The sequence below is a fragment of the Gymnodraco acuticeps genome, unplaced genomic scaffold, assembly GCF_902827175.1.
Source record: "Gymnodraco acuticeps unplaced genomic scaffold, fGymAcu1.1, whole genome shotgun sequence".
NCBI classification, from domain to species: Eukaryota; Metazoa; Chordata; class Actinopteri; order Perciformes; family Bathydraconidae; genus Gymnodraco; species Gymnodraco acuticeps.
The window spans coordinates 544-72,632 of NW_022990680.1; the positions used below are offsets into that span (position 1 = coordinate 544).

General features: G+C 41.1%; 3 protein-coding genes across 3 annotated transcripts; 2 read left to right on the forward strand and 1 right to left on the reverse strand.

Annotated features, from left to right (window-relative positions):
- Positions 1-1,027: 1,027 nt before the first annotated feature.
- LOC117555294 (myosin light chain kinase, smooth muscle-like) lies at positions 1,028-37,368 on the forward strand (the record flags this gene model as incomplete). Its single annotated transcript, XM_034230144.1, has 9 exons — positions 1,028-1,231; positions 5,796-6,013; positions 6,230-6,353; positions 6,785-6,937; positions 7,277-7,400; positions 7,524-7,614; positions 9,079-9,207; positions 9,702-9,814; positions 34,553-37,368. Coding segments are annotated over 9 exons (1,291 nt in total), but the record flags the coding sequence as incomplete, so codon positions are not given.
- Positions 37,369-52,175: 14,807 nt separating this feature from the next.
- LOC117555295 (olfactory receptor 6N2-like) lies at positions 52,176-53,120 on the reverse strand. Its single transcript, XM_034230145.1, has one exon. It carries the CDS (start codon positions 53,118-53,120, stop codon positions 52,176-52,178), a length of 945 nt encoding a protein of 314 aa, XP_034086036.1.
- Positions 53,121-68,323: 15,203 nt separating this feature from the next.
- Positions 68,324-69,274, forward strand: LOC117555296 (olfactory receptor 6N2-like). The gene has a single exon (XM_034230146.1). It carries the CDS (start codon positions 68,324-68,326, stop codon positions 69,272-69,274), a length of 951 nt encoding a protein of 316 aa, XP_034086037.1.
- The last annotated feature ends 2,815 nt before the right edge of the window (positions 69,275-72,089 follow it).

The window sequence follows — 72,089 nt, forward strand, 5'->3', positions numbered from 1 at the left end:
TCCTACTTCTCTCTCTCTTTATTACCTCAGATTGTATAGAAGTCTATGAGGAAATGTTCCTACTTCTCTCTCTCTTTATTACCTCAGATTGTAGAGAAGTCTATGAGGAAATGTTCCTACTTCTCTCTCTCTTTATTACCTCAGATTGTAGAGAAGTCTATGAGGAAATGTTCCTACTTCTCTCTCTCTTTATTACCTCAGATTGTATAGAAGTATATGAGGAAATGTTCCTACTTCTCTCTCTCTTTGTTACCTCAGATTGTAGAGAAGTCTATGAGGAAATGTTCCTACTCTCTCTCTCTTTATTACCTCAGATTGTATATAAGTCTATGAGGAAATGTCCCTACTTCTCTCTCTCTTTATCACCTCAGATTGTAGAGAAGTCTATGAGGAAATGTTCCTACTTCTCTCTCTCTCTATTACCTCAGATTGTATAGAAGTCTATGAGGAAATGTTCCTACTTCTCTCTCTCTTTATTACCTCAGATTGTAGAGAAGTCTATGAGGAAATGTTCCTACTTCTGTCTCTCTTTATTACCTCAGATTGTAGAGAAGTCTATGAGGAAATGTTCCTACTGCTCTCTCTCTTTATTACCTCAGATTGTAGAGAAGTCTATGAGGAAATGTTCCTACTCTCTCTCTTTATTACCTCAGATTGTATATAAGTCTATGAGGAAATGTCCCTACTTCTCTCTCTCTTTATTACCTCAGATTGTAGAGAAGTCTATGAGGAAATGTTCCTACTCTCTCTCTTTATTACCTCAGATTGTATATAAGTCTATGAGGAAATGTCCCTACTTCTCTCTCTCTTTATTACCTCAGATTGTAGAGAAGTCTATGAGGAAATGTTCCTACTTCTCTCTCTCTTTATTACCTCAGATTGTATAGAAGTCTATGAGGAAATGTTCCTACTTCTCTCTCTCTTTATTAAGTCAGATTGTATAGAAGTCTATGAGGAAATGTTCCTACTTCTCTCCCTCTTGATGTATTACATCAGATGAGAAACCTTCTTCTCTCTTGTGTTACAGGGGGAAGTTTGGTCAGGTCTTCAAACTGGTTGAGAAGGCAACGAAAAAGTTCTGGGCGGGGAAGTTCATCAAGGCGTATTCGGCGAAGGAGAAAGATAACGTTCGGCACGAGATCAGCATCATGAATAGCCTCCATCACCCCAAACTGGTTCAGTGCATCGATGCCTTCGAGGGGAAGTCTGACATCGTCATGGTGCTCGAGATGTACGTAAACACATTCTGAGAAACGTCAAATCCTGATAAAAAAGTTCAAATTCTTCAATTCTGAGAAAAAAATATAAGATTTTGAGAAAAAAGTCACATTTGAGAAAACAGTCAAATTCTGAGATGTACGTAAACACTGCGTTTTTAGGGATTTTAAACAGCAGCTTCAGTGGAGAAATGGCAATGAAATTCTTCTGACCTGAGCTCCTCCAACAATGCAACATATATAATAAAATACAAATAAAAAGTAGTGCAAAAAGTCTACAGATGGAGCACTCCACACAGATAGGACTCCACCCAGCGGATTCCAACCAAAAACCCAGCGGATCCCAGTGGCTGGGGGCGTTGCCAAATTGCTAGAGGGCGTTGCCAAATTTCCCCATTTGTTCAATTACAGGATTTAACCATGAGATGGCACTTCATTCAGAAATACACAAAGACAACTGGGTGTTGTAGAACTTAGTCTGTTTGCAATGTTGCAGCTCTGCAGTTGTGTTTGTTGAATACTGTAGCATTTAATCACTTATTTGTTATGGTCTAACCCTCCACCCCGGATAAAAGCACGTTAAGAAGCCCCTTTTCTCTAATTCCACAACCTTGGGTTGAAATAACATTAAGAGAACGGATTAGTAGGCTGTTAGTGGTTAACGTGTGTTGCTAACGTTATCCGGAATCCTAGCCTAATCTGTTATCTGTAAACGTTCCCTAAATCAGTAGATTTAGGGATAATCTTCACGGAATCCACTAACATCCTTTAATATACATGTTAATTTGACTCAGATGTGCTGATAATATCCGCAATATACATCTTTAAACGTCTTCTTACCTTTCAAAGTCCAACACGAACGGTATATTATGCTGCAACTCTACTGTGCTGCTAGCCGCAGATAGCCCCGCAAGTCAGCGGCAAGCTAACTTCCGGGGAACTATTGAGAGCTCCACGATCCGCCATTGCTGTAAGAAAACTGGTCCATTGGAGTGAACGGAGATGTCGTAACTCTTCTATCTATATGGCGCTGCATCAGATACCTGTAGACCCATCAGCTGTTTAGTGTGGCAGCTTTTTAATCACGGCTCCCCCTGGTGGATCCATGATCCATTGCAGCTGCTTTCATTATAATTACATGTATTTATCAAGGGGGCGTATCAAGTCCTGCGGGGGGTTTTCCTTTCAGTGAGGGCCCACCCCGTGCAGATCACGGACCCGCACGGGTAGGGGCGTCCGAAATGAGGGTTACCCTACATCTGTATTCCATGAATAAAACAACCATCCTTCAGGAGCAGCTGGTTAGCTAGTTAGAAACCTGGAAACAAGTTAATTTAGTTCTTGTGTCTGATTCACCAGCTCTTACTGTGATGTGATGTTGCTTTAAGTGAATTATCTGCACTTTCCATGTTGTTCGGAGTTTGAATCTCTGTGGTTTTTGCACTTGTACATCGCTTTGTGATGTAATGTAAAAACAAAGGGCTGTGAATTCAAGGATGCAGGGGTTTTATTATCATATGCACAGTAGCTCCTCCAACAATGCACCATATTATATATAGGACACAAAACAAAATAATAATAATTAGGGCCGGGACTTTAACGCGTTAATTAAGATTAATTAATTACACAAAAATTAACGCGTTAAAAAAATTAACGCATTTTAATCGCACTTATTTTTGCACCGCGGAACGTTTCTCACTGGATGAGTTTCAGGCATACCGATTATACTGGAGCACCAACTAACGTTCATGACTTCAGACAACAACAAACCACAGTGAACAACAGTGGGAAATGTTGTTTTAAAAAACGGACGGATGGAAGCGTCGATAAGAGCACGGTTGTGTGCAAATTATGCAAAAAGCAATTCGCATATCACCGCAGCACATCAAGCCTCAAGTATCACCTCAATGCAAAACATATAGCAGCTAGCGTGGAAGCTAGCGTGGACGTTAGCCTCTTTTATCGCGTTCACACCATAAAGAGCCGGTACTAAAATTAGTTCACCCCACGAAAGTCCCTGCTAGAGAGCAGGGACTTTCGTACGGCTCTCTTGTGAGAAGAGAGCTATATGTCTGATTGGCTGGGCGGATTGCAAACCACGCCCCGTAAAACTCCCAAAAAGTTTTGTGAAGCCGCCATTGTCGCCATATCCTCGCATTAGCATTATTAGCATTAGCCCAGCGCAGAAACGCAGAGAGACTAACTTATGGCAACACAAAATAAAGCGGTGGAGATGAGGAGGTGTCGGCGTTCTGGCGATTTACTCGGAAGGCTTCAGTAGAAGCTGCTGGGACTCCCAGCAGCTTCTACTGAAGCCAGTCCCCAACTCCGGGGACTTCCGGCCGGGGACTTCGGCTGGCAGTATACGCCGTGAAGTGGTTTGCGGCCTGCCAGTAAACCCAAAGCAGAAGAAGAAGAAGTGACGTCAGCGGCTTCATTTGCCTAATCCTCCCCCAGGTTCAAAGAGTTCTCATGAACCTTTGTGGGAAAAGTACTGCGGTGTGAATGCGCCTAATGGTATACTAAAATCCATGTGAAAAAAATTGCTTCTCACTGTTCTCAGGTCAAATATTTATATGTGATTAAAAATGCGATTAATTTCGATTAATTAATTACAAAGCCTCTAATTAATTAGATTAATTTTTTTAATCGAGTCCCGGCCCTAATAATAATACAAAAATAAAAAATAGGAGTACGATACATCTTAAAGGTCCCGTGTCCTGCTTCTCTGGTTCTGACCCGTCCCCTTGTGTTCTGTAGCTTCTGCATGTGAACGCTCTGCAGAGTCTCAAACCCTCAAAGTGCAGCCTGCAGGGAGTAACACTCTGCCACAGAGAAGACCTGTCTGTGCTGCCCCAGAACGCCTCGCTGGAGGTTTCTCTTTTTCCATTGTTTGCTTCCTGAGTATAGTGACGTAACCTTACCCAGGTCCAAATGGACCAATCCGTGGAGCTCCTCTCACACACACACACACACACACACACACACACACACACACACACACACACACACACACACACACACACACACACACACACACACACACACACACACACACACACACACCTTATCTTTTCTCAGCCTCGGCTCCGTGGATCTCCACTCACAGTTCGCCACACACTCACGTGTGTGTGCTCAGGCTGAGCTCTGCGCTGTCTCGCTGACCCCACGCAGCAACCAGGAAGCGACCCCAGTAACCCAGCTCACACTGTCCGCTCCTCACCGCAGCGAGCCCCCCAACGTCCCCCCAACACGGCCCCCAGACCCCACGCAGCATTCTCATCTGTTTGTCATCACTGGTGTCATTTCCTGGTTGCTAACAAACGCCATTGTAAAACATAAACACTGATGTTCCGCTGTAACGGTGGTGGACTAATCAGAACAGAGTGGGCGAGCTGACCAATCAGAGCACAGTGGGCTGACAGGGAGGGGGGGGGGCAGGAGCTCCAACAAGGCGTTTAGGACAGAGAGTGAATACACACACTATACAGAGAGGCTGTGAGAAACCAATGAGAGTTTGGAACATTGAACAATGTGAATCTATTCTAGTCGACCTCAACGATGGAACTATGATCAGTGGAAATGGCCGTGGGAGCTTTAACAAAATAGTGCAGGTGAAAGAAACAGAATCTAAGGTTAAATATTGTACAGTGAAATGCAATTAAATACTGTTTGATCCAGTGATAACTATTAAGATAATACATGAAATACATTCTGATGAATGCTTTGTGTAGCAACTGGTGTCATGAGGTTTATGTCTGGAGGCTACAGTTGATATGAAAGCTAGCAGCTGGTTAGCTCAATGCATCGAGATATTAACGAGTATGTTGTTTCTTAACATTATACTTTTAAAGCAGTCGTGAAGCAAAGAGATCCATGTGATCCCTGAAAACCTTAGCTGAGTTAAGATAGCCGTCAAAGGGAAGGTGAAGAAATCTACCTTTCAGCTTTTTCTAAAACTCCAAATGTTAATCCTCAGAAAACTTCAGTTTTTGTCACTGTTACTGATAATAATGTTGTCTTCATCCATCTTGCTTTAGTGTAGGAATATAAAAACCCGCAGCAGACGAGACGTTTCTGTTTCTGAGAACGTCAGAAAAGAATGTAGGGGCCGAGCATGAGAGGAATGTGAGCAGCTATTTCCTGTCTGCTAAATATAGATCTGGCTCTGAACAAAAACAAGGCTTTATCTGCGTTTACTGTGAAAACATCATATTTACTTTATTACCCCGAGTTCGACCAGAATCTCAAAATGTCTGCAGATTAAATGGAAAGAACTGCTCACATTTAAACCGGTTGGAAAAAACATTATCTGCTAAATAAACAGGGAGAGCTTGCACAGGAAGTGGGTTGTTAACATTCAGTAAATAAATAACAATAATCTGAAGCTTCAGCACTGATTAAAGATCACATCGTTAAAAAAAGGACATTTTACTTTAATATCTGTGAACAGCAGCTCATGTTTTTAATTGGAGATGTTTCCGTTCAGGATCCAGGGATCGGTTATAAATTAGAAGTTTCAGTAAGACTCAGGAACATTATTATATATTTCTAACAGCAGGAGTTGCTTCTGTTCAGGATCTCTGGCGGCGAGCTGTTTGAGCGGATCATCGATGAAGACTTTGAGCTGACGGAGAGAGAGGTGATTAAATACATGCTGCAGATCATCGACGGGGTGAACTTCATCCACAAGCAGGGCATCGTGCACCTGGACCTGAAGCCAGAGAACATCATGTGTGTGGGGAAGACCGGGAGCAAAATCAAGCTCATCGACTTCGGCCTCGCCAGGCGACTAGGTCAGTTTAATATCTAACAAATTATCTCATTCTGAGAAAAAAGTCAAATTATCAAATTCTGAGGAAAAAGTCAAATTCAGAGAAAAAAGTCAAATTCAGAGAAAAAGTCGACTTTATGATTTTTGAAGTAAAATGCTAACGTTGGGCTATAAAGGAACTACAGCTTAAAGCTACCAGGTTTTTTAACCGTAACATGTTGGTTCTGTTCTCTGACAGAAAACGCCGGGACTCTGAAGGTTCTGTTCGGGACTCCAGAGTTCGTGGCTCCTGAAGTGATCAACTATGAAGGCATCAGTTATCCCACCGACATGTGGAGTATAGGAGTCATCTGTTATATACTGTGAGTCAAGCTAACGTGCTAACGAGCTAACGAGCTTCTGTGAGTCTGTTTAACCCAACAAAGCTTTCCTGTTGTTTTAATTTCACTCAGTTTTCTTTATTTTAAAGTCAGAAGGTAAAGTGTATTTGTATTGATTTTGTTCACTTCAACACTGTTATCTTTAGCTTAGCGTCACTTAGCTCAGTTTCATTTTATTTTATATCACCTTGGGTTATTTTCCCTAATTTAAATAACTGTAACATAACTTATCTTAGCATATATCATTTGTCAAATTTGATGGTTCAACTCGTTATAACTTTAGCAATTCTACACTTTAGGTTAACTTTTATTTTAATTAATATTCCTCAGCTTTTATGAAGTTAAATAATTTTTCTGTAGTTCTGAGGTGAAGTTTTGGTTGTAATGAACGTCTCTGTGTGGTCGGGTCTCAGGCTGAGCGGTCTGTCTCCCTTTATGGGCGACAATGACAACGAGACTCTGTCCAACGTGACCTCGGCCTCCTGGGACTTTGAGGACGATGCCTTTGACGAAATCTCAGAAGACGCCAAAGACTTTATCACCAACCTGCTGAAGAAAGACATGAAGTAATAAAACTCACAACGTGTTCGGACAGCAAGTAGAGCAAGAACAGACATGACCTTTAAAACTGACTGGGTGTGTGTGTCTGTGTGTGTGTCTGTGTGTGTGTCTGTGTGTGTGTGTGTGTGTGTGTGTGTGTGTGTGTGTGTGTGTGTGTGTGTGTGTGTGTGTGTGTGTGTGTGTGTGTGTGTGTGTGTGTGTGTGTGTGTGTGTGTGTGTGTGTGTGTGTGTGTGTGTGTGTGTGTGTGTGTGTGTGTGTGTGTGTGTGTGTGTGTGTGTGTGTGTGTGTGTGTGTGTGTGTGTGTGTGTGTGTGTGTGTGTGTGTGTGTGTGTGTGTGTGTCAGGAAGCGCCTCACCTGTACTCATTGCTACGATCACAAATGGCTGAAACAGGACACCAACACTATGACGGCCAAGAAACTCTCCAAAGAGAGGATGAAGAAGTACATCCTGAGGAGGAAATGGCAGGTAAACAACAACAACAACAACAACATGAGAACAATACAGAAAATGTACAGCATGACGCAGCATATTTAGAGCATGAAGCAGCATATATACGATAGGATGTAACGGTCTCTTCTTCTGTGGCAGAAAACGGGCCACGCCGTCCGGGCCATCGGGCGCCTCTCCTCCATGGCCATGATGGCCGGAGTCAGTGCCAAGAAGGGGTCGCCCACCGAAGGTAGAGAGAGTTATTCTGACGTCTGTTGAGAGTGTGTGTTTTCTGCAGAGTGGGAAGTAGTGGAGTATAAATACTTCCTTCCTGTGCTTAAGTACATGTTTCTGGTATCAGTACTTTACTCCACTACTTATTTTTCTGACGACTTTTCACTTTGACTTCTTACATGTTGAACATAAATACCTGTACTTTCTACTTCTTACATGTTGAACTCAAATACCTGTACTTTCTACTTCTTACATGTTGAACCCAAATACCTGTACTTTCTACTTCTCACATGTTGAACTCAAATACCTGTACTTTCTACTTCTTACATGTTGAACCCAAATACCTGTACTTTCTACTTCTTACATGTTGAACTCAAATACCTGTACTTTCTACTTCTTACATGTTGAACCCAAATACCTGTACTTTCTACTTCTTACATGTTGAACTCAAATACCTGTACTTTCTACTTCTTACATGTTGAACCCAAATACCTGTACTTTCTACTTCTTACATGTTGAACTCAAATACCTGTACTTTCTACTTCTCACATGTTGAACTCAAATACCTGTACTTTCTACTTCTTACATGTTGAACTCAAATACCTGTACTTTCTACTTCTTACATGTTGAACACAAATACCTGTACTTTCTACTTCTTACATGTTGAACACAAATACCTGTACTTTCTACTTCTTACATGTAGAACTCAAATACCTGTACTTTCTACTTCTTACATGTTGAACTCAAATACCTGTACTTTCTACTTCTTACATGTTGAACTCAAATACCTGTACTTTCTACTTCTCACATGTTGAACTCAAATACCTGTACTTTCTACTTCTTACATGTTGAACTCAAATACCTGTACTTTCTACTTCTTACATGTTGAACACAAATACCTGTACTTTCTACTTCTCACATGTTGAACTCAAATACCTGTACTTTCTACTTCTTACATGTTGAACTCAAATACCTGTACTTTCTACTTCTTACATGTTGAACTCAAATACCTGTACTTTCTACTTCTCTCATTTTCCAAACAGCTGGTTCCTTTAGTCTGAATGTGTGTTTGATGCGTGATCATTATTCTTTAGAGTCATTGCGTGCCTATTGATTTGAACACGATCCGTGTATCCATCATTTCCTGGTCTTCTCTAAAGAAGAGGGACCAATGGAAACGTTGTCATGTTGCCGTTGTTCAGCATGGAAACATTCATTAGCTAACAATGACATTATTGTTCTATTAATATAAAGGGAGGTCAGGTACTCTTTAAAACAGCTGCTAGTTATGGGTACTTTTTACTGAAGTACATTTCAAAGTTCTTTACTTTTACTTGAGGAAAGAAGTTTAGTCAGTACTTCTACTTTTAGTATTTTTAAACACGAGTATCTGAACTTCTACCCGAGTAAAGGATGTGTGTACTTTTGCCATCTCTGGTTATCTGGTATTGTGACTGTGTGTGTGTGTGTGTGTTTTCAGAGGATAACCAGTTCCTGGAGTGTTTGGAGAACGAGCAGAAGACGGAGTGTAAGCCGACCTTCAGCTCCGTCATTAAAGACGTTGAAGTGGTCGAAGGCAGCGCCGCTCGCTTCGACTGCAAGATCGAAGGTACGAGACCCAACAACAAACAGACCGATTGTTAGAATCATCTCCCCGTCCCCGTCTTGAGCTTCAGTCTCAGGATCCATGTGTCTGTGGTCCTCTCCAGAATGGAAGGAGTCATCACATACAGAGCATCAACTAGTTCCTGAACAGTGTCCTTCACATGCTGATATCCAAGAGAGGAAGTTACACAGTCACAAGATGGAGGAATAGAAAGCAGTATTCAATGTTCACTTCAGATTAGCTCCACGTCAGAAATGAGCATGCTTGATGTCTCTCTCCATAGAGGCTGAACCATCATGTTAATCACATAGCTATCATCTGCCTCAAGCAGTCCTGATGCTCTTCTAGGTAATCACACATCCTGTCATGTTCACAGCTACAGTTGGGATACCTTTGATATCATGTTACTCTCATGTTGGAGGAGGACACTCAGGATTTTCCCACACGGATTAGTAAAAAACTGAGGACATGCAATATAAAGCTAAATGTTTCTCCAGGTTACCCCGACCCAGAGGTGGTGTGGTACAAAGACGAGAAGCCCATCAAAGAGACCCGCCACTTCCAGATCGACTACGACGAAGAAGGAAACTGCAGCCTGGTCATTTCAGAGGTCAGAGGTCACATCATCAGACTTACAGGCTTCACTCACAATTTAAATTCAAACTTAGATAAATGTCTCTCAGTCAGTGCTACTCTCTTTTCTACAGGACTCACCGTTTCTGAATATACTGCTTAAAAGTGCTGACAATGCATCTCATTGACTCCCATCTTAAGAACTTTTCAGAACAAATGCACAAATAAATTCCATTTGAAATTAACAATAGACTGACACGTTTTTAATCAGCGTTCCTATTGCTGCAATATACCAGCCGTAAGTCAGGACGTTGAATATACTCTGAGCTTCAGAATCAGAGTTCCTTCATTAGTCCCACAGCGGGGACATTGTTAGTTAGCTAACTAATAAAATATAGGAAAGACAAGCACACATTAGTGATGGAATCAAAGACACATAAATAATGAGTAGCAGCTATTTAAAAGAAAACAAGTTACATATTCGGTGTTGAGACGTTATATCCAGGGGTGCACATCACTTTTTGAGTGAGTTACTCAGATGAGTACCAGGAGACAGCGTTTGGTCCTCACCCCACACGAAGCGTGGTCCTCCTCAGTGTCTCCTTCACTGTCCTCTATTCACACTTCTTGCATGCTAGATGATGAAGATGATGAAGATGATGAAGATGCACCTCCCTGTCTCTTTTTAAGCCTCCGATTTGCTTTCTCCAAAACTTGTTGCCAAAACTGTGAAGTCCTTGCATTTCCTGAGGCCAAGTTGGAGGATCAAATACTAAGAAATGATCACATGACTTGAAGTCATATCTGATTTCAGATGTGGGAAGTTACTAAGTACACTTCTTCAAGTACTGTACTTCAGTACAATTTTGAGATATTTGTACTTTACTTGACTTTGATGCTACTGTGTACTTCTACTCCACTACAGTTCAGACGTACATGGTGTACTTCTACTCTACTACAGTTCAGACGTACAGGGTGTACTTGTACTCCACTACAGTTCAGACGTACATGGTGTACTTGTACTCCACTACAGTTCAGAGGTACATTGTGTACTTATACTCCACTACAGTTCAGAGGTACATTGTGTACTTATACTCCACTACAGTTCAGAGGTACATTGTGTACTTATACTCCACTACAGTTCAGAGGTACATTGTGTACTTATACTCCACTACAGTTCAGACGTACATTGTGTACTTATACTCCACTACAGTTCAGACGTACATGGTGTACTTGTACTCCTCTACATGTATTTATACCTTTAGTTACTTCTCAGATGTGGATGAATGATGTGAAATCTAATCAAGTGTTGAATCAGACTTTAGTTCCACCTGGAGTAAATCCACCAGCTACCCTGCAGTATACAAAGTACTTCAAACTAGCTGCACCTTTACCAGCTTTGAGAACACTTTCATGATCAATCATTATAAAACATATCATATATATTATTCTGAAATGGACCAATCTGCACAACGACTACTTTCACTGTCGCTACTTTCACTATATTTTGATGAGAATACTTTTATACTTTCACTTGAGGAACATTTTAAATGCTTTTACTGTAACAGAGTATTCCTACACTCTGGTACTTCTACTTTGACTCAAGTACAAGATCAGAGTACTTCTACTTTTACTCAACTACAAGATCTGAGTACTTCTACTTTTACTCAAGTACAGGATCTGAGTACTTCTACTTTTACTCAAGTACAAGATCTGAGTACTTCTACTTTTACTCAAGTACAAGATCTGAGTACTTCTACTTTTACTCAAGTACAAGATCTGAGTACTTCTACTTTTACTCAAGTACAAGATCAGAGTACTTCTACTTTTACTCAAGTACAAGACCAGAGTACAAGATCTGAGTACTTCTACTTTTACTCAAGTACAAGACCTGAGTACTTCTACTTTTACTCAAGTACAAGATCAGAGTACTTCTACTTTTACTCAACTACAAGATCTGAGTACTTCTACTTTTACTCAAGTACAAGATCTGAGTACTTCTACTTTTACTCAAGTACAAGATCTGAGTAGTTCTACTTTTACTCAAGTATAGGACCTGAGTACTTCTACTTTTACTCAAGTACAAGATCTGAGTACTTCTACTTTTACTCAAGTACAAGACCAGAGTACAAGATCTGAGTACTTCTACTTTTACTCAAGTACAAGACCTGAGTACTTCTACTTTTACTCAAGTTCAAGATCTGAGTACTTCTACTTTCACTCAGGTACAAGACCTGAGTACTTCTACTTTTACTCAAGTACAAGACCAGAGTACTTCTACTTTTACTCAAGTACAAGATCTGAGTACTTCTACTTTTACTCAAGTACAAGACCAGAGTACTTCTACTTTTACTCAAGTACAAGACCTGAGTACTTCTACTTTTACACAAGTACCAGATCTGAGTACTTCTACTTTTACACATGTACCATATCTGAGTACTTCTACTTTTACTCAAGTTCAAGATCTGAGTACTTCTACTTTCACTCAGGTACAAGATCTGAGTACTTCTACTTTTACTCAAGTACAAGACCTGAGTACTTCTACTTTTACTCAAGTACAAGACCTGAGTACTTCTACTTTTACTCAAGTACAAGACCAGAGTACTTCTACTTTTCCTCAAGTACAAGACCTGAGTACTTCTACTTTTACACAAGTACCAGATATGTGTACTTCTACTTTCACTCAGGTACAAGACCTGAGTACTTCTACTTTTACTCAAGTACAAGACCAGAGTACTTCTACTTTTACTCAAGTACAAGACCTGAGTACTTCTACTTTTACACAAGTACCAGACCTGAGTACTTCTACTTTTACTCAAGTACAAGACCAGAGTACTTCTACTTTTACTCAAGTACAAGATCTGAGTACTGCTACTTTTACACATGTACCAGATCTGAGTACTTCTACTTTTACTCAAGTTCAAGATCTGAGTACTTCTACTTTCACTCAGGTACAAGATCTGAGTACTTCTACTTTTACTCAAGTACAAGACCTGAGTACTTCTACTTTTACTCAAGTACAAGACCTGAGTACTTCTACTTTTACTCAAGTACAAGACCTGAGTACTTCTACTTTTACACAGGTACCAGATCTGAATACTTCTACTTTTACACATGTACCAGATCTGAGTAGTTCTACTTTTACTCAAGTATAGGACCTGAGTACTTCTACTTTTACTCAAGTACAAGATCTGAGTACTTCTACTTTTACTCAAGTACAAGACCTGAGTACTTCTACTTTTACTCAAGTACAAGACCAGAGTACAAGATCTGAGTAGTTCTACTTTTACACAAGTACCAGATCTGAGTACTTCTACTTTTACACATGTACCAGATCTGAGTACTTCTACTTTTACTCAAGTTCAAGATCTGAGTACTTCTACTTTCACTCAGGTACAAGATCTGAGTACTTCTACTTTCACTCAGGTACAAGACCTGAGTACTTCTACTTTTACTCAAGTACAAGACCAGAGTACTTCTACTTTTACTCAAGTACAAGATCTGAGTACTTCTACTTTTACTCAAGTACAAGACCAGAGTACTTCTACTTTTACTCAAGTACAAGACCTGAGTACTTCTACTTTTACACAAGTACCAGATCTGAGTACTTCTACTTTTACACATGTACCAGATCTGAGTACTTCTACTTTTACTCAAGTTCAAGACCTGAGTACTTCTACTTTTACACAAGTACCAGATCTGAGTACTTCTACTTTTACACAAGTACCAGATCTGAGTACTTCTACTTTTACACATGTACCAGATCTGAGTACTTCTACTTTTACTCAAGTTCAAGATATGAGTACTTCTACTTTCACTCAGGTACAATACCTGAGTACTTCTACTTTTACTCAAGTACAAGACCAGAGTACTTCTACTTTTACTCAAGTACAAGACCTGAGTACTTCTACTTTTACACAAGTACCAGATCTGAGTACTTCTACTTTTACACATGTACCAGATCTGAGTACTTCTACTTTTACTCAAGTTCAAGATATGAGTACTTCTACTTTCACTCAGGTACAAGACCTGAGTACTTCTACTTTTACTCAAGTACAAGACCTGAGTACTTCTACTTTTACTCAAGTACAAGACCTGAGTACTTCTACTTTTACACAAGTACCAGATCTGAGTACTTCTACTTTTACACAAGTACAAGACCAGAGTACAATATCTGAGTACTTCTACTTTTACTCAAGTTCAAGATCTGAGTACTTCTACTTTCACTCAGGTACAAGATCTGAGTACTTCTACTTTTACTCAAGTACAAGACCTGAGTACTTCTACTTTTACTCAAGTACAAGACCTGAGTACTTCTACTTTTACTCAAGTTCAAGATCTGAGTACTTCTACTTTCACTCAGGTACAAGACCTGAGTACTTCTACTTTTACTCAAGTACCAGATCTGAGTACTTCTACTTTTACACATGTACCAGATCTGAGTACTTCTACTTTTACTCAAGTTCAAGATATGAGTACTTCTACTTTCACTCAGGTACAAGACCTGAGTACTTCTACTTTTACTCAAGTACAAGACCAGAGTACTTCTACTTTTACTCAAGTACAAGACCTGAGTACTTCTACTTTTACACAAGTACCAGATCTGAGTACTTCTACTTTTACACATGTACCAGATCTGAGTACTTCTACTTTTACTCAAGTACAAGATCTAAGTACTTCTACTTTTACTCAAGTACAAGATCTGAGTACTTCTACTTTTACTCAAGTACAAGACCAGAGTACTTCTACTTTTACTCAAGTACAAGACCTGAGTACTTCTACTTTTACACAAGTACCAGATCTGCGTACTTCTACTTTTACACAAGTACCAGATCTGAGTACTTCTACTTTTACACATGTACCAGATCTGAGTACTTCTACTTTCACTCAGGTACAAGATCTGAGTACTTCTACTTTTACTCAAGTACAAGACCTGAGTACTTCTACTTTTACTCAAGTTCAAGTGCTGAGTACTTCTACTTTCACTCAGGTACAAGACCTGAGTACTTCTACTTTTACTCAAGTACAAGACCAGAGTACTTCTACTTTTACTCAAGTACAAGATCTGAGTACTTCTACTTTTACTCAAGTACAAGATCTGAGTACTTCTACTTTTACTCAAGTACAAGACCTGAGTACTTCTACTTTTACACATGTACCAGATCTGAGTACTTCTACTTTTACTCAAGTTCAAGATATGAGTACTTCTACTTTCACTCAGGTACAAGATCTGAGTACTTCTACTTTTACTCAAGTTCAAGATATGAGTACTTCTACTTTCACTCAGGTACAAGATCTGAGTACTTCTACTTTACTCAAGTACAAGACCTGAGTACTTCTACTTTTACTGAAGTACAATACCTGAGTACTTCTACTTTTACTCAAGTACAAGACCAGAGTACTTCTACTTTTACTCAAGTACAAGACCTGAGTACTTCTACTTTTACACAAGTACCAGATCTGCGTACTTCTACTTTTACACAAGTACCAGATCTGAGTACTTCTACTTTTACACATGTACCAGATCTGAGTACTTCTACTTTTACTCAAGTTCAAGATATGAGTACTTCTACTTTCACTCAGGTACAAGATCTGAGTACTTCTACTTTTACTCAAGTACAAGACCTGAGTACTTCTACTTTTACTCAAGTACAAGACCAGAGTACTTCTACTTTTACTCAAGTACAAGACCTGAGTACTTCTACTTTTACTCAAGTACAAGACCTAAGTACTTCTACTTTTACTCAAGCACAAGACCTGAGTACTTCTACTTTTACTCAAGTACCAGATCTGAGTACTTCTACTTTTACTCAAGTACAAGACCTGAGTACTTCTACTTTTACTCAAGTACAAGACCTGAGTACTTCTACTTTTACTCAAGTACAAGACCTGAGTACTTCTACTTTTACTCAAGTACAAGACCTGAGTACTTCTACTTTCACTCAGGTACAAGATCTGAGTACTTCTACTTTTACTCAAGTACAAGACCTGAGTACTTCTACTTTTACTCAAGTACAACACCAGAGTACTTCTACTTTTACTCAAGTACAATACCTGAGTACTTCTACTTTTACACAAGTACCAGATCTGCGTACTTCTACTTTTACACAAGTACCAGATCTGAGTACTTCTACTTTTACACATGTACCAGATCTGAGTACTTCTACTTTTACTCAAGTTCAAGATATGATTACTTCTACTTTCACTCAGGTACAAGATCTGAGTACTTCTACTTTTACTCAAGTACAAGACCTGAGTACTTCTACTTTTACTCAAGTACAAGACCAGACTACTTCTACTTTTACTCAAGTACAAGACCTGAGTACTTCTACTTTTACTCAAGTACAAGACCTGAGTACTTCTACTTTTACTCAAGCACAAGACCTGAGTACTTCTACTTTTACTCAAGTACCAGATCTGAGTACTTCTACTTTTACTCAAGTACAAGACCTGAGTACTTCTACTTTTACTCAAGTACAAGACCTGAGTACTTCTACTTTTACTCAAGCACAAGACCTGAGTACTTCTACTTTTACTCAAGTACAAGACCTGAGTACTTCTACTTTTACTCAAGTACAAGACCTGAGTACTTCTACTTTTACTCAAGCACAAGACCTGAGTACTTCTACTTTTACTCAAGTACAAGACCAGAGTACTTCTACTTTTACTCAAGCACAAGACCTGAGTGTAGAGGAAACTTCTGTGTAGCTATGCAGTGGGAGTCACCGACTCAGGAAGGAGACACGGGAAGAGCAGTAGCTTTGATGTCAAACACATGATGGTTTATTTGGAGTTAACGGCCGGAGGATTCACATCACAAGTCCAAGAGTCAGAGGTTCTGACTTCACGGTAGAGTTGCCACGTCAATTCTGGAGAGCCTCTCTCTTGCCAGCCCATCTAACTGGTTTCGCAGAGAGTAAACAACATATTTGAGGAGATAGCCTAAACAGTGTGGGAACACAGAGCTACTTGCCTCGGACACTTATGACCTCGAAGATTTTACCTTGGAGTCCACAAATACAGAGAAGGAAGTGTCCCAGTGTACCCACAACACAGACCATCTGTGACCCAGTATTGACCGGTCACAGAATGGGAACAATAACATTATTGGCTAAGCCGCCTGTGTCCTTAAAGAAGGTAAACAGACATCGAGGTTTGTCCTGTATGTTACTAATTGGCGTCTTATGATAATTATTTCCACAACAGTCCTCTCTTTTTATCATTTATGATAACCTAAAAACATTAGTCTATTAATAATTTGGTCAATAATTAACTCAATAGGCGTCTCCAGGTTCGAGTGTGGTCTCACCTTACATCAATATATCACAAAGTGGAATAAGATTGAAACATCCAATCACAATGATTGATACAGCCAATCATAATAGGAAAAATCATCTCTCATCAGTGTTTGATCATCTTTTGTCAAAAGCATAATAATGAACACACATAAAACACAGGTGCACAATGGCTAAATATTTGTTTTAAACTAATATATTTTATCATTTACCATTAGTTAATTTCATTCATCAAACTATACAATCAAAACCAGCTTGCCGCTTTAAAGATTTACTTCAAGGCAATCACTAGTCAAAAGCATGTTAAAACTCAGGATCGTAAGAGATCCAGCTACACATTCACAGTTAGAGTATAGAATTCACACTGGTGATTTGATCAATCTGTAATCTGCAAAAGTGCAGTGTCCTCAATTTTAGGATTACTTTTACGTTTACTTAAATACGCTTTAGTCAAGAGTAAGGCACTTAGTGGAATCAATACATTCATTTTAGTCAAGTACATTGTTCAAAATCTGAAAAGGAAAAGTTAGGCAAATATTCAAAGACTTTTGTAAAAACCTGGAAAGGAAGGATTAAACATTTTTAAACCTTGAATTATTACATTTGTAAATGCTACCACTGATCTGTACCAAATTAAGTCTATCAAGTATTCCTATTAGCCATACTTACCTGAGCTACTTATGGTACTTGGAAAGGATTCTTCTGTGTTTATCTAATGTTGAGAATATCAATTTCTTTAAATTATACTTCTCTAATTTGAGGATCAAATATGCTACATAATTGTTATATGAAATATTATAAATATTTGTTTTGGGCCAAAACTGAAATTAATCCAGTACTTGAAACATCATTGTAGGTCTTTCTATGCATGGATAATACATTAAAGAGTAGTGTTGTTAAGCCTGATTGCTGGATTCAAATCCACTAGAGTGCATGTACCTATCCAGAGGGGAGCCAGAACTTGATAGAGCTTGTCGCCGCACAACCAAACGTAATCTTGTGGCGAGCTAAACCCCACATCACTGGGCCAGGCCAGTTGTATTGCTCACGGTTGCGTTGTCCCAGGCGAGCCGTCATCACGAGGTGGGAATGCTCCATGGGGTGTGTGTGTGTATTCCTTCGGTCGATTTTGTGACACGGACAGTCAGACTCCGCACACCGGTAACACAAACGAGGAACCAGAGAGCATATGGAACCGCTCAGCTGGCACTTGCCTGTGACACCTTGTGTGTAGTGTGTTTTGGTGTATGTAGTGCAAGTGTGGTGCAAGTTGGTGATTAGGACACATCAGTTGTTGTCATCTACTTCTGTTGGTGATTAGGACACATCACTTGTTGTCATCTACTTCTGTTGGTGATTAGGACACATCACTTGTTGTCATCTACTTCTGTTGGTGATTAGGACACATCACTTGTTGTCATCTACTTTTGTTGGTGATTAGGACACATCACTTGTTGTCATCTACTTCTGTTGGTGATTAGGACACATCACTTGTTGTCATCTACTTCTGTTGGTGATTAGGACACATCACTTGTTGTCATCTACTTCTGTTGGTGATTAGGACACATCACTTGTTGTCATCTACTTTTGTTGGTGATTAGGACACATCACTTGTTGTCATCTACTTCTGTTGGTGATTAGGACACATCACTTGTTGTCATCTACTTTTGTTGGTGACTAGGACCTTGCAGTGGCTGGCGTGGACCCACGTAGCTCTCTCTCTGACCCTTGGCCTTCAGAGCTGTCCTACTGTAGTTATTGGGTTAACACTTGATAGGGATGTTTTCCTGAGTGCAGACAACTCAAGGTAATGGTTTAGCACATTATCATTTAAATACAAAAATAGGATCGGCCCCTCAGAATTATTTGGGAGCCTTCCTGAGACATGCACATGCATAAATGTAAGGTTTGTGTTAGTCATTTAACATGCAAGAATCATAAACTCATCAGTCCAAAGTAGAGAAATGTTATTGTAATTTAAAGGTGAGCTAGTCCCTGCGGATATCACCCCTTCTCAATGATTCTAAATGTTATATTAATTCACCATTTACCGTTTGATAACATATTAGTTTATCAGAAATATTTTCCTCTTCCATAAAACAGGTTTGAGAAATAAATGTTCCAATATAAAATCAATTACTCAATATAATTGACTCTTCCCTCCCTTTTCTTACATATGTCTCATATGAAATAATAACTTAGGAGTCTATTTAAGCATGGTGTAATCTATTACTCGAGAAGACTCAGTATCACCTGTGTGCAGCTTACAAAAAAACAAACAATTGTGAGAAACATATATTATGCAGGAAATGCATACCTTTGTTAAAAACAAAGCATATCTGATTTGGGAGGAAAAGCTTCTTCCCCCTTAACATCTGAGTCACTACTGATGGCATAGCATGAATGATAGTGAGTGTCTGAGGGTGTTTTTACTGAGAAATGTCAAACACATTCAAAACCTTACATTTGAAAACAGGTTTGCATTCCTTCTCTTAAAATGACGTTATCATTGGAAACAATAAAAGCTAATTGTTTTGATGTAGAATCTATCAATTGAATTGTTAGAGCAGAACAGAATGGTCGTATTGTAGCCTGAGTACTGTGCAGCCTTCAGTTTCACCAGGTGGAAACATTGTCCATATAATGGGAATACATGTAGAACTAGACATTAAGAGGCCCCTGACATTTAGGCCTATTTTAAAAATAGTAGGGGCTTTTAACAGCTTGCCAACCTACAGGCATCCTCTGCATAGCAGTATGAATAGCCTTAAAAAAACAACCCACTCTGCGGTAACGAGAGTCATATTTCTGAACCAAATGCCCTAAGTTAAGCCGTTAGTCCCATCTGACTGACCCAAGGGTTGGTGCTGGTGTGACCGGGAGGCTTCCAGGTGTTCTTTCAGTTCATGGCTTGGTGGGGGGAGTGGCCCACGTGAGACAGTATTGTTCAGTTTGAGGAGCGGCATTGTCTCTGGAAGCAGGTAATGGTGTCCATTCTCAGACCAGACCATTAATGTCATTTCATGTAGAGCAGCCATAGCATCTCTGTGACTGCACTCAGAACTGTGTCAGAACTGGGTGATTCTTAGTGAAGCCGTCCAAGGCCATAGACAGAATGGAACCACGTACCAACAAAAGGGACACAAGGTCATCAATGTCTCTCTTTACCATTGGCCTAATTGCACAACAAATTAGTGGGAAAAATGTGGAGCACTAATCCATCATGTGAAATGTTGAGTTAATCTAAATAATTACTTATGGGTTGAAATCAAATTAACATTAGAACTAAAGTCAGTCATAATTGGACTTTGCACGGATCCGAATCTAAGCAATACACCATTTTCCCAGCTCTGTAATGAAAAGGATAAGAAGATTAGGTACTTTACAGGAGTGTTCCACACTCAAACATGCACACTTATCTTATTCTAGTAGAGATTAGAGGACAAGGTCTAATGTTGTGAACAAAATGATCAATTCAAAGTTATTTAGTTTATTGTTATGTACCTAATTTAATTTAATAATTAATCTTGAATTACTAATAACTTTAAAGAAGGCAACAATTTACAATTTGGATGAAGTGATTACTCATCCAAAGTGTGTGTGTGTGTGTGTGTGTGTGTGCTTGTCTGCCCAAGGTTTAAAACATTTGGGACAGCACAGCAGTGAGAATGTTATGAGAACCAATCTGTTGTTTATATTAAACTCGAAGGAAGCTAGACTGGAACATTTTAAATAAATCAAAACACTTGCACATTAATTAAATACATTTCACATTTAGCTCGAGCTGGGTTCAATACTTTTCTTTATGGTATTTAAAATTGGGCTCGAGTAGAACCCCTGGATTTGGCTTGCAACACAAAGTGATACTGATCTCTGTAGGACTTGGAAGTGTTATGATTCCAAGTGCCTGTGAAAGAGAGGCCCTTGGAAAACAACACCTATTTTGTAACTGTAATTACCTATTTTAAAGAAATTGCAACATTATGCTTTTAAAGAATTGCTCAATTAATTTAACACATTTATTATGCACACAATAAAAACTTCAACAAATATATTGATCCTGGCTTAACCAGCAACCTTTACTCTGTTGTTCATAAGCTCGCTTTCAGAAAACGTGTCTGTAGTTTAACAACTATTTTAATTTTAATGTTAAACTATTTTTAAAACTGTAATTGAACTTCAACTTATATTAATCACCTGATTCCAGTGGCCAGTTGGAACAGAATAATTAACACAGTTTCCATTTTGCTGCAACAGCGCAAAAGGTTTCAACAACAATTAGTATTATGTCTGAGTCTAGTTCTGCTTATCTGCTTTGTTTCGGAATGTGTTCAATACATTACGTTTTTATTCATTATTACTATACAATACATAGATTAAGAATAAATGAAACAAATAATACAACATTGACCTAAAACCAGATTTTGCAACCCTGATCTCCTCAGGCAAGTCTCTGAGGGTCTCGGGGCGCAGGACGGGCATAGGGTTTATACAAGGTCACAAAGATATCTTAACATACCAGCAATACCATCTAAGAATGGATTCTTAAAGCAATATAATCTTATTTTCTTCTTACACCTACAGCGCACACCCTGCACAGTGGGCTTCTTGTTTACATTTTCCCCTGCACTCAGAGGCAGGACATAAAAACACTTTTTATTTTTCTCAGGTCATTTACTTTTGGTGAGATAATTAAAGTTTAGTTCATTTTACCCTGTCTATGGACTGATTCATTATTGTTACAAAACATACACAAGACGGCGGGACAAACCAATATAGACCCCCATACAAACAATCAGACAAACAAAACACGAACTCTTAATAAACACCAGCGCGACAGCAAAGCTCATCAGCTCAATTTAGTCCGGATTTTAGAGATCTTAGAGGGGGTGGGGAATTCTCTCCAGTGCGGCGTCTTCTCACGCCTCACCCTTGCATACAAGTGATTTATCGGTGCCTGAAAGCCGTCCAAGAACGATAACTAGCTTATCCTCTTGCGACAACCACTAGGCTATTTGTTTCTAGTGGCGCTGTGCCCCCCCGATCGGAGCCCACAGACTTTTCCCTGCCCTTTCTCTCCAAACAACAGCTCAGTTGACTGTAGTCCGTACGACCAGCCTATATCTACTCGCCATCGAGTTCACCTCAAGGTGAAACACAGTTTGCCTATGCTTGCTTGCCACTACACACCTCTGATCAATTAGCCTATAATTTTATGTATGCACTCCTGACCGCCACCTGCTCCAGAGAGCCGTAGCGCATCGGGTGATGCACGCACTTCGCGCTGGCCCGTCTAACCATGAGAAAAGCGGTCCTAAACAACGAGTGCTTTTAGACCGTCCCATTTGAAGGACGGCGGTGCCGTGAGTTAAAGCCTATAGGCAATAAGCTGTGACTTTCTCCCTCTCAGCCTGCACTGCTCCAGCCCCACACACACACGGGGAGGTTTTACACACACACGCAAGGCTGCAGCTGGAGCCGTGTTTTTACAGAGAGGTGATAGCAGCAAATATCTTTGGCTGCTTATTTTCAACTGCTGTGCTTAGCCACTACGACCCCCAAAATCCGGCGATTTGTTCAATACAAATCTTTTACATTGCTTTCAATTCACACAGAAGCTCCACTTCACTGATGCTCTTTCTTTAAGGTATCTCTAAACATGAGCTGTGTATGCCTGTATGGCACTTCCGTCCCGAGCAGCATACACAGAGGAAATAAGCCAGGACTGAGTCCCCAGACACTGATCTCCTGGGTTTATCATCCCCAAATGTTCATTAACCAAAAGGAAACGCAGCCGATCAGTTTCACAGGTAATTTTAGGATACCGTCAATCACAGATTCTGATAAGGCAATGTCCAAAGTAGATTTGAAAATCACACTTACCACAATCTGAAGATCTGTTGGCATCCTGCCGACAACGCCAATTTGTAGAGGAAACTTCTGTGTAGCTATGCAGTGGGAGTCACCGACTCAGGAAGGAGACACGGGAAGAGCAGTAGCTTTGATGTCAAACACATGATGGTTTATTTGGAGTTAACGGCCGGAGGATTCACATCACAAGTCCAAGAGTCAGAGGTTCTGACTTCACGGTGGAGTTGCCACGTCAATTCTGGAGAGCCTCTCTCTTGCCAGCCCATCTAACTGGTTTCGCAGAGAGTAAACAACATATTTGAGGAGATAGCCTAAACAGTGTGGGAACACAGAGCTACTTGCCTCGGACACTTATGACCTCGAAGATTTTACCTTGGAGTCCACAAATACAGAGAAGGAAGTGTCCCAGTGTACCCACAACACAGACCATCTGTAACCCAGTATTGACCGGTCACAGAATGGGAACAATAACATTATTGGCTAAGCCGCCTGTGTCCTTAAAGAAGGTAAACAGACATCGAGGTTTGTCCTGTATGTTACTAATTGGCGTCTTATGATAATTATTTCCACAACACTGAGTACTTCTACTTTTACACAAGTACAAGACCAGAGTACTTCTACTTTTACTCAAGTACAATACCAGAGTACTTCTACTTTTACTCAAGCACAAGACCTGAGTACTTCTACTTTTACACAAGTACCAGATCTGAGTACTTCTACTTTTACACATGTACCAGATCTGAGTACTTCTACTTTTACTCAAGTTCAAGATATGAGTGCTTCTACTTTCAGTCAGGTACAAGATCTGAGTACTTCTACTTTTACTCAAGTACAAGACCTGAGTACTTCTACTTTTACTCAAGTACAAGACCAGAGTACTTCTACTTTTACTCAAGTACAAGACCTGAGTACTTCTACTTTTACTCAAGTACAAGACCTGAGTACTTCTACTTTTACTCAAGCACAAGACCTGAGTACTTCTACTTTTACTCAAGTACCAGATCTGAGTACTTCTACTTTTACTCAAGTACAAGACCTGAGTACTTCTACTTTTACTCAAGTACAAGACCTGAGTACTTCTACTTTTACTCAAGCACAAGACCTGAGTACTTCTACTTTTACTCAAGTACAAGACCTGAGTACTTCTACTTTTACTCAAGTACAAGACCTGAGTACTTCTACTTTTACTCAAGCACAAGACCTGAGTACTTCTACTTTTACTCAAGTACAAGACCAGAGTACTTCTACTTTTACTCAAGTACAAGATCTGAGTAGTTCTACTTTTACTCAAGTATAGGACCTGAGTACTTCTACTTTTACTCAAGTACAAGATCTGAGTACTTCTACTTTTACTCAAGTACAAGACCAGAGTACAAGATCTGAGTACTTCTACTTTTACTCAAGTACAAGACCTGAGTACTTCTACTTTTACTCAAGTTCAAGATCTGAGTACTTCTACTTTCACTCAGGTACAAGACCTGAGTACTTCTACTTTTACTCAAGTACAAGACCAGAGTACTTCTACTTTTACTCAAGTACAAGATCTGAGTACTTCTACTTTTACTCAAGTACAAGACCAGAGTACTTCTACTTTTACTCAAGTACAAGACCTGAGTACTTCTACTTTTACACAAGTACCAGATCTGAGTACTTCTACTTTTACACATGTACCATATCTGAGTACTTCTACTTTTACTCAAGTTCAAGATCTGAGTACTTCTACTTTCACTCAGGTACAAGATCTGAGTACTTCTACTTTTACTCAAGTACAAGACCTGAGTACTTCTACTTTTACTCAAGTACAATACCTGAGTACTTCTACTTTTACTCAAGTACAAGACCAGAGTACTTCTACTTTTACTCAAGTACAAGACCTGAGTACTTCTACTTTTACACAAGTACCAGATATGTGTACTTCTACTTTCACTCAGGTACAAGACCTGAGTACTTCTACTTTTACTCAAGTACAAGACCAGAGTACTTCTACTTTTACTCAAGTACAAGACCTGAGTACTTCTACTTTTACACAAGTACCAGACCTGAGTACTTCTACTTTTACTCAAGTACAAGACCAGAGTACTTCTACTTTTACTCAAGTACAAGATCTGAGTACTGCTACTTTTACACATGTACCAGATCTGAGTACTTCTACTTTTACTCAAGTTCAAGATCTGAGTACTTCTACTTTCACTCAGGTACAAGATCTGAGTACTTCTACTTTTACTCAAGTACAAGACCTGAGTACTTCTACTTTTACTCAAGTACAAGACCTGAGTACTTCTACTTTTACTCAAGTACAAGACCTGAGTACTTCTACTTTTACACAGGTACCAGATCTGAATACTTCTACTTTTACACATGTACCAGATCTGAGTAGTTCTACTTTTACTCAAGTATAGGACCTGAGTACTTCTACTTTTACTCAAGTACAAGATCTGAGTACTTCTACTTTTACTCAAGTACAAGACCTGAGTACTTCTACTTTTACTCAAGTACAAGACCAGAGTACAAGATCTGAGTAGTTCTACTTTTACTCAAGTACAAGACCTGAGTACTTCTACTTTTACTCAAGTACAATATCTGAGTACTTCTACTTTTACTCAAGTACAAGACCAGAGTACTTCTACTTTTACTCAAGTACAAGACCTGAGTACTTCTACTTTTACACAAGTACCAGATCTGAGTACTTCTACTTTTACACATGTACCAGATCTGAGTACTTCTACTTTTACTCAAGTTCAAGATCTGAGTACTTCTACTTTCACTCAGGTACAAGATCTGAGTACTTCTACTTTTACTCAAGTACAAGACCAGAGTACTTCTACTTTTACTCAAGTACAAGACCTGAGTACTTCTACTTTTACACAAGTACCAGATCTGAGTACTTCTACTTTTACACATTTACCAGATCTGAGTACTTCTACTTTTACTCAAGTTCAAGATATGAGTACTTCTACTTTCACTCAGGTACAAGACCTGAGTACTTCTACTTTTACTCAAGTACAAGACCTGAGTACTTCTACTTTTACTCAAGTACAAGACCTGAGTACTTCTACTTTTACACAAGTACCAGATCTGAGTACTTCTACTTTTACACAAGTACCAGATCTGAATACTTCTACTTTTACACATGTACCAGATCTGAGTAGTTCTACTTTTACTCAAGTATAGGACCTGAGTACTTCTACTTTTACTCAAGTACAAGATCTGAGTACTTCTACTTTTACTCAAGTACAAGACCTGAGTACTTCTACTTTTACTCAAGTACAAGACCAGAGTACAAGATCTGAGTACTTCTACTTTTACTCAAGTTCAAGATCTGAGTACTTCTACTTTCACTCAGGTACAAGATCTGAGTACTTCTACTTTTACTCAAGTACAAGACCTGAGTACTTCTACTTTTACTCAAGTACAAGACCTGAGTACTTCTACTTTTACTCAAGTTCAAGATCTGAGTACTTCTACTTTCACTCAGGTACAAGACCTGAGTACTTCTACTTTTACTCAAGTACAAGACCAGAGTACTTCTACTTTTACTCAAGTACAAGATCTGAGTACTTCTACTTTTACTCAAGTACAAGACCAGAGTACTTCTACTTTTAGTCAAGTACAAGACCTGAGTACTTCTACTTTTACACAAGTACCAGATCTGAGTACTTCTACTTTTACACAAGTACCAGATCTGAGTACTTCTACTTTTACTCAAGTTCAAGATATGAGTACTTCTACTTTCACTCAGGTACAAGACCTGAGTACTTCTACTTTTACTCAAGTACAAGACCAGAGTACTTCTACTTTTACTCAAGTACAAGACCAGAGTACTTCTACTTTTACTCAAGTACAAGACCTGAGTACTTCTACTTTTACACAAGTACCAGATCTGAGTACTTCTACTTTTACACAAGTACCAGATCTGAGTACTTCTACTTTTACACATGTACCAGATCTGAGTACTTCTACTTTTACTCAAGTTCAAGATATGAGTACTTCTACTTTCACTCAGGTACAAGATCTGAGTACTTCTACTTTTACTCAAGTACAAGACCTGAGTACTTCTACTTTTACTCAAGTACAAGACCAGAGTACTTCTACTTTTACTCAAGTAAAAGACCTGAGTACTTCTACTTTTACTCAAGTACAAGACATGAGTACTTCTACTTTTACTCAAGCACAAGACCTGAGTACTTCTACTTTTACACAAGTACCAGACCTGAGTACTTCTACTTTTACTCAAGTACAAGACCAGAGTACTTCTACTTTTACTCAAGTACAAGATCTAAGTACTTCTACTTTTACTCAAGTACAAGATCTGAGTACTTCTACTTTTACTCAAGTACAAGACCAGAGTACTTCTACTTTTACTCAAGTACAAGACCTGAGTACTTCTACTTTTACACAAGTACCAGATCTGCGTACTTCTACTTTTACACAAGTACCAGATCTGAGTACTTCTACTTTTACACATGTACCAGATCTGAGTACTTCTACTTTCACTCAGGTACAAGATCTGAGTACTTCTACTTTTACTCAAGTACAAGACCTGAGTACTTCTACTTTTACTCAAGTTCAAGTGCTGAGTACTTCTACTTTCACTCAGGTACAAGACCTGAGTACTTCTACTTTTACTCAAGTACAAGACCAGAGTACTTCTACTTTTACTCAAGTACAAGATCTGAGTACTTCTACTTTTACTCAAGTACAAGATCTGAGTACTTCTACTTTTACTCAAGTACAAGACCTGAGTACTTCTACTTTTACACATGTACCAGATCTGAGTACTTCTACTTTTACTCAAGTTCAAGATATGAGTACTTCTACTTTCACTCAGGTACAAGATCTGAGTACTTCTACTTTTACTCAAGTTCAAGATATGAGTACTTCTACTTTCACTCAGGTACAAGATCTGAGTACTTCTACTTTTACTCAAGTACAAGACCTGAGTACTTCTACTTTTACTGAAGTACAATACCTGAGTACTTCTACTTTTACTCAAGTACAAGACCAGAGTACTTCTACTTTTACTCAAGTACAAGACCTGAGTACTTCTACTTTTACACAAGTACCAGATCTGCGTACTTCTACTTTTACACAAGTACCAGATCTGAGTACTTCTACTTTTACACATGTACCAGATCTGAGTACTTCTACTTTTACTCAAGTTCAAGATATGAGTACTTCTACTTTCACTCAGGTACAAGATCTGAGTACTTCTACTTTTACTCAAGTACAAGACCTGAGTACTTCTACTTTTACTCAAGTACAAGACCAGAGTACTTCTACTTTTACTCAAGTACAATACCTGAGTACTTCTACTTTTACTCAAGTACAAGACCTGAGTACTTCTACTTTTACTCAAGCACAAGACCTGAGTACTTCTACTTTTACACAAGTACAAGACCAGAGTACTTCTACTTTTACTCAAGTACAATACCAGAGTACTTCTACTTTTACTCAAGCACAAGACCTGAGTACTTCTACTTTTACACAAGTACCAGATCTGAGTACTTCTACTTTTACACATGTACCAGATCTGAGTACTTCTACTTTTACTCAAGTTCAAGATATGAGTGCTTCTACTTTCAGTCAGGTACAAGATCTGAGTACTTCTACTTTTACTCAAGTACAAGACCTGAGTACTTCTACTTTTACTCAAGTACAAGACCAGAGTACTTCTACTTTTACTCAAGTACAAGACCTGAGTACTTCTACTTTTACTCAAGTACAAGACCTGAGTACTTCTACTTTTACTCAAGCACAAGACCTGAGTACTTCTACTTTTACTCAAGTACCAGATCTGAGTACTTCTACTTTTACTCAAGTACAAGACCTGAGTACTTCTACTTTTACTCAAGTACAAGACCTGAGTACTTCTACTTTTACTCAAGCACAAGACCTGAGTACTTCTACTTTTACTCAAGTACAAGACCTGAGTACTTCTACTTTTACTCAAGTACAAGACCTGAGTACTTCTACTTTTACTCAAGCACAAGACCTGAGTACTTCTACTTTTACTCAAGCACAAGACCTGAGTACTTCTACTTTTACTCAAGTACCAGATCTGAGTACTTCTTCCACCTCTGTCTGATTACAAACTCTTCCATAACACCCTGAGGAAGTTTGCAGCTGTGTGTTTCACTGCACTTTGTTGTAAATCAAACTGCAGCAGCTTGACCACAGAGCGTGCACGTTGTGATCAGCTGATGTTGCGCAGTTCTCCAGTGTGTGCGTGTGCGCGGGGCACAGAGTGTGCGCGGGGCACAGAGTGTGCGCGGGGCACAGAGGGTGCGCGGGGCACAGAGGGTGCGCGGGGCACAGAGGGTGCGCGGGGCACAGAGTGTGCGCGGGGCACAGAGTGTGCGCGGGGCACAGAGTGTGCGCGGGGCACAGAGTCACAGAGGGTGCGCGGGGCACAGAGTGTGCGCGGGGCACAGAGTCACAGAGGGTGCGCGGGGCACAGAGTGTGCGCGGGGCACAGAGGGTGCGCGGGGCACAGAGGGTGCGCGGGGCACAGAGTGTGCGCGGGGCACAGTGTGTGCGCGGGGCACAGAGTGTGCGCGGGGCACAGTGTGTGCGCGGGGCACAGAGTGTGCGCGGGGCACAGAGTCACAGAGGGTGCGCGGGGCACAGAGTGTGCGCGGGGCACAGAGTGTGCGCGCGGCACAGAGGGTGCGCGGGGCACAGAGGGTGCGCGGGGCACAGAGTGTGCGCGGGGCACAGAGTGTGCGCGGGGCACAGATGGTGCGCGGGGCACAGAGTGTGCGCGGGGCACAGAGTCACAGAGGGTGCGCGGGGCACAGAGTCACAGAGGGTGCGCGGGGCACAGAGTGTGCGCGGGGCACAGAGTGTGCGCGGGGCACAGAGGGTGCGCGGGGCACAGAGTGTGCGCGGGGCACAGAGGGTGTGCGGGGCACAGAGTGTGCGCGGGGCACAGAGTCACAGAGGGTGCGCGGGGCACAGAGGGTGCGCGGGGCACAGAGTGTGCGCGGGGCACAGAGTCACAGAGGGTGCGCGGGGCACAGAGTGTGCGCGGGGCACAGAGGGTGCACGGGGAACAGAGTGTGCGCGGGGCACAGAGTGTGCGCGGGGCACAGAGTGTGCGCGGGGCACAGAGGGTGCTCAGGGGAGTCTCCCACTGCAGCCAGCTGGCGGAGTTTTCTGTTGTTCCTACCGACGTTAACCCTGTCTGTACCAACTCTGGCGTCCGGTGATCTAAGCCTCTGCCTCCTGTAAGCTTCACAGGTCCGTCGGTTATGTCCTGCGCGGCTCGGCCAGCTCCAGTTCAGTCAGTCACAGGAAGTCCGAAGAGTTTTTGCAGGGAGCGAAACGGCAACGTAGCTGCTTAATGTCTTTGTTTTTTTTTACATGTCTCGTAGTTTACTCCATTGAGTGTTGACAAGAAACACGTGTAGACTAAATATGTGTTTTTGATGTTTAGAGGTACGCAAAGGCGCAATGGCGCGTAACAAGTGATGTTACGCAATTCAGATTTGTGCCGCGCATGCGTACCAGTATGTGCACCCCTATGGCGTTATATTTATGCCTCTATCCTGAGCACGCAATGAAACATGTTGAGCATAGAAAATGCTATTGAGCGCGCACTTGAACATTTTTGAGCACAGAGAAATATATTTTCTCTCATAAAACTCCTGCTCCGTGCGCAAGCAGACCGCTGCACGCGCTCTCTCTCCCCCGCTCGCTCGACCTCTCCAGCCTGTGCGCGCTCAGCTTTGCCTGTGCTCTCTCAAGTTGTCACAGCGTTACAAATGTGCCACAAAACCAACCAATCGGTGAACTCGAGAAGGTCAATTCTGATTGGCTGGTCCAGCGCCATGTAGAGAGAAGAGTTGCGACAGCGGAAGTCCAAAATGCTTGATCGTCACGTGGTTCAGAGAGACTCAGAAAGTTCCCGGAAGTTCGTGGCGGGCCATTTGAATCACGATTTGAATGCATTAATACCAGGATAGAAATGCAATTTTTGCTAATTAGTGGTCAATAAAGGTTTTGATTTGCAATATTTATACAACATATCGATATGTGTATGTAGTTACATCAATGTGTTTTGTTTTTTTTAAAGTAAAATGTGCTAATATTTGAGGATTAAGATAAAATAAGAAGTACTTTATTGATACCAATTGGGGAAATGTTTACGCTGCAGCAGCAAAAGACAAGGCATTGTACATTAGACAGTTAAAAGACTAGAATTAAACAATCGAAAATGTAAACATCTTAAATAGAAATAACATAGCATTACAAAAAGTAGAAAATATACATAGTGTGAACAGCTATCTTACCTGTTAACATACATGTTAGGCTAACGTTGCCTTTGTTACAGAGCCTGTTGCTGTTGTTTATTGCTTTGAATTCTTTAAAACAAATATTATCTTCTTAAACTTATATGGTAGTCAGGAGCATCACTTTCTAATGTTTATTGATATATTTAGAGGGAGGGAAGGAAGGTTTCAAAATTCAGATTAGAATAATTTCTACCATTTATTTAATTCATGGTGGTTTCAGTAATCCCCTGGTAATTGAGGACATAAGTAATCTAAATGAGTAATGTAATCTTTATGACTTTCAGAAAGGACAGGAGACCGGCAGGTGCCTATCAATGATTGTCAACTGACAGCACAATGAGTCAAAGGGCTAGCAGCAGCAGCAGCATGATGATGATGTTACATGTGTTGTTTTAGGAACATCCATTGTAAATAAATGGAATTCAATACACATTGAATAGCATATCATGCCGTTTGTCTGTGCCTTTTCCTCTGTTGTCCTGGCATATAGTCTCCCCCATGGTTTGCTGTGCTGCCTCGGGATGCTCCAAGCGCTCAGAGAAAGGAGTATGAATGTAAGGTTTCCCCACTGACAGAGAGGAGGAAAGAATGTCTGGCTCAAGTCAGCAGGAGCAATTTAACTATCACAAAAGACAACAACAGCAACAACATATGAGGTAATCATATTTTTCACTAAACAAAGACCACACCATTGGGAAGCTTAATGTCTGTTTAATCAAAAATAAGGAACAGGGAGAGGCTTGCAAAGCTCTGAGAGCTGAGACTCAGGGTCAGGGTGAGGGTCTCAGTGGGTATTCAGGCTCCATTGAATCCCCCTGGGGTTCTTGTGCTGAAAGAGGGAGACAAAGACAGGAGAAAGGGTTATATACATCTAGCATCCTATAGGATGGGAAATTGCTGACCTATTTTAAACTTACCTTGTGTTTTCACTCTCACTTAAGTCCCTCTCCCTTTGCCATCAATCCAAAATCAGCTGAGCTGCAACATAATACAGACAGGTAATAATCAACAGAATCACAAGGACAATATGGCTGTGATAAAAACACTCACCCATAAGTTACGTTGTTGTTTACTGTTTAGGAGTCTCAAATATCCACTCTAAATCCATATCAATCACACGCCCCAATGTTATATTTAACTAATATGTAACTCCCTCCACCCCGGATAAAAGCACGTTAAGAAGCACCTTTTCTCTAATTCCACAACGTTGGATTAATAGGCTGTTCATGGTTAACGTGTGTTGCTAACTTTTCCGGTATTCTAGCCTAATCTGTTTAGTTGTCCGGTTGAAAATTAACGCAAGCATATGCCCATTGTAGAACAGGAAACAGAAGTTGGTCCAGGTTCTGGTCAACCCAAAATTGTGATAGAGAGAAAAACATGTTTTGTCATTCTGCCACCTCTAATGCTTACAGCAAGTAATCAATACCTCAGAAGGGTTCATGTACATGTAGGCTACGGTTGGTTAGCTGTTTGTTTAAACTACCCCTATAGCTATGTTGCCGGCTAGCAAACTCAGGCATTGCAAACAATAACGTGATATCAGAAAACTAGAAATGTATAACTCACCTGACACTGTAGCGTACTATTCTCTTGATTCGAGTCTGTCATGTCCTGTAAATCTTCTTCTTATCGTGTCCACAAGGCAGTCAGTTACAGGGCTTGGTTAGATGTGGTTCAGCCACAGCTGATCTCCAGGCATGGTGTTTTCTCTTGGTGTTCTGTGGCTTACTTACAGCTTTCAGCGTAGCTTGTAGCGTAGCTTGTGCAGACTAGCTTGCGGCTAGCGTAGCTTGTGGCTTGTAGCGTAGCTTGTGGCTGTGTTGTAGCTTGTAACTGTTGCTTGTAGTGGTGATAGGATTAGCAGGATCTAGTTGATCTTGTCGATCTTATCGATCTCGTCAATACTCCTGTAAATGTCAACAATGGATGTGTAATAAGAACGTCAACAGCCTGATGGCAACCAAAAATCCCTCTCTCATCTCAGATAGAAGATATGATTGGAGACGACCAGCCAATCAGAATTGACCTTCTCGAGTTCTCCGATTGGTTGGTTTTGTGGCACATTTGTAACGCTGTGACAACTTGAGCGAGCGCAGGCAAAGCTGAGCGCGCACAGGCTGGAGAGGTCGAGCGAGCGGGGGAGAGAGAGCGCGTGCAGCGGTCTGCTTGCGCACGGAGCAGGAGTTTTATGAGAGAACATATATTTCTCTGTGCTCAAAAATGTTCAAGTGCGCGCTCAATAGCATTTTCTATGCTCAACATGTTTCATTGTGTGCTCAGGATAGAGGCACAAATATAACGCCATACACCCCTGGTTATAAAAGTCTTGCAAAACAAGTGTTTATTTTGCACATTGCAGGTTGTATAGCTTATTCCTCCAGCTCAGGGGTCTGCAACCTTTTCCACCAATTGTTTTTGTCTGGAGCCGCAAAACATTTGATAGCTTGATAGCTTATGAAGTTGTATATATTGTTACATCAGACAAAAAATACAGTTTGTTTGGATGTATTATTTATTACATTATAAAACTGTTAACCTCTAATAATAAACAAAGAACTCTTATAAGGAGAATTAAAGAAAAGACACAGGCCTACTTTACAATAAATCACAGCACTTGGGGAGTCCTCTGCACATTGGAAGAAAATGAATATAATTAAAATGGGCCCACTTTGAAATAAATACAACATATAGCTGCACCCTAAAAAGAGTTAACTGACTGGTCAGGTTATTCGCCTACGGCGCTGGCCGTAGCAGGATGTGACGCATATTTGAGTTGACCTAATTAAAACCGTTTTGTTTATTTATGTGTCACAGTATCACCTCAAAATACAAGATACGAAACATTTTTAACTGTGCAACAAAATATAAATAGTCCTACAAATACTTTTATTTGATTTCCTTCTAATTTTTGTCTAAGCTCAAGGGAGCCAGCGCAGAGGGCTGCAGACCCCTGCCCCAGCTGATAACCTGTACCTCATAGATTGACTATAAAGTGACGCTTTGTCAGAATCAGAATACCTGTTTTGGTCCCACTGAGGGGACATCTACATTTGTTACAGCAGAAAAGAGCCAGACAGCTTCATGTCACCTAAGAAGCATGCATAAGAGAATATTAGAGATAAGAGAATGAAAGAAAGGAACTAGTTAGTGTGCCTAACATCTGAACATAAGCTGGTTATGTCAGGCAGGGAAGCGAGAGCCAGGCTTTAGGCTCGACAAACCTCTCCCTCTGATCTGGGTTGAATAAACTATGAACCATGTCCTGAACGCCAGTGGGAGTTAATGCTGATATTTTCTGATATGAATCTGCAGGTGTCGGGAGACGACGACGCTAAATACACGGTGAAGGCAGTGAACAGTCTGGGGGAGGCGACATGTACCGCTGAGCTGCTGGTGGAGGTGATGGCTGGAGAGGAAGAGGAGGAGGAAGAGGAGGAAGAGGAATAGACTCCAACAGGAAGAGGTGCTGCTCCTCTTCAGCCTGTCAGACCTGAGCAGAAGAAACAAACCCACAAATAACAGATTCTGATTGGAGGAGCAGGAGTATCAACGCCGCAACAAATGCAAAATCAAATTGCCCCCTGCCAACAACAAAGATTTTCTTTATCAAACACAAAAAAATGTAACGTAATTTAATATTCTAAGCCCCGCCCACCTGACACCTGGACACATTGGATGCAGCCGGAAAGCTAACATCAGAACAATTACAACTGTAATGTTGAGAAAGTCATATTTCTAGCTAACGTCATCTATACTAATGTCAGCCCACAAGCTAATAAACCTTTGTTTGGATGACAATAGCTCACAAACATTAGTTAATGTGAAGAGAGTAAAGTTCAGAAATAAATAGCACAGCTGCCGGCTCGTTTTCAGTCTTATGTGTTAAGAGTATATTCATTGTTAGCGTTCTTGAGGATAGCCTTGGATAATAGGTTTATTATTTTACAAACAGGAAGCAGTCTAAGTAATAGTCTGGTAACACGTAGAGGTTAAGCTAACTTAACCACATAGGGTTTCTGGGTAATGAAGTCCTCCAAATGAAAACAGTGTTGTGTCATTTCCACTTTGAGCTGTTTAACATCCAAGTGCCTTAATTACAAAGTGCCTCTGTGAATATGGGCCTCAGGATGAGAACCAGCATGTGATGAAAAGTCATCCCCCTTAGCATGTGAGAAGAGTCGTATGTCTTCTCTTCTGTGTGAGCACTTTTCTTATCTTAGTATTTTTGACTTCGACAGCAGCTAACATCACCTCTGCCTTAAACCTAGGTCACCTTAGAGCAACTCCAGGACACTTTGAATCACCGTCCGGGTGATTTTAACAGTTTCTACCACGCATTTGTGACATCGAGGGACTGCATTACTATTTGGCTGCCTGAAAAACACATTGGTTAAACACGATGTCCTCAACTCCGAACATGTTGTATTCTGAACTTCACAAAGTCCACAATTAGTTTAGAAGCAGCAATAAAAACGCCTGGAGGAACATTTTTAAGAAGTGACCAAAATCAACTGTGCGGAGGAACCACATGTATTTCTACGGAGAAACGTCTTCTTACATTTTAAGTCTGTATTTTAAGCCCCTTGTACAGGGTGTGTGCAGGAATCCTGAAGTCACATGGAAGACCTTTTCAGACCCTTTCCACACGTTTTAAGACCTCATCTCCACTTTGAGTTCCAACCGGTTACCTTGGCGACACACTTTACCTCACATTCACTATATACAGTATTGATCGTCCTTCCTCCTTATCTTCCAACCATTTGGACGCAGACTTGCATTTCCCCATAACGATGCTGTTTAACAACCGGCGTAAACGGACCTTCCCGCGCTATCAAGCAGTGAGCGTGCGACGTCCTGTTCAGATGACGTCAAACCCAACGGGATGCCATCAATAAACTACAGAATCACACTACACTCCTACGCCGTGACTACATTCAGGCAGACTGTAGAATACAACCTCTTTGGACCATTTAGATACTTATTGAAAACAAGCTACAACATGTAACACCTTGGGAAATGCCTTTTAATACTTCTTAAGACCCCGCGGACCCCCTGTTTACAAATCCAATATATTATTATTATTAATTTGACTATTGCATCTTGGTATCTATTTCTTATTTTGTAGAAAGGAGATCCGTATGAAAAAAGATCCAAATTAAAGAATAAATGTGTCGACGTTATTCAAATAACTTCGATACAGATCTCTACAGAATTTCATGCAAATCATAAAAGGAATATTATATTTATTAAACGTTAAAGGATCTCTTGATTTACTTTCTCACCAAGAAAATACCTTATATTTATGAATCCGTACCTTATGGATATTCTCCTTTTGCAAATATGAGATCGTTTTCTTGTTATTACTTCTTTGCATCTCAAAAACATGAGATCTCCTGAGTTTGATATCTCACCTTGGACACTTCAGTGCAAATCAAAAAAACCTCTGCAAATGTTGAAAATCAGTTTCACTGTTCGTTAAGAGTCACAAGGTACACATACGTTATAATGTGTGAGATTCTTCTCGGTGATAGTTTCTGATTCGTCTCAAAGTGACAAACATCGCAGTTCCTTCAAGTGATGAATGTATGAGGTTAGAAGTGGTAGAAAACGGAGGTGATTAGAATCTGTGTCCGGAGTTCACACTCGTCCTGTTCCCGCTGATGTCGAAGTCGTACCTTTGATTATTTCTCGTTTGCCACATTCCAGCCGTTTGTTTGTAAAACATGTATTTAAAGGTTTCAGGGCTGACCCGCCAAAGAGAGTTCACAGGTGTGTGTTTGTGTGTGATCCATCTAACGTACCTGGGCCTGTTTGCTAGTTCTTTGTTTCTAGGAATGTTTTTATTTTTAGACTTATTTAATGCACAGATTCATAATTATATTATTATCGTTTGAGCATCCGTCTTCTTGCAGATCTTCTCGCAGCACTTCATTTGTCACCGTTTTTACAACTAAACCAAGCAGTGGACTCACTCCTAGACTGGTTTGTTTCTGTATTAGATGTATGTAGATTATACTTCTCTAATTGTTATAAATATATATCAGTTTGATGAACTGCAGATGACATGTATGAGAACACTACGACTGTAGTAACTCACAGAAATCTAATAAATCTATCACCAAACCAAAGTGCTGCTGTGGTGTGTTCATTACGAACCTGTGTGTGATGCTGAAGGGATCAAATCGATCTGAATCGTCTGTTGAGTTTTAAACGTGTTAATGTTGCTGCAGGATCAAAACAAACTTCCTTTACGGGTTACTAAAGTATATTGTATCCTATAATCACCTCAAACCAAACCACGAGGGTGTGTTTGTGTTCAAATAAGCATACGATGTAGTTATGGCTGGTATGTATAACGAGTTGTAGTTCCATAATGAGGTAGTAACATCCATCATTTAAAACAACAATTTATTTTTTAATATTACGGAGCTGTGAGATCCCGTTATATCGTGGCTCAAATTACTTTGATTTCTGGTCCCACATTCATCCGGTTAGAATATCCTTTATTGACAGAATGGTGCCATGCATACCGAGCTGATCTGAGACACATCATATAAACAGCAGACAACGAAAGACCTTTCATGTGTTATAAATGAGGTATAGATGTCCTTATTTCAAGGTGTTGGAGGTCTAAGTGCCGTTTTGCTTCTCTTGTGTTGGTTTGGCAATTATCCTTCTTGTGTCTTGATGATCAATATATTTACAGCTTGGGCCGTTCAGAATATGTGCCGCACTAACACTCACTAGAGCACCTAAAGTGGATTATTCTGCCCCATGAACCCAAGCTGACAATTTCCTTCAGTGTGTTTTGATAAAAAGTATTTTAAAAAGGACTAAATAAATAGCGCCAAAGGACAGCTTTGACGTTATTTTTTTACAGATTCACTCTTTAACCCTGAGCCCTCCTCAAATTTCCAACCTTTCGCCACCTTCGTAGCAAAAATGTACACGCCTCAAAAAACTGCTATTAAATCATTCATCGATTTTTTTTTTCATGAATCACTGAAACAACTTCTAACGTACTCAGAACTACCAAACATTCAATCATTGTCAGAATGTTAACCCTTTAAATGCCCGTTTAATTATTTGAATTATTTAATTCCTCTCAAAAACCACATTTGTTGATCTCACTGCCATTGCAGTATAAAACCATGCATTTTGTAATGTCAGCATTTCATTTAGAAGAAAAGTAGTGATATTTGATATTTCTACTCTATTCCACCAGATTACACAATTTTCCCACTGCAGGCCGATGCATGACATTCTTACATTTTTGCCAGTTATATGATGGAGTGTGACTACCAGGGGGCCCGAGAGTGGTGTGTGTAAACAATAATGATGCAATCAAATACATGTTGTTGCTAATCTTTGACATATCCAAGACTCTAATAACCACCAAAGTTCCATCCGCCTACTAATTATTATATTGGGAAAACATTTTTTTTGTTTTTTTTAAGAGAAATGAAACGGGCATTTAAAGGGTTAAAATCCTAAAAATTATTGAATGTTTGGTAGTTTTGAGCACGTTAGAAGTTGTTTAAGTGATTCATGAAACAAAAAGTAGAAAGAAAATTGATGTATGATTTAATAGCAGTTGTTTGGGGCGTGTACATTTTTGCCACGAAGGTGTCGTAGGCCACCAGGGTGGGTGGAGGGGGACCGGAGGAGGGACACAAAACTAGGGCCAACAGGATAGGTAGAGGGGGTCTGGAGGACGGCTTGGGCTGACAGCCCAGGGGCAAGGCAGAGCTTGAAAAGGGGGTTATGGAGGGGCGAAGGCAGTGGCAGGAAGAGTCAGGGGGTCGAGGGCGAAGACTGCGGCTCTCAGGGGGCCGGGCTCGAGGGCGAAGACCGCGGCTCTCAGGGGGCCGGGCTCGAGGGCGAAGACCACGGCTCTCAGGAGGCCGGGCAGAACCCGGTGTCGGCCGGACAGGAACCGGCGCTGGTGGGACAGGCCTCGGCAGGATCCCCCACGGAAGAGGACCAGGAGTTGGCAGGACCCCCGCCAGGAGGTCAGTCGGCGGGACCCCCAACGGGACAGGACACAGGATTGGCAGGACCCCCGGCAGGAGAGCAGTCGGCGGAACCTCCAACAGGACAGGACACAGGGTTGACAGGACCCCCTGCAGAAGCGCAGTCGGCGGGACCCCCAACGGAACAGTACACAGGGTTGGCAGGACCCCCGGCAGGAGGGCAGTCGGCGGGACCCCCAACGGGACAGGATACAGGATTGGCAGGACCCCCGGCAGGAGCGCAGTCGGCGGGACCTCCAACGGGACAGGACATAGGGTTGGCAGTCGGCGGGACCTCCAACGGGACAGGACATGGGGTTGGCAGGACCCCCGGCAGAAGAGCAGTCTGCGGGACCTCCAACGGGACAAGGCATGGAGTTGGCAGGACCCCCGGCAGAAGAGCAGTCTGCGGGACCTCCAACGGCACAGGACATGGGGTTGGCAGGACCCCCGGCAGAAGAGTAGTCTGCGGGACCTCCAACGGCACAGGACATGGGGTTGGCAGGACCCCCGGCAGGAGAGTAGTCGGCGGGACCTCCAACGGGACAGTACATGGATTGGCAGGACCCCCGGCAGAAGAGTAGTCTGCGGGACCTCCAACGGCACAGGACATGGGGTTGGCAGGACCCCCGGCAGGAGAGTAGTCGGCGGGGCCTCCAACGGGACAGTACTTGGAGTTGGCAGGACCCCCAGCGGAACCTCCAACGGACCAGGACATTGGGTCGGGACTTGAGACGGGACTCGAGAGGAGACTCGAGAGGGGAACCAAGGGGGAACTCGAGAGGAGACTCGAGAGGGGAACTAGAGAGGGGAACTAGAGAGGGGACTCCAGGAGGAACTAGAGAGGGGACTAGAGGAGGAACTAGAGAGGGGACTCCAGAGGGGACTAGAGGAGGGAACTCGAGAGGGGACTAGAGGAGGAACTAGAGGAGGGACTAAAGGAGGGAACTCCAGAGGGGACTCCAGAGGGGACTAGAGGAGGGACTAGAGGAGGAACTAGACAAGGGACCCGAGAGGGGACTGGAGAGGGGACTCCAGAGGGGACTAGAGAAGGGACTCGAGAGGGGACTGTGGCAGCTGGGGCTGGGACAATGGCTGCTCGGGCCAGAACTGGAGCTGAAACCATGGCTGCTGGGGACTGTACTAGGTCTGGAACCATGGCCGGAAATATGGCTGTATGATCCAGTTCTGAAGCCGGAAACATGGCTGTATGGGCCGGCTCTGGAGCCGGAATTGAAGCCAGAATCATGGCTGTAAGGTCCGGTTCTGAAGCCGGAAACATGGCAGTAAGGTCTGGTTATGAAGCCGGAAACATGGCTGTACGGTCCGGTTCTGAAGCCGGAAACATGGCTGTAAGGTCCGGTACTGAAGCCGGAAACATGGCTGTAAGGTCCGGTTCTGGAGCCGGAAACATGGCTGTAAGGTCCGGAGCGGAAGCCTGGACCCTGGCTGTGTAAGCCAGGTAATCCAGTATGGACGCAAAGCTGCGTGGGCCGGTACTGGAGCATGGAGGCATGGCTGCTAGCTTGGCTTTGCGCCTCCTTCTCTTAGCAGCCGCCTGTAGCATCAACAAAAAAGCTGAATCCGCTGGGTCCATTCTTGGTCGGTTCGTAATGTTACGGTGTGTGTAGGAAGCAGGACTCAAAATGCAGACTTAAGTGACAAAATAATTCCTTTATTTCAAGGCTACAAATATCTAGACACAGAACAGAACACTCACCGCAGAATTACTCAAAACACAAGACGAACCGACACTGAACACAGGAAGAGACAAGACTAAATACAGGAAGGGGTAATCACAAGACGAGACACAGCCGGGCAGGGGAGGAGAAACACAAGGGCCACAGGTGAAAACAATCAGACAACTAGACACACCAGGGAATCTAACGACGGGAGGAAAAACACAGGAAGAAGGACCAGACAATATACAAGGATGAAAATACCCATAACCAGACATACAAAACTACAACACAGACAGATCCTAACACAGTGTCACAGACTGGATGCAGAAGCATTATTTTAAGCAACACATTAAGTTGAGGAAACACTGGAGTCAAATGTAATGAAAGTCAGATGGTGTCTTAGACGGGCAGTGATATCATAAACCTGTTCATGTACGCATTCAAACACTTGTTCTGTTCCCAGCTGTGTTCACCTTGCAGGTGCAGCTCTGTGGCTTTGATCCTGGATCAAGTGTTTAAGTCATGGATGTTTAAAGTTTAACTTCTTCATATGTCTAATATTAAAGTTCACTTTTCATTCAGGAAGTATGACGCTGCGCTGTCAGTGCGCTTCTCCATGTCTGTGATTGGTCGAATGCTCCAGATACCACCCCTTTCATGTGAACGCGCACCTAACTAGATAGGACACGGCTGGCTTGAGCGATCCACTTGATAACCCGCGTCGTAGGACCGCTTAGCGAGAGCGCGTATGTTTTGGATTAGGCCAACCGGCTAACTCAAACATATCCAGGCTAGGTTGAACCGGCTTCGTCGCAGGCCTCTGAGGGTGCAAAATGCATCACGAAAGTATACAAAACATGTAAGAGTAAACGACATTGGATTTCAAAAATTTGACTCAAAAGAAGACTTCTTGCTGAAATGATCACCAAATAAAAAAAATCAGAAAACATTTACAAAAATACCAGAGGAGGGCACAAGGGTTAATTTGCTTTGATTATTGTTTTGTCTTGTTTGCAGGTTTAGCCTCTGGGTGTTTACAGCAGCACAATGTAAAGAAGCAAACAGGTCAGTGTGTTAATGAGGTCACCTGAGAGCAGCTCGTTAACAGCTCTCATTAAGGACGGAGCTCGTTAGTTCACAGAGTCCAAGCTGCAGCTCATTAACCACAAACATAATTTCATCATCTGCAGGATGTTTTTACCGCCCTGACCTCTGCCCTGCAGGCTTCTCACTTTATGTGAGTGACATCTCAGTACTTTTGTATGTACGTGTACTGTCTGAGAGCATGAGGGCCAATATGTAGTATGTTAAAATGCACTCTACTGGATGGTGCATCATACCGGTCATACTTAAGGCGAGACACCCCAGGTGAATAGGGTAATTTTTTTAACTTAAAGGGATAGTGGAAATGGAACCTCAAATAGTTTCGTTTTAACTTATATACAAGCATAATTACGTACCAAAACAATCACACCTGATTAAAAATATATAATAATTGCCTTACGCATGTTAGAAGCACTTTATTGCAGCTTCCCCGAAGTTTTTTAGAAACGAAATGTTCGACTCAGCCAAACCGGAAGTGACGAAAACTAAGTTAGACAATACGATAACAAACCATGGCGTCTATGCAGAATGAACGTGGAAGGGCAAATATACCAGACAAAGAAGAAGGATTGTACGAGGTATCCAGTGATGATAGCGAGTCAGAAACATCCTCTCGGCTTTCCTACGAAAATGTCGTTTTAGGAACTGAATCCGGTTCAGTAAGCGACGATGGTGACAATATTGAGCCAGACGATGGACCATTACGTCCTTATTTGTTCGAGCCCGAGGTGATGGTTCACGGCGAGGGCAATGGCGAGGATGACCAGGACCAGGCGCCAGATGATGCACCCCTACGCACAAATAATCTTGACTGGTAGGTCCCTAAGCATAGCTCACGCATCTTAAGATCACCTGTAGCCTTTACAAATATTAATCATTGTTAACCAGTTAAGCCCGAAGGTCCCCCCAGTGGACCCCTCCCACAGTTTTTTTTCTCTCACATGTCTCAGGGCTTCTTAACATTTATGAAACTATTAATGTTTCATACCCTTTTAAAGGTAAGAAACTCCGCTAACTGACAATAAGAACAATTGTTAGCTAAAAAAAACACAAGAGTAATACCAAGCCTTTGAATTAGCATTGAGCGAAACAATGCTAACTAATGCTAACGCTTTTTTACACACAACACACAGTAGAAATGCCCTTATTACTATCTTAACTGCACAAACAAGATATACGATTTAAAGCTGAGACTCCACAGATTCCACACATGTAATGTCATCACTGTCCGACCTCGAATTCCTGGAGCTATCAGCCAGAAAAGAGAAAGTAAACAACATCCGGTTCCAAAAATATTACAATAATTACGTCTTACCTTTTTTGATTTGTGATCAAAAGTTGTGTTCAACGGAATAAAAACGCATCTCAAGGTTAATCCAATGTCTTTGTGTCACGTAGAATTTTTTACTGATAATCAATCATCATATTTATGGCAATATACTCGGTATAAACTATTGCCGTCTTACAGTCTTATAGTATTACCTATAGTGAAAATTCTAAGTAATAAAATGATTTTTTCAGTGAAAAAGGTCAAATGGAACTGTTGGTTCCCAAATTACCCAGAGGTGAGTCCGCTTGGACTTTATTTTTCTAAACCTCTCTAAAAAGGTCAAATTTCACTTGTTTTGCATCAATCTTGATACAGGGTACTTATTATATGTTATAGTTTGGATTCCTAAAGCTTTTAGTCTACTAACCCATCATGCAAGGGTGGTTTTCACTATAAGTAACGTTTTTTTTTTAGGTAGGTGGACATTAGAATTTACATGTTTTTACTATGTTCCATCTGAATTTACTTTAAAATAAAAACATCTATATTGATTCTGACACTTCTACATCCAACTCACAGATGTAACCTTGCTTTGAGAAAAATAATTATTAATTTACCCCTTTTAGAATTGAAGATATATCATTTGTTAAACACTGGTAAAAATCCAAATTCTTTTTTCACTCAAAACAAAACCAAAAGAATTACATCAATTATTCATGTTATAATAATCAGTTTATTAATATAATAATGATCAATGAAAAAAATAATTGGGGGGATTTTTACCGGGGGATTTTTACCTACATTCCTCTGACATTCCTCTGATTCCCCGAGGGCCAGGCCCGGACTGGCCATCGGGAGGACCGGGAGGTTTCCCGATGGCCTGGCCTGCTAAGTGGCCTGCTGGCCTTAGGATTCTTTTTTTTATGTATGTATTGTGAACGCAACGCTGCGCAAATGTGGGTCTGACTCTGCCTCACAGAGGGTGACTGGCTGTCTACATGATGTGGCCACTTTCATACAGATCATACTAATGCCCTCGATTGGTCTATGTGTGTCATTCAAGCTCGGGAGAGTATGTATGTGTGGCGCGAGAGCGAGAGAGAAAGCGCGTGCACCGGTTACGTGTATTGTTGTTGTTAGCATCTGGTGCTAGCTAGCTGCGCTAACGCATATCATGAGCTGTCAACAAGGTGGAGGAGAGTCCTCTCCAGTCAGACTGAGAGACTGATAACATGGCCACTGTCATACAGATCATAAATCAAAGCCCTTGATTGGTCTGTGTGTCATTCAAGCTCGGGATAACCTCAGCTCAGGTGAGGTAAAGGACTCTCTGAGTGTTTAGATAGTTAACTTAGTCTAAGTTCTCTGTGGGTCTCAAACGGTTTGGTCACCATTTATGGAAACACATATTTCCATTTGAGAGGGGGAGTGATTAGTAAAATATGGATGAATAATACAAAAAATGTTTTAACTAGGTGAAAAAAGGTAAGATAAACTATTAAAACTTGTTGAGAGCTAAAACTAGTCTTTGCTGCTGCCTCAAAGAGGAGCAGGGAGGAGAGGGGGGAGACAGGAGAGGCTGGTTCAGGAGCACAGACACACTCACAACTATAAATGAACCAAAAACAAATAAATAAACAAGTTTCAATGTTTTTTATATTGGATATGGTATGTTATTGGTTATGGCCATGTGCTTATGATTTTATGATTATTTAAATGTATACAGTTCTGTTTCATATGGGTGTAGTCTCTTTAGTTCCCCCTCAAAGTGCACCAGATTGATGCATTTAAGTCCAACATTTAAAAAAAAAAAAATCTTACCGGGGGAGCATGCCCCCGGACCCCCCTAGAGGATTGAGGTCCACCTGCACTTAAAATATGTTCACATAGGTTCCTAAATAGATTTGCACATTATTTTAAATAGTAACCCATGTCCATATGTTTATTCTGGGGTAGTAGATTTAAAGTTTAGGGCTATCACTATGGGCAACAACGCTGTAAATATTGACAAATAAATCCAGAAAAATTGCACAAAAGAAAACTGGTAGTGGCCTGGCTGGGTGTATAATTCCCGGACTGACTTATTGTCCCAGTCCGGCCCTGCCGAGGGCTCACCAGTCATGTCACTGTCGCTCTCTTCTTCCATGACCATTGGAAACTCAGTTTCCTCTGCTACAATGTGCTCCTTGACTGTATTTTCCCCAAACGGTCTGAGTAGAGTGAGTGGTGGCAATGGCACCAACTCGCATTGGATCGACTTGGCCCTTGTGTGGACAAGTGTTTTTGGTCTGCCTGAAACGTAAACGTGATTTATTAGTAGGTATGGGCTAATCCATCAGAGGGAGACGGAGGAGATATAATATATTTCCCCAGGTCCCCATATATTTTATTTGGGAGACATCATTTTTCCTGTAATTTGAGGAACTATATTCATAAAGAAAATTCAGCCACGTGTTCCAGACACGCAAACTCTAAGCTATAGACTGTGTGAACATGGACATTTCATATAGAAAAGGGGGTAAAATAACTGGATCCCCTAGAAAAAGGGGGTAAAATAATTGATCTACTAGAAAAGGGGGTACAATGTTTTAATTTTAGGGGGTGTATTCAAAAGTTATCAAATTCAAATTAAATAAAAAACTATACCTTGAACTCCTTTGGTGGTTGGTATAGCATCTTTCTTCAGGCGTCGACACCTGCAAACATATTTGTTAATTTAAATTAATTGTATTGACTATTTAAACCTACATCAATGAATTACAGTAATCATACAATATACTAGTACATAAGTGTACATAACTTTAACAAAAGTTGATGGTGTTAACATGGAGTATGTATGTATGATCTGTATGTGTAATGTGTATTTGTAAAGCGCTTTGAGAGTCATTGGTAAAGCGCTATAATAAAAAATATAAGGAGTATGGTGAATGGTACTACATGTATTTGGTATAGTATTCCTAGTGACTAGACTTTGAAGTGTTAGCTATTAATTATCATGATTATTGGACAGTTGAATGCAGCATGGATTTGAGCCTTGGATTGTAATCATTTGTAGGTGCAGGCCTAATGCTGAACTCCTCATGACATTTTGAAGGCCACCATCCAAGCCCTAGACAGTTAGACTGAGTAGTAGTAGTAGTACTGGTCCCACAGAAAAAAGCACAGTAACTAGGAGTAGGCTCTAGGCACTATATTATATATTGCAAAAGTTGGCATGCATGTACTGTAGGCCTATGGCTATGCCCGAGGATTACTGCATGTAGGGTACATTTCATAACATACCAGGGTCAGGTTCACATAAATTATCTTGTCACATTTATTATTGTATATGTAACAGCCTTATGGGCATTAATTACATGAATAAATTGAAATGAATTGTATACTAGCATGATATACAGCTAGAGCCAATCGGTCTTTGACGTAGTAGGGTCCTAATCCTAGGCTAGCCAGGCTGCCTGTCAAGTGTAGGCTGTACTCACAGTACTGTTAGTCTATCATGTCTATATGATGACTGTAGTGTACACATTCAACACTGTGTACCGGATAAATGGCGTTGTACAAAATGGTACAGGCTAATGATGCATTAAATCAACAAGAAAACATAATAAAATACTCACTTCTTATGTATTCCACTTTCAATTTGAGCTAGAGACCGAGGAATCTCAAAACAATCGTCATTAAAACGACGGGAGCACACGACTGCCGAATTACTCGTCAGCTTCGGCTCCGTGAAGTTTGCCCGTGTTATCTGAACAAATTTCACCCACTGACGACGAATGGCTGGGTTTCTTGGAAACGCATGCGTCGATACGCCATTCTCTGCATTTGCTGTCGCACTACAGCCATACAAAACACATCTATTCACCATAATAAAGGTCGGCTATTCACATGCAAATGCTATTGAATGTCCGCCATTGTTTGTGCCCGTCTTCCTATGCTCTCGTCATCACCCGAAGATTCCCGACGATTCCCGAAGTATTTTGTTTCATTGAGAGGGCGCAGTAAAATTGAAAATAAAATGAAACTAGGCGCATGAAATTAAAAAAAATTGTTTATTATGCTTATTTTTAATAAAAATACATAAATTAAACCCAAAATTCGCGGATTTCCACTATCCCTTTAACGGTATCAGCTAGAAATTTCTCCAGTTAATTACTTACAATAAGGCAATTGTTTTTTGTATTACAAGTTTTCTGAAATAGCACGTTTAAATATGCAAATTATCCATTATCTCATTAAATAATCACATATGTTAATACATTTCAGGAACACAAATCTGAACTTTGGATAAAGCCAGGTTCAAAATTATAGTTTCATTTTGTAGTCATATTAGTATCTAAGGCTTTTACAGAAGGGATTTTGGATATCTCTTTTTATCATTCCATAAATCAGAAAATTCTGTCAACAGCCCTAAAATATCAATTTTCGCCATGTTTTTAGGTATACAATGTTGTATAATTCAGGCTGTGAATGATATATGAACAAACCCTTCTGTAAAAACCTTCAGAATATTGATAGGAATATAACTGGAAGGTTTGGTGTATGTAAGTGCTACTGAAGTGGACATTTCTCACTCAGAATAGGAGAAACAACTCATCCAGAATGCAGCGGCTCGTCTGGTCTTCAACCTTCCTAAATGTTCCCACACCACGCCTCTCCTCCGCTCCCTTCACTGGCTTCCGGTAACTGCTAGAATCCACTTCAAGACACTGGTACTTGCTTACCATGCTGTGAATGGATCTGGCCCTTCCTACATCCAGGACATGGTTAAACCGTACACCCCAGCACGTGCACTCCGCTCTGCATCAGCCAAACAGCTCGCTGCACCCTCGCTGCGAAGGGGACCCAAGTTCCCATCAGCAGAAACACGTGGGTTTTGCTATCCTTAGCTTTGTTCGTTATTCTCGCGTCCAGGAGAGAAGCTTAGGATAAATGAGACCAATGGAGTCTCTCGAATAAGGTTCAAATGGGTACTTTAATTAAAATGGCGCGGTAATGTTACAAGCAGAGATATGGTTCTGAGAGAGGAAACAGCTGTGTCCTCAGCGTCTCGAGAGCGAAGGGAAGGGCTGAGGAACACACATCAACCGTTTAAATATCCTCCTATGGCTCCTCCTTGTGTGCCGGTTTGCGCTGCTGGGGGTCCTCCCTCCTCCGATCTTCAATGTTCGTTGTTGCGCATAAGACAGGATTCAGACATTGTACGTTCAATATATAACTAAACACGCCTTTCCTCCTCATATTGTCTTTCATCACTTTTCATTTATTGTATTGTAAACGCTGTAATTCAATACTTTAAAATCACTGGAAATACTTTACGACAGTTATCATTTCCGGTAGTCCCGGATGTTGTCATATGCTACCCACGTCTGTAAACAAAACGTATTCAAATAAACTGTACTTTCATTTAATATTCAGCAATAATAATATCTCGACGTCTATAGTTGTTGTGTTGAAATCAGTAGGTGTCGGTGTGCAACACTCCGTGTCATTTCGCTTCTAAATTCACCTCTATATGGAAAGGAATATTAGCCACATGCTAAATGCTAACCGGAGATGAAGGATTTTCAGAATAAAAGCTTGACATCAGACATTGTGCGCGGGAACCTCTGGCTTTTCAGTATAAAACAGCATTTAAACTTACGGTATGTTTAAACTAAATTATGCCATAAAACATTGATTTTAATTTCTAACACTATCCTGGCTCCTAAATGGTGGAATGAGCTCCCCATTGAAATCAGGACAGCAGAAAGCTTACACACCTTCTGGCGCAGACTGAAATCTCATCTCTTTCGACTCCACTTCGAGCGATAGAATTACTAACAAAGCACTTTTATACTAATAAAGGGCTGGCTTATCTAAAGCCAGTTGAGTAGCACTTGAAATGTTTGGCTCTATGAAACCTGATGTACTTTATGATTCTGTTTTCTTCAAGGTTGTGTCTTGTTGGTCGAACGCACTTATTGTAAGTCGCTTTGGATAAAAGCGCCAGCTAAATGCAATGTAATGTAATTTTGAGAAAACGACCTTAAAAGATTGCAGTGAGGCGCTACCTAAACCCTCCTGTTCTCTGGATGACAGCTTGCGCATCGACGCACTCCGTGAAGGCATTTCCTGTTCGGGGTCATTTGTTTTTTGTCTAACCTTGCTTCGTGCAAGTGACAATTGTTGTCGTCTTCTCTGTGAACGTTTTTATCGCTGTTCTTTTGCCATTTTGAGATTTAAATTTCCATGGGAAAGCTAAACGAGGAAGTGTTTTAGCACACCACGTGACGCATCTGAACGTATCACGTTGTCAGAAATTGACACCAGCCAATGAGATTTCGTTGTTTGGTTTAAGTGTCAGGGATGAGCGAAGCAGGCAGGACCCAAATGCAGATTTCTCAGAAAAAGCACCTTTATTTCAAGGCTATAAAGAAACAAACAGAACTCTTCCCTTTGAACACAGTCAAACAACAACAAGGAACTAACAAAGACTAACAGAAAACACAGAACCTAAATGCACACATGACTAATCAAACAAACAAGAGACAGGTGAGGAGGGAGGAGAAAACACAGGGGCACCAGGTGAACACAATCGGGTAATCAGGGAGGGAAAACAGACAGAAAGCAACAGGCAAGACAGGAGGTGAACACTTTTCAAAATAAAACAGGAAACCAAAGACAGAACAAGACAAAACACAACACAGACAGATCGTAACATTAAGACCCCTTTGGTGAATTTAGGAGAAATCTACAGACGCAAATAGACAAACTATAGTCAAATAAACACCTAAATGTGTATTTTGTACATTTTCCTTCCAAAAGCCTGAAAGAAAACATGTTATGGAATCAAAATAGCACAACATCTCAAAATTGACCAGTGCATGAAAAAGTATGTTTTTGCCTGCCGTGTCTCGCCTTAAGCCCAAGATCCCCGACCGCGGCCTCGGTGAAAGGCGAGATCTATCTATTGCAGAATTGAGTGAAAAAGACGGCCGGACAGAACTTTTATGACAGGCCTTTTATGTCGGCTAATTGCATCTGAATTACATCAAATCATTTGGCGCAACTTCCAATTTGATTAAACCAAGAACACAACATAACTAACAAGTCAAAAAGGATAAATATATATATTTACATCATTTTAAGTTTCATTCATTCCAATCCTAAATATAAACGTATGTCACTTATTTTCCAGTTCTTTGAGTGAATGAGTAAATTATTTTGTTGACAGCAACAACAGAGAAAGAAACAACATCTTGCAGTGAGCAGATAACATCAAGGGCCATTTTAACTGTGAGGCTTATCCACTGCAACATTAACATTAATTAAGCCCCGCGGACCCGCCAAAGGGGCCGAAACCACAACATATGCAAGCAACAGCATCTGAGGGCTTCTTAAGATGTAATAAACTATGAATGTTTCATATCCATGTAACGGGAAGAAACTCAGCTAACTGATCTTTTTTTTAAAAACCACAAAGCTAACGCCGAGCCTCTAAATTAGCCACGAGCGAAAAATGCTAACTGCGGTTGCACAGAAAACACGGTACAACACCCTTATTACTTATCATAACGGTATATCCAACATATCGATTAGCATCGTGAGAAGACACAGAATCGATAGGTATATATATCATCACTCCATGATAAGAACTTGCAAACTTATTAACAAAAACAGACATCAAAACACGTGGCGCTAGGTCGCAAAAACGGGAATATGTCTTACCACTGTTGTCTGATCAAAAGTGGTCTTCAATGGCATTAAAATGATCAAAACGCTGCTGAAGTTAATCCAATGTGTCTGTGTCTCTTTGAAATGATTTCTGATAATCCATAAGCAACAAACCTACTTTTCCGTTTTCAGATTTCAGAGGGTGAGACAGGATGCGCTAAACCCCCACTTTTTTTGGGTAACATTGCTGTATATGTGGAAATTCCCCTTCAATTCTATTGGCTCTAACGGTCAAAAAGAGATGTCTCCCTGCTGGACAACAGCTCCTTCAGTGAGGCTGCTGCAGCGGTCAGACTGTACAACCACCACGAACCCTAGTAGACCACCTCACACGCTGGAATACTAAATATGTTTGAAGAATTCTGGGAACCTTTTCCTTAGAAATGCAAAGCTCAAATATACGTATAACATAAGTAAACAATCTTCTAGTACCTTAAACATATTATGCACCAGAACGGTATTGACGGTATTCTTATTATTTTGTTTGTTATTCTCTATTTTCTAGTTTTTGTATTTGTTCATACATTTTGGTACTTTTCTTTTATGTCACCTATTCATATTTGACTAGATATAGAAGTTGACAGGACCCTCTAGGGGAGGACGGAGACGAGACCCTCTTGGGGATGGCCCATGGTGACGTGGAGCCGAGAAGGAGGCCTAGAAAATGTTTCCCGCTCTCAGGTATGATTGTGGTCATCAACTGAATATGGGCCGCACTGTTTCCCCTGACGTGCAACAAATGCTTCTGTCTACATCAGTGCTTCTCAAAATGTGGTCCGCGGACCACTGGTGCTCCGTGAGTGCCCCCTAGTGGTCCGTGAGTATATTGGTAAAATGTCATATTTGAAATAAATAAATTCATTTCAGTTTTCCGCACTCTCACGGGAATATCTCCGCAATGGAGAGAGCTTAAGTTTCGATGGCATGTTATAGCCCAGAGCAACACCTTCATCACACATGTTGCCACTTGTTTGTACCATTTTCAGGCGATTTGTAATCTGTTCTAGAAAAACGATGCGTTTTTTGATATTTGTGGAGTTAGGTGGTCCGCGAGTGTTTTTTTTAGTGGTTAAGTGGTCCTTGGTATGAAAAGGTTTGAGAAACACTGCTCTACATGGATGTTTGTGTGGTGCAATCAAACAGTGTTGGGATCAGCTGTCTCTGCGGCAGCTCAGCAGCCTCTTCACATGCGTGAACACCTCCTTTAACTTCAGTCCGTACACCACAGGGTTCAGTACAGTAGGTACTAGAATCAGCATGGAGGTGATGAGGGTGGAGTCAGATTCTCTGTTGCTCTGCAGGCGGCGAAGCATCAGATCTAAGCAGATGTTGATGGTAAAGTTAAAGAAGACGAGCAGGTGAGGAAGACAGGTTTGTAGAGCTTTGTTGCTGAAGCTACGTGAGCGCCGCAGGCAGATGAAGAGGATCCTAGCGTAGGAGAAGAGAATGAAGGCGGCCGGGAAGACAATAACTACTGTGAACAGCACACTGTATAGTCCACTCAGCTGCGCTGCAGCACCACCACAACTCAGGCTCACAATGCTGTAGAAGTCGCAGTAGACCCTGTTGAGCTGCGCCCTGCAGAGCGGTAAGCGGCTAGCCAGCAGCGTTGTGACTCCCCCTAGAATAGCAGGCAGCATCCAGCAGAGAAGCAGCATCAGCACCACCTTGGCAGGAGTTACCAGCACAGCGTAGTGCATCGGGTGGCAGATGGACAGGTAGCGGTCAAAGGCCATGGCCGACAACAGCATGAAGCTAGATGCACCAAGAGAGTTAACAAAGAAACCCTGGCACAGACACAAAGTCCGGGACACCTGCACCAAGCCAGCGCCGGACAGCAACAGATCAGACAGAAGTTTAGGATAAATCAGTGTGCTGGCTGTGAGAGAGTTCAGCAGAAATGATGCCACGAAGGCAAACATGGGCCGGTGAAGAGCTCGCTGCGAACAGATGATATAAATCACCAGAGAGTCACTGAACAACACGAAGAGGTACAGCAACAAAAACACGAAGAATAAGAGCGAGCTGTGGCCAGACAGCGAGGAGAAACCGACCAGCGTCAGGGACGAGGTCACGTTAAACCCTGCTGACGTCATGAGGAGACCCCAACAAACAACACGCTGTGACCTCAGGTCAACAACAACAACATAGCTAACCAACCTGTTAACATCTAAATAAAGGATATAACATTAGTTTATATCACATTGACATATACAGTAGTAATAAGGAAACTGGAATATTTAGAACACACATTTATTTAACATTCATATTTAAAACGTGTATTCATAGAATATGAATTCACAGTTAATTAATCAGATACTACAATATCTGCTTTAACATTAATGTATAGGTCAATGATAAATATCTATCATGAATCAGAAACAGGCAAAAGCATCATCGCAATGAACACGATACATGAGAAACATGACATTAATATGTGAAATTAGTCATAAACCAGCAGAACAATCACAAGGAACACGAAACATGAGGAGAAACTGACCTGAACCCACCTGTTAAAATATTAATACATAACATTATGCATCACCACAGTGAACCATTGAATGTACGTGAACACGAAACGTGAGAAACATGGGAAAGAGACCTGACTCCACCTGTTTCAACAATTGTGTTAATACATACACACAACATTAATAGTTATAAGATTCATTTAAAGAATGTTAATATATGATTAATCATGAACACAGAGAAACATAATCTCAGTGAACATGAGGAGAAACGGACCTGAATCCACCTGTTTAAACATTAACTTCAATTTATATAACATTAATATATACAGCATTAATATAAAGTACATAATCCTGTTTAAACATTAACGTGAATATATAACAATAATGTAAGAAACATTTATACATATGACTTCAAAATAACATTTATAAGTGAGATATTAAACTAAGATTAGCACAAGGAACACGAAACGTGAGAAGAAACTGACCTGAATCCACCTGTTTAAACATTAACTTCAATTTATATAACATTAATATATACAGCATTAATATAAAGTACATATTTAGTTTCATAATGAATCAGAGAAAGGCAGAAATATTATCACCGTGAACACGAAACATGAGGAGAAACTGACCTGAATCCAGCTGGTGAAACATTAATATAACATTAATGTAGATATGATGAAGCACGTACAGACAGAGACAGCATCTCAGTGAACATGAGGAGAAACTGACCTGAATCCAGCTGTTAAAATATTAATACATAACATTATGCATCACCACAGTGAACCATTGAATGTACGTGAACACGAAACGTGAGAAACATGAGAAAGAGACCTGACTCCACCTGTTTCAACAATTGTGTTAATATATACACACAACATTAATAGTTATAAGATTAATTTAAAGAATGTTAATATATGATTAATCATGAAAACAGAGAAACATAATCTCAGTGAACATGAGGAGAAACGGACCTGAATGCACCTGTTTAAACATTAACTTCAATTTATATAACATTAATATATACAGCATTAATATAAAGTACATAATCCTGTTTAAACATTAACGTGAATATATAACAATAATGTAAGAAACATTTATACATATGACTTCAAAATAACATTTATAAGTGAGATATTAAACTAAGATTAGCACAAGGAACACGAAACGTGAGAAGAAACTGACCTGAATGCACCTGTTTAAACATTAACTTCAATTTATATAACATTAATATATACAGCATTAATATAAAGTACATATTTAGTTTCATAATGAATCAGAAAAAGGCAGAAAGATTATCACCGTGAACACGAAACATGAGGAGAAACTGACCTGAATCCACCTGTTTAAACATTTATGTTAATATATACACACAACATTAATAGTTATAAGATTCATTTAAAGAATGTTAATATATGATTAATCATGAAAACAGAGAAACATGATCTCAGTGAACATGAGGAGAAGCTGACCTGAATCCAGCTGGTGAAACATTAATATAACATTAATGTAGATATGATGAAGCACGTACAGACAGAGACAGCATCTCAGTGAACATGAGGAGAAACTGACCTGAATCCAGCTGGTGAAACATTAATATAACATTAATGTAGATATGATGAAGCACGTACAGACAGAGACAGCATCTCAGTGAACATGAGGAGAAACTGACCTGAATCCAGCTGGTGAAACATTAATATAACATTAATGTAGATATGATGAAGCACGTACAGACAGAGACAGCATCTCAGTGAACATGAGGAGAAACTGACCTGAATCCAGCTGGTGAAACATTAATATAACATTAATGTAGATATGATGAAGCACGTACAGACAGAGACAGCATCTCAGTGAACATGAGGAGAAACTGACCTGAATCCAGCTGGTGAAACATTAATATAACATTAATGTAGATATGATGAAGCACGTACAGACAGAGGCAGCATCTCAGTGAACATGAGGAGAAACTGACCTGAATCCAGCTGGTGAAACATTAATATAACATTAATGTAGATATGATGAAGCACGTACAGACAGAGACAGCATCTCAGTGAACATGAGGAGAAACTGACCTGAATCCAGCTGGTGAAACATTAATATAACATTAATGTAGATATGATGAAGCACGTACAGACAGAGGCAGCATCTCAGTGAACATGAGGAGAAACTGACCTGAATCCAGCTGGTGAAACATTAATATAACATTAATGTAGATATGATGAAGCACGTACAGACAGAGACAGCATCTCAGTGAACATGAGGAGAAACTGACCTGAATCCAGCTGGTGAAACATTAATATAACATTAATGTAGATATGATGAAGCACGTACAGACAGAGACAGCATCTCAGTGAACATGAGGAGAAGCTGACCTGAATCCAGCTGGTGAAACATTAATATAACATTAATGTAGATATGATGAAGCACGTACAGACAGAGGCAGCATCTCAGTGAACATGAGGAGAAACTGACCTGAATCCAGCTGGTGAAACATTAATATAACATTAATGTAGATATGATGAAGCACGTACAGACAGAGACAGCATCTCAGTGAACATGAGGAGAAACTGACCTGAATCCAGCTGGTGAAACATTAATATAACATTAATGTAGATATGATGAAGCACGTACAGACAGAGACAGCATCTCAGTGAACATGAGGAGAAACTGACCTGAATCCAGCTGGTGAAACATTAATATAACATTAATGTAGATATGATGAAGCACGTACAGACAGAGGCAGCATCTCAGTGAACATGAGGAGAAACTGACCTGAATCCAGCTGGTGAAACATTAATATAACATTAATGTAGATATGATGAAGCACGTACAGACAGAGACAGCATCTCAGTGAACATGAGGAGAAACTGACCTGAATCCAGCTGGTGAAACATTAATATAACATTAATGTAGATATGATGAAGCACGTACAGACAGAGACAGCATCTCAGTGAACATGAGGAGAAACTGACCTGAATCCAGCTGGTGAAACATTAATATAACATTAATGTAGATATGATGAAGCACGTACAGACAGAGACAGCATCTCAGTGAACATGAAGCTGTGAAGCTGCTTTTATCACTATCCTTCTTCCTCCGTGGAGATCATTATATATTCATTAAAGGTCATCTGCCAATCACAAATATGTTGTTGTTTGGAATGGCAGGTTCTGAGAAGGCAATGTCAAGTTAATGTAAAACATAAACATCTTAAAATAGTAAAAGCTACTTATATGTTAAAACCTTTCTCGTTCTTAACACAGACTATATTCAGGGTCGATATAGGTTGAACTGAGATTCCCACACACACATTAAGATGTTCTGATCCGCCCGACCGATACAAAGCACGGCTTTGAAGGAAAGGATAAAGTCACTAATCATGTAGTTGCTTTGAACTGTTCTTTGGTAAGTGTGCAGAGCAATGTTGATTTAAAATGGTGGTTTGAAGGTTGAATATTTGTGTATATATTAATGATTAATGTAAATTAATTCCAGTTAAATGTAACTATTAGGAAGACGGTTCTGTTTGTAATTCTTTCTATTTTCATTGTGTTATTTGGTGGCATCAATGTGTGCATTTGATACAGGAGCAGTGTCTTTAGGGCCTCGTAGCCCTTAAGGTCAGAATAAAGAGATCCTCGACCACGCACCGCATAGAAAGGTTCAACCTGTCTGGGAATGGATGCAAAACATCTATTGTCTCATTATCATCTATTTGCTGGATGAGGTTTGGTTTTGAGTCCAAACGTGTTAAAGCAGGAACACGTGCAGCGCTGTGGGCCGCTGGTTAGCATCTGTTCCCTTCATGAGCACATCCAGTGTGACTGACATCCAATTAACATTCATGACAGAGCACACATTTAATTAACCAGGAAAACCCAATCTTTCACTTAATCGGGATAGACATGATCCTCAGAGACGTTTGATTATATTTCAATCATCCGTCTTTCTTGGTCATTGTGCAATATTACTCATTATGAATAAAACACACCAGGAGACAGCTCTTCGGGTCCCGCGGGGAAATACCCGTTTTGTCCTCGTTACGGCCTCTAATATAATCTGACTGGCAGCTCAACCCCCTCTCTCAATCACTGTGCTGGACAAAGACGACAACTCCACTCATTTAATAAGCTTTTTACTTTAGAAATCATAAAGAGGTATTAATATGTGGAGATTATCCTGCTGAACTAAACGTATAAGAATCATAAACATTTGTTTAAAGAGCAACTTGCAGGTTAGAGACCCCAGTGAATAAAGAGAGACAGCAAGCGCATTTCGTGGCATCTGCAGGCAGTGGCAAGTACTTCCGGCATATGCCACCGATGCCACAACTTACCGAGGCATCTGCCGCTGCTCAACGGGAGTTGCCACAAGATGCCAGAGTAAGAGAAGGTTTACTGTAGCTGCTATTTAAACCCGTATTTATCGTGTAAAATGTCGCTGTTTAGGCATGACTTTATCGAACTGATCTGTACACAGGACTGATGATCTGTACACAGGGTTGGGTTGTAACGGAATACATGTAACGGTGTTACATAATCAGAATACAAAAATCAAGTAGCCTAACTGTATTCAGCTCGCGTTACATTTGATTGAATCTGATTACAGTTACTTTCGTAAACCTGAAGTGAATACTGTTATGGAAATAATTATCATAGACGCCAAGATGTGACATACAGGACAAACCTTGACGTCTGTTTACCTCCTTTAAGGACACAGGCTGTTTCAGCCAATAATGTTATTGTTCCCATTCTGTGACCGGTCAATACTGGGTCACAGATGGTCTGTATTGTGGGTACACTGGGACACTTCCTTCTCTGTTGTCTGAGGACTCCAGGGCATGACATATCCAAGGCCATAAGTGGCGGAAGCTGGTAACTTAGTGTGCCCAAACTATCTAAAGCTATCTTATCAAAACATGTTGATGACTCTCTGTGGAACCAGTTAAATGGGCTGGCAAGAGAGAGGCTCTCCAGAATTGACGTGGCAACTCTACCGTGAAGTCAGAACCTCTGGCTCTTGGACTTGTGATGTGAATCCTCCGGCCGTAACTCCAAATAAACCATCAGTGTTTGACATCAAAGCTACTGCTCCTACCGTGTCTCCTTCCTGAGTCGGTGACTCCCACTGCATAGCTACACAGAAGTTTCCTCTACAAATACATTTTGGAATACTTATTGGAATTATTGGTGGAAAAGTTTCCTCACAAAATGTAATATTCATTACCGGCAGAACTGTGTGCGCAGCAGCATGTCTGTGAGGCCCCGCCCCCGCACGCAGTGAGAGAGAGATCTCTTTTAAAATATATTGAAAGTTAGAAACGGAGATGGTTCGATAAAACGTGCAAGATAACGTTTATGTAGCATTTCTTTATTGTCGAAAGATTACATTTATAACGGGATCAAATCAAAGTGAATGGCCTGCTGCTGCTGAAGGCATGGGGCAAATATAACTGTCCTTTGCCTAATTTATAAAGTAAACCTTAGCATCTCACTAGCAGTAGCAACTGCAATCAGTTACAGCTGCCCTAAGTCTGTAGCCAAGTCTAATAACACCAGTGTACACGTTGCTGTGTCCATACAGATATTTATTTGTTAATTATTTGGTGTTTGTTTTATCTGATCCGGATGGTTACTAGTTCCTTTTCTTTATGGCGGCATTTTTGAGCGGTAACACCATGGGTTCAAAAGTTCAAAATTCAATGAAAAGTGGTGATCAGCAATTGTATATGTTTAAACGTCTACTGTGAAGGATATCATAAAGCCTTAATGCACTCGAATGTAAAACAAAAAAATTATGATTGATGAAAGTAGTAAATCGGTCAGATTTGACCCGAAGACAACAGGAGGGTTAATATTCAGCAATAGTAATATCTCGATGTCTATAGATGTAGTGTTAAAGTCAGTAGGCTTTGTGTGACATTGATTTTAATTTCTAACAGTATTTGAATATAGAAACCACCTCACATGTATAGCTTTGTGTGGTGCTAGGTTCACGAGAAGATCCGCAATCACACTTTGTTGCGTGGCTTCAGTGTCGTAGCCGAGATGCTGTTGATAGTGAGATGTGTCTGCCGTTTACTCTCAACTGTTTGACCGGTATGATGCATCATCCAGTACTGAGAGTGCATTTTAACATACTACATATTGGCCCTCATGCTCTCAGACAGTACACGTACATACAAAAGTACTGAGATGTCACTCACATAAAGTGAGAAGCCTGCAGGGCAGAGGTCAGCGCGGTAAAAACATCCTGCAGATGATGAAATGATGTTTGTGGTTAATGAGCTGCAGCTTGGACTCTGTGGACTAACGAGCTCCGGCCTTAATGAGAGCTGTTAACGAGCTGCTCTCAGGTGACCTCATTAACACATTGACCTGTTTGCTTCCTTACATTGTGCTGCTGTAATCACCCAGAGGCTAAACCTGCAAACAAGACAAAACAATAATCAAAGCAAATTTAAAGAGTCAATCTGTAAAGAAAATAACGTCAAAGCTATTTTTTGGTGCTATTTATTGTCATTTTAAAATACTTTTTATCAAAACACACTGAAGGAAATTGTCAGCTTGGGTTCATAGGGGCTGAATAATCCACTTTAGGTGCTCTAGTGAGTGTTAGTGCGGCACATATTCTGAACGGCCCAAGCTGTAAATATAATGATCATCAATAGACACAAAAAGGATAAGTGCCAAACCAACAAAAGAGAAGCAAAACGGCACTTAGACCTCCAACACCTTGAAATAAGGACATCTAGACAGGGCTCGAGCTTAAGGTCGTCCCGGAGCCAAAAAAAATAGGGTCGGGGAGGATTAAAAAAAATGTTGGGACGAGAGTTAAAATAAAAATACCCTGCTAACTCTACTACGAACGGCGATGAAAATGAAACTGACTGCAAGTTTTGTGTAGCACACAGTTATTAAACCTCCTTGTCAACATAAACACACACGCACAAAACATTTAGCAACCCTCAAAATACACACACACACACACACACACACACACACACACACACACACACACACACACACACACACACACACACACACACACACACACACACACACACACACACACACACACACACACACACACACACACACACACACACACACACACACACACACACACACAGAGTATGTATACCGACAGCCAGCGGCACAGCTGCCCGCACATTTCTGACCCGTGAATAATGAGAACTCTCCATCGCATTCAGTCCTTAGCAATATGCTGCGCCTCTCCCCATGTAGGGATGGGTACCGAGCCCCGGTATCAAACGGGCCCCGGGCCGGAATTAGGAAAGAACGTGGTACCGTTAAGCTCCGACGTTATGGTACTGGAGACATTTAAAAAATATACGTCTTATGTATTATCGATCTTTCCAAACCAGACGAGAGAGATCTCTCTCCCGTCTGTGTGCGAGGGGGCAGGGCCGTTTGTAAAGGTCTCCTGACTGTGTTTCTGTAAGAAATTAAAATCAATGTTTAATGATGTAATATAGTTTAAACAGTCATTTTAAAACTATTTTATTCTGAAAACAGTTCCGGTTAAAGTTTACTTTGAACAGCTGTATTGAGAGACGACAACAATGACGACTTCCGGTTTCACGTTAATAACGATTACAGCCGTTAAAATGCATTAAATAAAAAGTCATGAAAGAGTGTATGAGGAGAAAAAGGCGTGTGGAAGTTATACAATGACCACACAACGTTTAAATCCTCTGTTATGTGCGATATCGGACATTGGAGAAAGAGTTGGGAGAACGACGTCACCAGCCGCCATTGAAGGAGAAGCGCTGGATCGATACAGACGGAGGACAACGCGACCTCAGGCACTTCTCCACGGCCGCCACTGGGAGAGGGAGCTGCAACCTCTCTCTCCCACCAACCTCCTTCTGTTTGTTTCATTGCCACGCCATTTAATGAAAGTACCCCTTATGCCAGAGACTCCATTAGTCTCATTGTTTTAAGCTTCTCTCCTGGACGCGTGAACAACGAATACTCTAACATAGGGCTGTGCAATTAATCGTATTTTAATCGCGATTACGATTATGGCTTGCGACGATTATGAAAACAGCATAATTGACAAAATACGATTATTTTGCTGGGTGCGCTTTCGCCCCTCCCTAAAAGCCCACTCGGCCACGTGGGAGTGACATGTGTTGTGAGTGTTCAGCGCGAGCGAAGATGTCAGAACAAGAGCAGCAACTCGTTAAAAAGAAGGGTCAAACTATTTCCACTATTTGCAAGTACTTTGGCTTTCAGTAGTCCGACGTGGAGCAAAATAAAGTACAGTGCAGGATTTGTTACCAGGTTGTGTTGGCACCACACGCTAACACAACCAATCTCTTTAATCATCTGAAATACAACCACAAAGTGCAATACGACCGGGCAGTAATACAACAAAAAGCAGATGCCCGCTCGACTTCATCCACCACATCATCACAGTCATCGATTCAGGACGCATTGTACAGAGCAACGGCCTACGCGACGAGCTCGCAGAGACACAGAGATATTACAGGTGCCATTACATTTCACATCGCTAAAGATATGTGCCCAGTTAGCACTGTTAGCAACCAGGGCTTTAAGCAACTTGTCAACACGTTGGACAAGCGTTACGCGATGCCGTCTCGGTATTATTTCAGCAGGTCTGCGCTGCCTGCACTATATGACAAATGCCGTGGGGAAGTTGAGAGAGATGTGGCTTCAGCTGACTACTTTGCCACCACAACAGACCTATGGTCTAGCCCAGGGGTGCCCAACCAGTCGATCGCGAGATGTGTCTAAAAATAGAACAACAATATTCTGTTTTATGTCCTGTAACATAATCTTCCTGTGCCAGAATAATGCACTTGAACGCATCAAAGTTTTGTGATTGGCCGGCGTCACCCCATGTGTCGGGGCGTGGCTGAGGGTCTTCAGTACAGGTGGCAATATCGTCACCTGCCTGCGCTCATCTCTGAAACCAGACCATGTAAACAGCCTGGTGTTTCTTGCAAACAATCTTTAAGAGATGACATGAGCAGCCCTACCAGCATTTGCCATGGTGGCCTAAACATTTTTATTTGGTCTTAAATTGTAGTTCAACATTTATTTCCTGTTACTTCTGGACCATGACGGTGGGCCAGCCTTCAACGTTTAACTGAGTGGAATAATGAATATGTTGAACCAACATGTTGGCTATATGTTAAGGAGTGTTCAGTAGGTTGTGACAGTGCACTGCATCATATTTGATTTAATTTATTTTGGTCTAATTTATTTTTATTTATCATATTAATAATATATGGTTTTGGAAGTGCGCTCCAACATATTTGTTGATCTTGTTTATTGGTAAAATATTATTTGTTTTAAAGTTCAATAAATGGTCAATGAATAATCGTCAAAATAATCGTAATATCAATTATTGACCCAAATAATCGTGATTATGATTTTTGCCATAATCGCACAGCCCTACTCTAACATTACAGACTGTCATCCTGTTAGTGGTTACTCTGGGTTCTGTCTTCAGGACAGAGTGTTGGATTTTGTTGTTAGCTGGATGGGACTCGATTAGATTCAATATTAGAGTAACTTTCTCGTTTGTGTGTTTTTTAAAAATATATTTGGCCTTTGTTTCTGTGTTTGACTGATTTTCTCAAATAAAAAGGTTGATGTATTATTTATGTTAAAGGTCACTTTGAATTATTTGAACTAATGATAATGTAGAAAAACTAATATTTTAAATTCGGGACGGTCCACATTAATTTCGGAACGGCTTAGATTGTATTTCGGGATGGTTCCGGGAGGATGGTGAAAAAAGTTAGATGAGAGCCCTGCATCTATATCTCATTTATAACACATATGAAAGGTCTTTCGTTGTCTGCTGTTTATATAATGTGTCTCAGATCAGCTCGGTATGCATGGCACCATTTTGTCAATAAAGGATATTCTAACCTGATGAATGTGGGACCATAAATCCAAGTCATTTGAGCCACGATATAACGGGATCTCACAGCTCCGTAATATTAAAAAATAAATTGTTGTTTTAAATTATGGATGTTACTACCTCATTATGGAACTACAACTCGTTATACATACCAGCCATAACTATATCGTGTGCTTATTTGAACACAAACCCTCGTGGTTGTGTTTGAGGTGGTTATAGAGAGGCGAAGTCCCTCCCCTTCAGGTGGACCTCCATGGGACCTTATTTCGGAAAAATTATGTATTGAAGTCAATGGAGAGAGAAAGATTATCTTTCAATCCCGTTTGAATTGTGCCACGAATTACACATATGATGTTTGTCAATTTAAAAGATAATTTTGCAAGTAAAAATAAATAAAATGTGTCTTAAAACTGTGATGTAACAAATTTGTTTGTGTGAAATGCTCAATGAACTACATCTCTGGTCTCTCAGAACAACACACGTCACCAAGATGGCCGTCACTACTGTCTTGTCAACAAAAGGATTGCCTATCCTCACTATCACCCTCTCACCCTCACTATCACCCCCTCACTATCACCCTCTCACCCTCACTATCACCCTCACTATCACCCTCTCACCCTCACTATCACCCTCACTATCACCCTCACTATCACCCTCACCTCACCCTCACTATCACCCTCTCACCCTCACTATCACCCTCTCACCCTCACTATCACCCTCTCAATCACCACAAGGAAACACGTCCAGAAGAATGTCATGCAGAGCTACCTTCCTTTGATTCTCTCTGAACTGCCTGGTCTTTTTAATGTTTAATATCAACCATTAGTGCAGATAGCGTGAAGTAGAACAGATCGCAGGTGCTAATGTAGCGTTGGCATTTCTCCCCCGGGCTTAAACGGTGTATTATAGAATGATCACGCCGGTGACAGTACTCTTCAAAGGGTTCACGAAATATGACTACTACTCTTACTGTTTAACATGTTGGGTTACTTGATGTTACTTCATGTTAAGGCTAATAAAAATGACAAGGCTGTAATGCTAACTAACGTGCTAGGTAGCTAACTTGATCCAGCCACTCCTGGTCCTTTCATCAGATGGGAAGCGAAAGAACGAGCAAGACCCATTGCTGGAATGATAACAACCTGGTACTAAGCACACAGGCATCATGTTAAAGTTATCTTATCTATCTCTTATTTAGTGGACGAAAATAAATAAAGTTATAAAGTAGACATCAGTTATGACATCACTTACTCTGGGATTTGTAGTCTTTCTAGTTGCATATTTTTCATAGTCTTATATTTCAACAGTTTTACGACAAACTGTGACTTTTTTGACTTGGAAATTATTTTTTAAGATTGACAAACATCATATGTGTAATTCGTGGCACAATTCAAATGGGATCGAAAGATAATCTTTCTCTCTCCATTGACTTTAATACATTATTTTTCAGAAATAAGGTCCCATGTAGATGGGCGTGACTTCGCCACACTATAGGATACGATATACTTATAAAACCCGTTAAGGAAGTTTGTTTTGATCCTGCAGCAACATGGCTTTTCAGCTCTTAGAGGCGAATACAGCTGGGCTGAGGCGGTCCTCCAAAAATGTTTGTGTCTTTAGAAAGCTAATGTAAGCTAGCTATTGAACGTTTGATAGGGAACATTAGTAAGGGAAAGTTCCCCCTTATTGGCACACCAACCATGGGATGGTTCCTAATATTTGACACACTGCAGCCTGTTCTCTGGGTAACAGTTAGTGACTCTCTCCTCCTATTTGAAACACTTTCCCCCACATTCAGAAGACTTTCCCCCAGGTTTAAAGCACTTTTCCTGGGTTAGAAAGTGAGGTGCTGCAGCTTGCTTCTCACTAAAAATGATTTATAATCATTACTTTTGTATTCAAGTAATTTATTTTATCATTAATATGGTTCCCTAAAACTATGCACCTACTCTGGAGCTCACTGGGGTCCTAAATATGCTTTAATCAAAAGCATTTCTCAATCAATCAATCAACAACTTTATTAATCCCGCAAGGGGCAATTGGTTATGAGCAGCAGCTTATGTCATGTACACAGGCAGGAACATACAAGAAGGAAAAACACACAGATACACCCGGGAGCACAGATGTGAATAATTATAATTTACACTATAAATAGTTCAAAGCATCACAATAATAAATAAATAATCAAGTTAAAAGCCTAGCTGTCTAACGTTGGCTTTTTGTATAAAATGATTGGAGTTGTCGTCTTTGTCCAGCACAGTGATTGAGAGAGGGGGTTGAGCTGCCAGTCAGATTACATTAGAGGCCGTAACGAGGACACAACGGGTATTTCCCCGCGGGACCCGAAGAGCTGTCTCCTGGTGTGTTTTATTCATAATGAGTAATATTGCACAATGACCAAGAAAGACGGATGATTGAAATATAATCAAACGTCTCTGAGGATCATGTCCATCCCAAATAAGTGAAAGATTGGGTTTTCCTGGTTAATTAAATGTGTGCTCTGTCATGAATGTTAATTGGATGTCAGTCACACTGGATGTGCTCATGAAGGGAACAGATGCTAACCAGCGGCCCAGAGCGCTGCACGTGTTCCTGCTTTAACACGTTTGGACTCAGAACCAAACATCATCCAGCAAATAGATGGATAATGAGACAATAGATGTTTTGCATCCATTCCCAGACAGGTTGAACCTCTCTATGCGGTGCGTGGTCGAGGATCTCTTTATTCTGACCTTAAGGGCTACGAGGCCCTAAAGACACTGCTCCTGTATCAAATGCACACATTGATGCCACCAAATAACACAATAAAAATAGAAAGAATTACAAACAGAACCGTTTTCCTAATAGTTACATTTAACTGGAATTAATTTACATTAATCATTAATATATACACAAATATTCAACCTTCAAATCACCATTTTAAATCAACATTGCTCTGCACACTTACCAAAGAACAGTTCAAAGCAACTACATGATTAGTGACTTTATCCTTTCCTTCAAAGCCGTGCTTTGTATCGGTCGGGCGGATCAGAACATCTTAATGTGTGTGTGGGAATCTCAGTTCAACCTATATCGACCCTGAATATAGTCTGTGTTAAGAACGAGAAAGGTTTTAACATATAAGTAGCTTTTACTATTTTAAGATGTTTATGTCTGTTTTACATTAACTTGACATGCCTTCTCAGAACCTGCCATTCCAAACAACAACATATTTGTGATTGGCAGATGACCTTTAATGAATATATAATGATCTCCACGGAGGAAGAAGGATGGTGATAAAAGCAGCTTCACAGCTTCATGTTCACTGAGATGCTGTCTCTGTCTGTACGTGCTTCATCATATCTACATTAATGTTATATTAATGTTTCACCAGCTGGATTCAGGTCAGTTTCTCCTCATGTTCACTGAGATGCTGTCTCTGTCTGTACGTGCTTCATCATATCTACATTAATGTTATATTAATGTTTCACCAGCTGGATTCAGGTCAGTTTCTCCTCATGTTCACTGAGATGCTGCCTCTGTCTGTACGTGCTTCATCATATCTACATTAATGTTATATTAATGTTTCACCAGCTGGATTCAGGTCAGTTTCTCCTCATGTTCACTGAGATGCTGTCTCTGTCTGTACGTGCTTCATCATATCTACATTAATGTTATATTCATGTTTCACCAGCTGGATTCAGGTCAGTTTCTCCTCATGTTCACTGAGATGCTGTCTCTGTCTGTACGTGCTTCATCATATCTACATTAATGTTATATTAATGTTTCACCAGCTGGATTCAGGTCAGTTTCTCCTCATGTTCACTGAGATGCTGTCTCTGTCTGTACGTGCTTCATCATATCTACATTAATGTTATATTAATGTTTCACCAGCTGGATTCAGGTCAGTTTCTCCTCATGTTCACTGAGATGCTGCCTTTGTCTGTACGTGCTTCATCATATCTACATTAATGTTATATTAATGTTTCACCAGCTGGATTCAGGTCAGTTTCTCCTCATGTTTCGTGTTCACGGTGATAATCTTTCTGCCTTTTTCTGATTTATTATGAAACTAAATATGTACTTTATATTAATGCTGTATATATTAATGTTATATAAATTGAAGTTAATGTTTAAACAGGTGCATTCAGGTCAGTTTCTCCTCACGTTTCGTGTTCCTTGTGCTAATCTTAGTTTAATATCTCACTTATAAATGTTATTTTGAAGTCATATGTATAAATGTTTCTTACATTATTGTTATATATTCACGTTAATGTTTAAACAGGTGGATTCAGTCAGTTTCTCCTGATGTTTACCGAGATTATGTTTCTCTGTTTTCATGATTAATCATATATTAACATTCTTTAAATTAATCTTATAACTATTAATGTTGTGTGTATGTATTAACATAATTGTTGAAACAGATGGAGTCAGGTCTCTTTCTCACGTTTCGTGTTCACGTACATTCAATGGTTCACTGTGGTGATGCATAATGTTATGTATTAATATTTTAACAGGTGGGTTCAGGTCAGTTTCTCCTCATGTTTCGTGTTCCTTGTGATTGTTCTGCTGGTTTATGACTAATTTCACATATTAATCTCATGTTTCTCATGTATCGTGTTCATTGCGATGATGCTTTTGCCTGTTTCTGATTCATGATAGATATTTATCATTGACCTATACATTAATGTTAAAGCAGATATTGTAGTATCTGATTAATTAACTGTGAATTCATATTCTATGAATACACGTTTTAAATATGAATGTTAAATAAATGTGTGTTCTAAATATTCCAGTTTCCTTATTACTACTGTATATGTCAATGTGATATAAACTAATGTTATATCCTTTATTTAGATGTGAACAGGTTGGTTAGCTATGTTGTTGTTGTTGACCTGAGGTCACAGCGTGTTGTTTGTTGGGGTCTCCTCATGACGTCAGCAGGGTTTAACGTGACCTCGTCCCTGACGCTGGTCGGTTTCTCCTCGCTGTCTGGCCACAGCTCGCTCTTATTCTTCGTGTTTTTGTTGCTGTACCTCTTCGTGTTGTTCAGTGACTCTCTGGTGATTTATATCATCTGTTCGCAGCGAGCTCTTCACCGGCCCATGTTTGCCTTCGTGGCATCATTTCTGCTGAACTCTCTCACAGGAAGCACACTGGTTTATCCTAAACTTCTGTCAGATCTGTTGCTGTCCGGCGCCGGCTTGGTGCAGGTGTCCCGGACTTTGTGTCTGTGCCAGGGTTTCTTTGCTTCCTCTCTTGGTGGAGCGAGCTTCATGCTGTTGTCGGCCATGGCCTTTGACCGCTACCTGTCCATCTGCCACCCGATGCACTACGCTGTGCTGGTAACTCCTGCCAAGGTGGTGCTGATGCTGCTTTTCTGCTGGATGCTGCCTGCTATTCTTGTGGGAGTCTCAACGCTGCTGGCTAGCCGCTTACCGCTCTGCAGGGCGCAGCTCGACAGGGCCTACTGCGACATCTACAGCATTGTGAGCCTGAGCTGCGGTGGTGCTGAAGCGCAGCTGAGTGGAATATACATTCTTCTGATCGTCACAGCCACCGTCTTCCTGCCTGCCGCCTTCATGCTCTTCTCCTACGCTAGGATCCTCTTCATCTGCCTGCGGCGCTCACGTAGCTTCAGCAGCAAAGCTCTACAAACCTGTCTTCCTCACCTGCTCGTCTTCTTTAACTATTCCATCAGCGTCTACTTAGATCTGATGCTTCGCCGCCTGCAGAGCAACAGAGAATCTGACTCCACCCTCATCACCTCCATCCTGATGATGCTAGTACCCACTGTACTGAACCCGGTGGTGTACGGACTGAAGTTAAAGGAGGTGTTCACGCATGTGAAGAGGCTGCTGAGCTGCCGCAGAGACAGCTGATCCCAACACTGTTTGATTGCACCACACAAACATCCATGTAGACAGAAGCATTTGCTGCACATCAGGAGAAACAGTGCGGCCCATATTTAGTTGATGACCACAAACATAACTGAGAGCGGGAAACATTTTCTAGGCCTCCTTCTCGGCTCCACGTCACCATGGGCCATCCCCAAGAGGGTCCCGTCTCCGTCCTCCCCAAGAGGGTCCTGTCAACTTCTATTTCTGATCAAATATGAATAGGTGACATAAAATAAACGAACCAAAATGTATGAACAAATACAAAAACTAGAAAATAGAGAATAACAAACAAAATAATAAGAATACCGTCAATACCGTTCTGGTGCATAATATGTTTAAGGTACTAGAAGATTGTTTACTTATGTTATACGTATATTTGAGCTTTGCATTTCTAAGGAAAAGGTTCCCAGAATTCTTCAAACATATTTAGTATTCCAGCGTGTGAGGTGGTCTACTAGGGTTCGTGGTGGTTGTACAGTCTGACCGCTGCAGCAGCCTCACTGAAGGAGCTGTGGTATCTCTCTGTGAAACACCGTGGAGCAGCAGCCTCACTGAAGGAGCTGTGGTATCTCTCTGAAACACCGTGGAGCAGCAGCCTCACTGAAGGAGCTGTGGTATCTCTCTGAAACACCGTGGAGCAGCAGCCTCACTGAAGGAGCTGTGGTATCTCTCTGAAACACCGTGGAGCAGCAGCCTCACTGAAGGAGCTGTGGTATCTCTCTCTGAAACACCGTGGAGCAGCAGCCTCACTGAAGGAGCTGTGGTATCTCTCTCTGAAACACCGTGGAGCAGCAGCCTCACTGAAGGAGCTGTGGTATCTCTCTCTGAAACACCGTGGTGCAGCAGCCTCACTGAAGGAACTGTGGTATCTCTCTGTGAAACACCGTAGAGCAGCAGCCTCACTGAAGGAGCTGTGGTATCTCTCTGAAACACCGTGGAGCAGCAGCCTCACTGAAGGAGCTGTGGTATCTCTCTCTGAAACACCGTGGTGCAGCAGCCTCACTGAAGGAGCTGTGGTATCTCTCTGAAACACTGTGGTGCAGCAGCCTCACTGAAGGAGCTGTGGTATCTCTCTGTGAAACACCGTAGAGCAGCAGCCTCACTGAAGGAGCTGTGGTATCTCTCTCTGAAACACCGTGGAGCAGCAGCCTCACTGAAGGAGCTGTGGTATCTCTCTGAAACACCGTGGAGCAGCAGCCTCACTGAAGGAGCTGTGGTATCTCTCTCTGAAACACCGTGGAGCAGCAGCCTCACTGAAGGAGCTGTGGTATCTCTCTGAAACACCGTGGAGCAGCAGCCTCACTGAAGGAGCTGTGGTATCTCTCTCTGAAACACCGTGGAGCAGCAGCCTCACTGAAGGAGCTGTGGTATCTCTCTGTGAAACACCGTGGTGCAGCAGCCTCACTGAAGGAGCTGTGGTATCTCTCCGTGAAACACTGTGGTGCAGCAGCCTCACTGAGGGACCTGTGGTATTAACGGTGAAAATTATTTTTTGATGCATGTTCGGAGTCGGCACTCACTCAACATCATCACTGTGGGTTCGGGGGTCTTTAGCTACTAGCTTGGTGTTAGCATGTTGCCTCTGCAGGTGCTTGGAGAGGATTTATGTTGTTGTGTTTGCAGCAATGCACCTTACCTTCACATTCCTGTCCTTTCTTCTTACAAATTAAAAATAATGGGCATACCTCCAACCCTCGAAAGTTATAGCTGTTGTCTCAGTCTGCAGCTCAACCCCTGTGACAGCTGCATGTGGACAAGTCGCGCAAATGTTACGCAAATATAAACCTGCGGTGGAAATCACTCCAGTGACTTAAGATATTTAAAATGTTAGCAGTTAGACCATCACATTTACCAATCTTATCTACCCCTGGAACTAGCTAAACTGGTTATAAATGTTTATTATTTACTGTCATGTCGGGTCACTCATTACTGGATTAACTTGCAGGTTAGACACACCAGTGAATAAATGTGTAGGAAAATGATAAATAGACTAGATTTTCCAAAAAATATACATACATATACTCTACTGCATAAAAAAGCCTCCCCACGTGACCTCCTGCGTGTGACTTAACATGTGGAAGAGCGGCCGGTCTAACGTATGAATAAACATGGATCACAATGCTAGTTTTGACACAGAAGAGGTTGAAAATATATATTCAAATGTATATGATTATAATTATGAGCCTGCTAGGCATCCAAGAGACCAGGAGCAGCCAAGGATTAGAAAAAATAACGTCCATCGGCGAGAAATGGAGCAGTGGTGTGAGGAGAACCAGTGGAGAACAGGGCAGCTGTCTTGGTGAGTGACCGGCGTTAGCTACAGTTAATGTTAACTAACGTCAGTCACATCACAACATTGTAAAGTTAGCTATCATATATCGGGCTATAACTAAAGTAGTATTGATAATATAGTAACGTTACTGGCAGGACTGTTGATACTGATCCATAACAGAAGCTAATGCGCAAGTATCAGCCGTGTCTCGCGTTACCTAATGCAACTCCACACCACGTCCTACGGTGCTGTACCGGAGGGGAGAGAGAGAGGGGCGAAGGGGGGGGGGGAGAGAGAGGAGCAAAGGGGGGAGAGAGATGTAATACGGTTTCCTGATAATCGTTTTGTTTGATAGGCCTCAGCTGTGGAGAGTATGTACCTTAAATGTACCTTTAGTTTAAATGCTGTTTTATACTGAAAAACCAGAAGTTCTTGTGCACAACCAGTTAGACTTTTATTCTGAAAATCCTTCACCTCCGGTTAGCATTTAGCATGAGGCTAATATACCATTTCCTATAGAGGTGA

What these genes read in the sequence shown, in the direction of transcription:
- LOC117555296 (XM_034230146.1), top strand. Translation starts at nt 68,324, where the DNA reads ATGACGTCAGCAGGGTTTAACGTGACCTCGTCCCTGACGCTGGTCGGT.
- LOC117555295 (XM_034230145.1), bottom strand. Translation starts at nt 53,120, where the DNA reads ATGACGTCAGCAGGGTTTAACGTGACCTCGTCCCTGACGCTGGTCGGT.